General features: G+C 45.4%; 10 protein-coding genes across 14 annotated transcripts; 1 reads left to right on the plus strand and 9 right to left on the minus strand.

The window, feature by feature from the left end:
- Window positions 1–766: 766 nt before the first annotated feature.
- On the plus strand, window positions 767–5,283 carry LOC120656220 (atherin-like). Its single transcript, XM_039934257.1, has 2 exons — window positions 767–1,507; window positions 4,824–5,283. The coding sequence occupies exons 1-2, from the start codon at window positions 1,073–1,075 to the stop codon at window positions 4,980–4,982; spliced, it is 594 nt and encodes a 197-aa protein (XP_039790191.1). The 5' UTR covers window positions 767–1,072; the 3' UTR covers window positions 4,983–5,283.
- Window positions 5,284–5,751: 468 nt separating this feature from the next.
- LOC120654129 (non-specific lipid transfer protein GPI-anchored 7-like) lies at window positions 5,752–6,460 on the minus strand. The gene is made up of 2 exons (XM_039931691.1): window positions 6,094–6,460; window positions 5,752–5,947 (listed from the first exon to the last, which is right to left on the minus strand). Exons 1-2 carry the CDS (start codon window positions 6,458–6,460, stop codon window positions 5,802–5,804), a joined length of 513 nt encoding a protein of 170 aa, XP_039787625.1. The 3' UTR covers window positions 5,752–5,801.
- A 3,355-nt stretch (window positions 6,461–9,815) lies between these two features.
- Window positions 9,816–14,394, minus strand: LOC120656221 (14-3-3-like protein GF14-E). Of its 2 annotated transcripts, XM_039934259.1 has the most exons (6): window positions 14,206–14,360; window positions 11,947–12,397; window positions 11,777–11,855; window positions 11,526–11,648; window positions 10,284–10,400; window positions 9,816–10,189 (listed from the first exon to the last, which is right to left on the minus strand). In XM_039934259.1, the coding sequence occupies exons 2-6, from the start codon at window positions 12,354–12,356 to the stop codon at window positions 10,130–10,132; spliced, it is 789 nt and encodes a 262-aa protein (XP_039790193.1). In that variant the 5' UTR covers window positions 12,357–12,397; window positions 14,206–14,360; the 3' UTR covers window positions 9,816–10,129. The 2 variants fall into 2 exon arrangements, with proteins under 2 accessions (XP_039790193.1, XP_039790194.1); XM_039934260.1 differs by lacking the exons at window positions 9,816–10,189; window positions 10,284–10,400; window positions 11,526–11,648; window positions 11,777–11,855; window positions 11,947–12,397 and adding an exon at window positions 12,817–13,946 and having other exon boundaries at window positions 14,206–14,394.
- Window positions 14,395–25,214: 10,820 nt separating this feature from the next.
- On the minus strand, window positions 25,215–30,010 carry LOC120656222. 3 transcript variants are annotated; one of them, XM_039934262.1, is made up of 4 exons: window positions 29,770–30,010; window positions 26,985–27,618; window positions 26,052–26,806; window positions 25,215–25,807 (listed from the first exon to the last, which is right to left on the minus strand). In XM_039934262.1, the coding sequence occupies exons 2-4, from the start codon at window positions 27,540–27,542 to the stop codon at window positions 25,699–25,701; spliced, it is 1,422 nt and encodes a 473-aa protein (XP_039790196.1). In that variant the 5' UTR covers window positions 27,543–27,618; window positions 29,770–30,010; the 3' UTR covers window positions 25,215–25,698. The 3 variants fall into 3 exon arrangements, with proteins under 3 accessions (XP_039790196.1, XP_039790195.1, XP_039790197.1); XM_039934261.1 differs by having other exon boundaries at window positions 26,052–26,836; XM_039934263.1 differs by lacking the exon at window positions 29,770–30,010 and having other exon boundaries at window positions 26,052–26,836; window positions 26,985–27,360; window positions 27,396–27,566.
- Window positions 30,011–33,864: 3,854 nt separating this feature from the next.
- On the minus strand, window positions 33,865–36,869 carry LOC120656223. 2 transcript variants are annotated; one of them, XM_039934264.1, is made up of 4 exons: window positions 36,649–36,869; window positions 35,972–36,200; window positions 35,779–35,862; window positions 33,865–35,163 (listed from the first exon to the last, which is right to left on the minus strand). In XM_039934264.1, exons 2-4 carry the CDS (start codon window positions 36,147–36,149, stop codon window positions 34,406–34,408), a joined length of 1,020 nt encoding a protein of 339 aa, XP_039790198.1. In that variant the 5' UTR covers window positions 36,150–36,200; window positions 36,649–36,869; the 3' UTR covers window positions 33,865–34,405. The 2 variants fall into 2 exon arrangements, with proteins under 2 accessions (XP_039790198.1, XP_039790199.1); XM_039934265.1 differs by having other exon boundaries at window positions 33,995–35,154; window positions 36,649–36,868.
- A 2,157-nt stretch (window positions 36,870–39,026) lies between these two features.
- On the minus strand, window positions 39,027–42,562 carry LOC120656224 (pentatricopeptide repeat-containing protein At5g65560-like). The gene is made up of 3 exons (XM_039934266.1): window positions 39,950–42,562; window positions 39,768–39,857; window positions 39,027–39,410 (listed from the first exon to the last, which is right to left on the minus strand). Exon 1 carries the CDS (start codon window positions 42,407–42,409, stop codon window positions 39,950–39,952), a length of 2,460 nt encoding a protein of 819 aa, XP_039790200.1. The 5' UTR covers window positions 42,410–42,562; the 3' UTR covers window positions 39,027–39,410; window positions 39,768–39,857.
- Window positions 42,563–42,778: 216 nt separating this feature from the next.
- Window positions 42,779–44,419, minus strand: LOC120656227. Its single transcript, XM_039934268.1, has 2 exons — window positions 43,969–44,419; window positions 42,779–43,204 (listed from the first exon to the last, which is right to left on the minus strand). Exons 1-2 carry the CDS (start codon window positions 44,302–44,304, stop codon window positions 43,076–43,078), a joined length of 465 nt encoding a protein of 154 aa, XP_039790202.1. The 5' UTR covers window positions 44,305–44,419; the 3' UTR covers window positions 42,779–43,075.
- Window positions 44,420–45,068: 649 nt separating this feature from the next.
- On the minus strand, window positions 45,069–52,113 carry LOC120656226 (calmodulin-binding receptor-like cytoplasmic kinase 3). The gene is made up of 7 exons (XM_039934267.1): window positions 50,903–52,113; window positions 48,799–49,056; window positions 47,401–47,663; window positions 46,923–47,088; window positions 46,700–46,789; window positions 46,017–46,315; window positions 45,069–45,620 (listed from the first exon to the last, which is right to left on the minus strand). Exons 1-7 carry the CDS (start codon window positions 51,216–51,218, stop codon window positions 45,411–45,413), a joined length of 1,602 nt encoding a protein of 533 aa, XP_039790201.1. The 5' UTR covers window positions 51,219–52,113; the 3' UTR covers window positions 45,069–45,410.
- A 2,794-nt stretch (window positions 52,114–54,907) lies between these two features.
- LOC120656228 lies at window positions 54,908–58,352 on the minus strand. The gene is made up of 4 exons (XM_039934269.1): window positions 58,089–58,352; window positions 57,888–57,990; window positions 56,093–56,479; window positions 54,908–55,347 (listed from the first exon to the last, which is right to left on the minus strand). Exons 1-4 carry the CDS (start codon window positions 58,184–58,186, stop codon window positions 55,219–55,221), a joined length of 717 nt encoding a protein of 238 aa, XP_039790203.1. The 5' UTR covers window positions 58,187–58,352; the 3' UTR covers window positions 54,908–55,218.
- Window positions 58,353–60,415: 2,063 nt separating this feature from the next.
- On the minus strand, window positions 60,416–61,779 carry LOC120656229. Its single transcript, XM_039934271.1, has 3 exons — window positions 61,616–61,779; window positions 61,400–61,478; window positions 60,416–61,307 (listed from the first exon to the last, which is right to left on the minus strand). The coding sequence occupies exons 1-3, from the start codon at window positions 61,619–61,621 to the stop codon at window positions 60,754–60,756; spliced, it is 639 nt and encodes a 212-aa protein (XP_039790205.1). The 5' UTR covers window positions 61,622–61,779; the 3' UTR covers window positions 60,416–60,753.
- Window positions 61,780–67,641: the final 5,862 nt, after the last annotated feature.

The raw sequence follows: 67,641 nt of genomic DNA on the forward strand, positions 1-67,641 counted from the left end.
GCATATATGTCTCTGTGATCAGTAAATCGATCCTTTTCTGCAGCTGTCTTATGGAAGTCCTTTTGGTGTTGATTGTTGGTTTGAGTTCTGCATGTAGCCATGGTCAGTTTAGATTTTAGAACTAGCGGGACCTTCATTAGGAACTCTCAAGCTAAAGCAGCTCTTGTTACCAAATGCTGTCTTCCGTAATCCTTGTTCAAGCAGAGCATGGTATCACTAAACCTTCTAACAAATAATAGCTTTGTAATAGAACTCAGCACAATTGCAGTCAGCTTTTACTCTCAGCACCAATTTGATTCTGCACTCTGTAGATGTAGAATTTATCGAACAATTGTTGCATTTTATTGCAGAATTATGTTCCACTTGTCGTTGTAAAATAAGTTTTATTGCAGAATTATGTTCCATTTTATTGCACGCTGTAAATTAATTATGTTCTAAAATAAGTTTGCGCAGTACCTGTCACATCAAATTTTCGAACACATGCATAGAGCATTAAATACAGTTAAAAAATAACTAATTACATAGTCTAACTAATTCATACGAGATGAATCTAATGATACTAATTAATTTATAATTAGACATTAATTATCAAATAACAAAAAAAAATGTACTACATCACCCAAACTCAAATTTTTTCGCCAACTAAAACACCCCTACGAGAGCAGCGCGCTCTGTGCGGCTGTGCCCCCGGTCCGCGCGGTCAACACGCTGCAAGCCCGGCGGCAGGGCCATCTCGCTCGTCGCACGGCTCGCAGGCTGACAGGCTCACACACAGCCAGCCCGGTGCGGTCGCCATCCGCGGCGGAAAGCCGGGAGCAGAGGAGAGGGGGGCCCACCTCCTCCTGAGCTCCTCTGCCCGCCTCCCGAGCCAAGCCAGTGCGGTCCACTCCTGTCCCGTCGTTTGACTGACCGCGACGAGACCGACCAACCCACCCCCTCGGCCGAAGCGGCAGCGAGCCAGCCAGCCACCACCACCACCAGCCAGCCATGCTCGCCCGCCGCCGCGGGTGAGGCGAGGCGGGGCTGGGCCCTTCCGAGAGACGCGACGCCGTCCACCGCGCGCGCCGCCGGCATGGATCCGGCGTCCGAGGAGCTCGAGCGCCGCACCCGCTACCTCAGCTCGCTCATCCGCCGCACCAAGCTCGGAGCCGCCCCGGCGCCCGCTCCTCTTCCCGTGCCGGAGCCCGAGGCGGCGGCACCGAACCCTGAGCCGGAGCCGGAGCCCGCCGTCGGGAGGCGCGGGGAAGTCAAGCCTGCGCTGGCGGCGGTGGAAGAGGAGGAGAAGCGGGGGCTCAGAGGGGAGGGCGGCGGCGCCAAGGGGAAAGAGATCAAGGCGAAAGTTGAGGGGGGTCTCAAGGAGGAGGGCGGCGCCAGGAAGGTGTCGGTGCGGGTGCGGGCGGCCGACATGGCCCTGCCGCTGCAGCGCCGCGCCGTCCGGCTCGCCTGCGAGGCCATCGCCGCCATGCCGCGCCTCGACAGCAAGCGCCTCGCGCTCGCGCTCAAGAAGGTACGCCACCACACAAACATCCACCGGCATGCCATGGGTTTGTAGCTGTGTCGAGCGCATGGAGAGCATTTATTTTGGACCTGGTACAGAGAATGCGGCCGCGTAGACGCTCATATGAATGTAGATTTGGAATTTGATTGGGGCAGGTTTTGCTAATGTTGGGGTTGTAGGAGCAGGAATGTGGCTACTCCCCACATTGGCTACTCATAAGAGCAACTCCAGCAGACCCTCTATCAAACCCTCTACCCCAAATTTGAAGGTTGAAATAAAAAAAAAAAACAACTCCAGCAGGTCCTCTACTTGAGTCCTTAAACTAGGGAGGCTTCCAAATCTCCCCCTCCACCCCCTAGGCCTGGGGAGTCTCTAGGGAGCCCTCCATCCGTGGGCCCCACGCACCAGCCCCTCTAGACTTGGATGAGGGCTCAAATACGAGGGCTTCTGCTGGAGTTGGATGTATTATTTGGAGGGTATGAGATGGGGACTAGCCCCCAAAAGCTATATGAGGGCTGTGATTTGGGAGCTATTGCTGGAGATGCTCTAAACAGACCTTGTTGGGTCATTGGGACGGGTCTAAAATCAGAGATCCAGTTTTGACATTCACTTCCTTCGTTTCCGCTGAGATGAAATGGGACTCTAGAAGTGCTTGTGTGAGAATGGCAATATGGGTTCTGGTTTTAATGATTAAAAATTAGATTTATAGGCAGACATGGAGTCAGATGTCTAATTCTGCTGCTAGCTTATTCTTGTTGCGTGCTATTTATCGATCGGGTTCCTTCTCTTGACTACAGTAGAGATGACCTAAAAGAAGAAAAATGGAAGACTACGTTACATGAAGCTAGTCATGAAATTTCATGTTTACATTTCATGGCGCCGGTGCGTATTGGGGTTCTTGAGCGGGTCGATAATATAAAGAGGGGTAGAGGTAGACCTAAACTGACGTGGGATGAGTTGGTTAAGAGAGACCTTAAGGATTGGAATATCTCTAAAGAGATAGCTTTGGATAGGAGCGCTTGGAGACTAGCTATCAATGTGCCTGAACCTTGAACTTATTTCTTTCGGGTTTCATCTCTAGCCTACCCCAACTTGCTTGGGAAAAAAGGCTATGTTGTTGTTGTTGTTTAGTTAGTAAGGATGCATGGTTGTGACGCAGCATCTATTTGAACAACTGAAAGGGACATGTTGAGGACACTGACTATATCGATGTTTCCTTCAGTTAGAGATGTCCATTTGGTCCCAACCTTGATATTGTTACTTAGCGCCATGCACCACAAATGCAACTGTGACATCTGTATCTATGTAGGTATCCATATCTGTTTGTGTGGACCTGCTGCATTCAGTATATATTAACTGTGGAGCTAACTGATAGGTTAGTTTTGCAATTGCACGTGTGTTGAATGAATCTAGTTATCCCATGGCCCTAGAAATAATGTCTCGTGCATTTATGATGTTTGTCTTGCCACATAATCCTTTTGTGCTGTCTGCTTAATGTAACTAGTACATGTGTAAACAAGGAATTTTCCACTAAGATGTTGGTCCAAGCATGGCTGATAGCCATAGGTTGGGAGAGTTCTAGACAACTGTGCTAGCTAAAATGGATTTCAAAAATGGTATTCGAAAAACAACGCTTGGCAAAACTTTGTATGTTTTAATCCATGTACAATTGTACACAGTCTCATCTGGATAACTTGTTAGCATAGTATGCTGTAGCTGTATCATGAAACACTAGCTAAAATGGATTTCAAAAATGGTATCCGAAAAACAACGCTTGGCAAAACTTTGTATGTTTTGATCCATGTACAATTGTACACAGTCTCATCTGGATAACTTGTTAGCATAGTATGCTGTAGCTGTATCATGAAACAATATTTGGGCCTTTTAAGTCACCATTTTGTGGAATCATTAAGATCTCCTTTTATGAAACACTGCTCTTGTGGCCTTGTTGGAGTGAGGCTCTTATAAGAGGATGTGGAATTCAGGTTGCAAGTGGGTCGGTTTTGGTTGACCCATACTACCCAATCATCTATTAATTGGTTCTGGGTTGGCCCGATAGATCTCAGATTCTAAAACCAGTGGAATCAGTTGACCCAGTGGGTCAGCACCTGCATGCGCACGCACTGTCCGCTTGCTTTCAGCTTCTCCATGATGTGCTCCGCCTACAAGTTAGATGAACAATGGACTAAGAAAATCGCATTATTTTCTAACAGATAATAGACCTCAGCATTCAGCCATTGCAATATCACACCAACATGTTCCAGGCTCATTCCTCTATGTACTACTGCGCTACATCAGAAGCTAGCAAACAACGCCAATCCAACATCCAATTAAGTTTAAAAAAATCCCACGCATGCAGATCTGAGAGAGAGAGAGAGGGAGGGGGGGAGGGGGAGGGAGAGAGAGAGAGAGAGAACTGCAGCACCTGGATATGATGGTGACTAGGTCCGGCGGCGCCTTGGATGCTTGCGTCTGGCAGCAGCCTGGAGGAGGACCGCAGTCTGGTCTGGTCCGTGGGCAGGAAGGGTGCGGCCGGCGGCGCTTGGGTGGATGCGCTCGGAGATGGCCGCGGAGGCGCGCGGTCGACGAAAGGCCTGGGGAAGAGCACGGACGGCGCGAGATCGAGGCCGTCAGGTGATGCAGTGCAGGGACAGTGTGCTCGGGCGGCACCAGGCCGGCAACGAGTGCGGCGTCGCCGGCGCCGCCACATCGACCCGGGAGCCGCGGACGATTTCTCATGCTAGGGATTGGGTCAAATGAATGACCCGTAGCACCCGGCTCTATTTGACACCAAAACTAAAATGGGCCGGACGAGTGGGTAGTAACACCACGTTTTAAGTTTTGGGTATCGGGTTGTTGGGCCGACCCACCGAAACCTGCATGGCGATGTGGAATCCCTAAAGGACAAATGCTGAAATCAGGGCACATTGGCAATTCCTGATAGTTCTAGTCACACCTGGCATCGTCAAATTTTCCCCTCTGAATGTTCTCGCTTAATATGGTCAGGCATAAGAAAGACAAGAATAAGTGAGAATGTGCCAACTTGTTGTATCTGTGTATCTCTTTTATAATGTGGTGTGATAATAATGACCATTAGTATGACTATTAGTTTCATGTAACCTGTAAGCCAGCTGAATGAAGTAAATCTGGGTCCTATAACGTCATCCATGTAGTCTGCACAGGATGATATGTTCCGGAACATTGATTGTGCATGTTAACTGATTTTTTTAACCCAGGAATTTGGTATAAAATTACTCAGCAACTGTACAAAACGAATTTTCCATGATGTATATAAGTTATAACTGAATGTACTTCCATCTTGCAGGAATTTGACACAGCATATGGCCCTGCTTGGCATTGCATTGTTGGAACAAGCTTTGGTTCCTATGTGACTCACTCATTGGGAGGTTTCTTGTACTTCTCAGTGGACAAGGCCTATATTCTTCTCTTCAGAACCGCTGTTGAGCCATTAGGCCATCCATGATGAGGGGCCATGAACCAGTCTGCTAGCTAGTGTACTCTGTATTCCTCATTTAACTGCAGAAGGTTTAAGGAGAGTAGAGCAATCATCGCCCTCCATGCAAATATGTAGGACCCAATCTGTTCATCTGTTGTAACCATCTTCATGTACTATGTACTAATCTGCCATGTGAACCTTAACATTAGCTTTCGGGATGTTACTTGACTCGGTTCTTCAGTGCGAGGGGAATTTCTTTCGCATCCTGCAATGTCCAGTAACCTTGTTCGCTTTGGAATCAGTATGATCTCTGAGCTTGTAACCTGTACCTATGGTGTCGGACCTGATTCTTTCATCGGTTCGGTTGTACCGCGTAGTAGATGCATCCGGTTACTATAGCTGTTCTTAATGATGCTCACTTATCTGGTCTGCTAGTTAAACATCTTTAAGATTTAGAATGTTTGACATCAAGTGTTCTGAAACATATAGACTAATGGAGACTGAAGTTATTTTCCCAATTATTCTACATCTAGTCTAATAGGTCAGTCATAAGAACAAAAGACATATTTACATCTGGTCTGCATTGACATCACGGTCCATGGCACTGATGTGGGGAAAGTATAAGCATGTTTGTCATTCATTTTGTTCAGTTAATAGTTATTGTGCGTTTAGCTATAACTATTACATCTACAGACTACAACTGATACAATCGCTGTCTATTAACTAACTGATGAGGTGATAAAATAATACCACATGACAACACTAAAAATCAATAGCTGCACGGATCAGTCTGCAGGTAGCAAAAAAAAAAAGATTAGGAATCGGCTCGAGATCTTCCCCAATAGCCTAGAATACCGCAGCCACTGGCACCATTTGGCCCAAAACCACCAATGCGGCCACGCGCCAGACGCTCCAGAACTCGCTGCTCCTCGGCGAGGCGCCGTGCTGGTGGTGGTGCGTCCCGGCGGGCGGCGGCGGCGGCGCTTCCACGACTGCATTGCGTGCATCCACCGCCACATGCACGCACGAGCATTCAAGCGTCAGACGCCATGGATCGCTGCACCCCGCACCCGCAACAGGTGCTCGGGGTGGGTAATAAACGCAACGGCGGCGGCCGGGGTACGGAGGGAGAACTGACCTGGGTCGTGGGCGGCGGTGGCCCCGGCGCGGCAGCCGACGGGCAGGCCGCAGCGCGCGGGGAGCCGGAACATCTGGTCCTGGGTGACGTTGAAGTCGCTGAGCAGCTCCGGGTTGGCGAAGAGGCGGCAGAGGCACGGCATCTCCGTCGCCGCGGCGTTGTGCATGGCGGTGCAGCACGTCTGCGAGGGGTGCTTGGCCGTCTTGAGGTACGCCGTACAGGGGAGCAGCTCCTCCAGGCACGCGGGGAAGCCGTCCGGGGCGCCCGCCGAGCCCGGGGCGCCGCCGGCTAGGCGGGAGGAGGCGCCGGCGCCGCCAGCGAGGACGAGGAGGAGGAAGAGGTGGACGAGGCGCGCGCACCGACGCATCGTCGTCGTCGCTGGCACGGGCGGGACGATCACGGACGGTGCGTGTGAGTGACGATGCGAGGTTCAGGGAGCTGGGAGATCTGCCGGGCCCCGCCCGTTTGACTTGTCAAACCCCTGCCTGCGCGCGCGCTGGCCCTGGCCAGCCAGCCACGACGTTATTTCTGGCCAAGACACGGTGATTTTGCCAAGTTTACCAGGATGGCAGGCTCGCAATCACATAGCCAAATGCAGATAATTTTTAGCCTTTTTGGAGTCGGGTATGTTGAAATATGACCTATTTACGGATCACCTGATCCGTTTTCCCCCTTCACGATTCCAGAAAGAGACGTCGAGAGATTATAAATTGGATCTCGTCTCCCATTCCAAACCACAACAGCGAGCACATAAGAGACAAGTATGTATGTGAATTGTATTCTCATTATTCCTCAATAGAGTACAATAGGATATTATTTATAGACTTGGGCCCTCCAGGGGCACCTTCGGTATTAAGCCCATTAACCCCAATCAGGGTTTCTTAACACTCCCCCTTGGGCGTATACCGCGACCAACACATGCCTCATCAAAAACTCCTTCCAAAAACCCAGTGGAAAAAAAGGAATGGAGAAAAGAGTACATTGTTGCCGCAAGTTGTATTGCACTTGTCGCCTCGTTAAAAACCTTACATGAGAAATTTCAGAAAAACTCACCAAGAAAAAAGGAGTACAACATTGTCTTCAAGACATTTGCAATCTTCCTTATTGTCTTATGTGGTTCTTCAAGAACCTGAGCAAGGACTCACTATTAAGGACATGTTCCCCCTGAACATTGCAAAACTGTCATATTAAAGCAACACTTGCTACTAGAAGTGCATAGATATTTAGTGAATGCACTTCACATTATTACAAAGAGCATATCAGAGTTTTTTTTACCTCAATCTACTTCTAGGATTGGTGAGGTAAGGATATAGGGGTACCAAAACGAGTAAGTCCAATCTCTTAGTGGTGTCAATCTGCTGGATCTATATGTTTAGTGATAGAACATGTAGTATACACTCCCTCTGATGACGACATCTGTAGTTCTGTTTGCAGACAAACATCCTTCGGAGACGCATACAGGTAAGGATAGTACAATTGTACCAAATCCTCAACAATCAGTTTTCGAGACATTTATCTCATCCTTCTTCTGGAATAATGAGGGTAAATATTATGGGAGCTATATATTTTACCATTATCATACACCACAATATATATAATTATGCAATACAAGCTATTTATTCTTAGAGATTTGAGGGGTAATATAGTTGCAATATCATGCATCTTCTGGGTGTGATTCATCAAGCATCAAGCTCTTATATCATTGCAACAATTTGATATTTTAGCAGCAACCAAGTGTCCTTCAAGGACCAACCAAGAATTCTTCAAGGATCTTTAATTAGTTGCGCGCTACATAGTAGCATAATTTAGTCCGACATTCTGTCAAGTGGGGATATAACTGCCAATAATAACGAATTGAGTACCTATACTAAAGTGCCAAGAATCGGCGAGCTTTCAGGGGAGGTGCTACTGTAGATTAGATCTCGTCTCCCATCCCAAACCACAATAGCGAGCACACAAGAGACAAGTATGTAGGCGAATTGTATTCTCATTAGTCCTCAATAGAGTACAATAGGATATTATTTATAGACTTAGGCTCTCCGGGGACACCTTTGGTAGGGACACCTTTGGTATTAATCCCATTAACCCCAATCAAAATTTCTTAACAGGGTAAACAATAATGTCGCCCGTCCAGAAAAAGAAGGAAAATCGGACCCGTCCGGCTCGATGCCAATGCCAGTATGCCACCACCACCCTTTCCCGACCGCAGCGACTCGGGGTATCCGGTCTCGTACTCGGCGGGGATGCCGCTTCGGAACCTAGCACGTGCCGACGTTGTGTCCGTGCACGCGTCGTCCCCGTCGACGACACCGTCGAGGGCCTCGCGGGGGACCTCAAGCCCTACTTCCTCGACGCCTACCAGCTACCACCCCGTCCTTTTCCCGTGCGCGGTGGCATGGAGCATGCGGAGCGTCGAGTTCAAGGTGGTGGTCATCGAGCACGCCACGAGTACTGCATCGTCGCCAACGGCACGGAGGTCGGCTACGAACGGCGTCGGCGGGATGCGCACGTAGCTCGGGCACATCAGGGAGCTCGTCGAGGTCGAACTGCCGCTCAGTCTATAGTTGGCCAGATGGGCCAAGTCTGCTGGGCCGGCACAGGCACGGCCCGAGAACGGCCTAGCCTGTGGCCATTCGGGCCCGTGCCGTGCCTGGCGCTTGACTGTGCCTGGGCCGGCGAAGCGGCCCGCGGCACTAGCACGAGCACGAGCACGGCCCGGTTAATGGGCCAGCACGAAAGTGGCTCGTTAACAGCCCAATACTCTATGAAACTCTAATCTTCAGCCCAATACTCACTCTTTCTCCCTCCGTCCCTTGCGCGCGCGACGGCGCGCTCCTTTCCCGACCGCCGTGGTCGCTCCGGCCGCTGCGCTCCCGCTGGTCATCCCGTCTCCTGGCCAACGCCGTCGCCCCCGGACGCCGTCGTCTTCGATCATCCCCGCCTCCCCGGCCACCGCCGCCGCCGTCGTCGCCGGTCGTCCCTGCCTCCTGGACGCCACCGCCGCGGCGCCGCACCCCCAGACGCCGCCGTCGCCCCTGGCCGCCGCCTGCGATAGTTGTCCCTTGACGCAGATCTGTAGCCCACGGAGCAAGACCGCCGCCGCCACCCTCGCGCGGACCCCGCCTCCCCAACCACCGCGGACCACCCCCACCCCCTGCCCCCCCGGCCTGGCATGCTGGCGTGCCCCGGGACACGGCACGGCACACCGCGCCCTCGTAGAGCCGTGCCCGGGCCAGGATGCCGGCACGGCACTCCTCGCCGTGCTCGGGCCATGCCGTGCCCGAGCGGCCCGTTTGGCCACCTATAGCTCAGGCACCCGCTCGCCAGATTCACTACAGGCTTCAGCGGAGCGGACATCGCGGAGGTCTGCCAGAGGGTGTGCAAGTACGCCATCCGCGAGGGCATCGAGCGACAGAGGAAGCCCAAGGAGGTCATGATGGCGGCGGCAGACTGCGCCGAGGAGCCGGCTCAGATCAAGGCTGCTCACTTTGAAGAGCCGATGAGGTACTCGCGGAGGAGCGTTCTCGACGTTGATATCAGATACTCCAGGCGTTAGCGAATGAGATTCCTAACCACAAATGAGAAAAATCGTGGTACGAAACTCTGACAGGGGAGGTGGAGGCGGTTGCCGTTGCAGAGGCCTGAGGGCAATCCCAACATTCATCCAGCATCACAACCAGATGGCAAAAACTATTTCAGCTCAAGAGCATCATGCATGCACATTGACGGAAACACATCAAAATCAATCAACAATAGAAAAGACACGAACATGGAGACAAGCAACAGGAAGACTCAACCAACAAATACAAAAGTAAAGCCAATGATTCGAATAAATAAAGGCTCCAACCAAGTGTAGCTTGACGACACCTGCCAAGCAGCAAGGTACTTGCAAGCCTTTCTACCACAGCACAAGAGGGAGTCACCAATTTCCAGCTATCACAGCAGCAATACAACCTATATGGACGAAACCAGAACCCAAACAGATTCACTAGGAGACCGAACACTGAAATGTAGTTTCTTGGAACATGGATCATCTTTACTGTCCATCTCCAGACTCACCCTTGGGAGCCTCCTTGATTTCCTCGGCAGCATCCTCCTAGAGCCAAGCCAATGGAATTTGAATATATAGAATGACCCCAGGGGGGAAAAAATAGGATGCGAGTGGCAATATGCTAGGACGAAGGAGATACCGAGATGTCTGAAGTCCACAGGGTCAAGTTATCACGCAGAAGCTGCATGATCAGAGTGCTGTCCTTGTAGGATTCCTCGCTCAGGGTATCCAGCTCTGAGATGGCCTCATCAAAAGCCTGGCACAATTAAAGCAGAATATTTAGGACTGGTAGAAAGCTCTACTAAATTGGAAAAGGACTGCTGCTGAGTTCTCAAAAAGTTTTTCTTTCAAGAAAATTAACTCAATAGAAGAATGCATGGTAACTAATCCTACGATTGCAGAATTTTTGAAGAAATTGGTGGTTACAAATGTTATTTAGTTAGGTTCAGCTAGGCGCTAGGCGGTTTCTAGGCGGCAACCCATAGCCTAGCGCCTAGGCGGGATTAATCGCGCCTAGGCGTTCCTAGGCGTTTTCCTAGGCGGTGCCATATACATACATATACCTTGCCATATACATCATATGTACCTCTAAAAGAAAAAAAAAACAGGGGACCAGTGGGCCTTTAGTCGAAAAGGAAGCCCATCAAAGCAGCCCAACTATTCAACAGCCCACCTCCCACCTTATCCTCTCCCCGACGCCCCCCCTCCACTCGTTCGCCCCCGCCTCTCGCCCCTGCATCGGCCCCGCCTCCTCTGCCCCCCGCCATCCCAGCCTCCGCCGCGGGTCTCTGTCCCCTGCCTCCTCCTCCTCCTCCTCCGCCGCACACCCGCGGCTGCCCCTGCATCCTCCGCCGCCTAGAGAGCGCCTTGGCGGATCTGCCCGCTGCCACCGCCTCTTCCCCCACCGAACGCTACTGCCTCATGTTCCCATCGTCGCCCGACCTCCGCGCCGCCCCCACGCGTCCCTGCCATGGCGGATCTGGTGGCCTTTCGCCAGCAACAGCTGGGCAGCCGCCTAGGTACCCGCCTACCCCCCTAGGCCAGGCGACGGGCTTCGCCTAGCGATTAAGCGCGCCTAATCGCTGCCTAGGCGCCGCCTAGCAGAACTATGTTTAGTTTATCACGACGGCCTATCACATATCTTCATTGCTAGTTCAGATCCACAAACCATTAATTGCTCAGTGCTCACATATAAACAATATTTTATAAACTTTAATCAAAACTAGTGCAATGCATCAGTCCATACTTTCATAAGGATTGCAATCCTTAGGAAAGTATCATCAGGTTCATTACTCCACATAGCTCACATTCAGTTCCATACTTTCATAAGCATTGCAAGGAGAAGCAGTACACAGTTATGTAGTGAATCCAGAAATCAAACCTGCTTAGCAAGACTGCAAGCACGGTCAGGAGAGTTGAGGATCTCATAATAAAATACTGAGAAGTTGAGCGCCAGCCCAAGCCTAATAGGATGAGTGGGGGCCAACTCTGCCAGGGCAATATCCTGAAAGATTTAGCAGAAAAAGAATTAGCAACACAATACACTGAATGATAAATTGGATATATGAAAAACATTATGCCCCAGCCAACAACATTTAATATTAGTACTGCAATGCAGGAGAAGAAAATAACCTGAGCTGCTTTGTATGCCACCATGGTGTTCTCAGCTGCATCCTTCCTCTCAGATCCAGTTTTAAATTCTGCAAGGTACCTGTTACACATAGATTCAACCAAAATGATACAGCAATCCAGCAACATAAGATTTACGGAAAATTGAAATGCCAATAGCACTATTGTAATACCTGTAGTAGTCACCCTTCATCTTGAGGTAGAAGACCTTGGACTCTGGAGCCGTGGATGAGGGGACAAGATGGGAATCAAGGAGCTTGAGAATTCCATCACATATCTTGGTGAGTTCAACTTCTATCTTGCTACGGTAGTCCTTGATAAGAGTGACACGGTCCTCATTGCCACGTCCCTCTTCCTTCTGCTCAATGGAGGATATGATGCGCCATGAGGCACGTCGGGCTCCAATGACATTCTTGTAAGCAACTGACAGAAGGTTCCGCTCCTCCACAGTAAGCTCCTCAGAATCAACTGCCTTAGCCACCTTCTCCATGAATTCAACCATCTCTTCATACCTCTCAGCCTGCTCTGCAAGCTTAGCCATGTAAACATTTTCCTCGCGGGAAAGCTCAGCAGGCAGCGACATCTTCACAGTTTATGGTTTCTAACAGTTCACCAAAGGTCAAACTGGAGGATTGAAGGAAAAAACATTGGTGAGTTAAATGCTAATCACCACACTAAAAAGAAACAACAGTGAAGCAATTTGTAAACTTTATATCTTACAAAAATCACATATTTTACCTAAAAAGGATAAAATATCAAGAATGAAGATCAAAATTTTGATGACACAAATTGAGATAAAAAAAATTTACTTAAGAAATGGATCGATCCATCTGTAATGAACTACATGATCCCACACACAACTGTAAAGCATCATGTTGGCTTAATAAATGTAACAGTAGGATGAAGAAAAAACAGTACTAAACTGAACTTTTAGTAGCAGAAATCAACACATCAGCTATTTCCCAAATTATAAAGTTATTATGCTTAAAGATATCCTCTCCACCTAAGCAAGCCCTCTGACCCATGGGGATTTGAAAAGTACATGACACAAAAGCACAAAGATGTCTGCTGCGATCGTGGCATACATATTTCAAGGAAACTTTACACATTAGCTGATCTTGTGTAATTTTGCAGGTACATCACATAGACTAGGTAGATATCAAAGGACTACTGCAAACCCCTTTCGATCCCATCTCATGCAGCTTATCTGCCTCCACATCAGTACATACACACCTATCTACATAGTCTTTTTTATCCACCAATCAAGGGATATTATCACAATCTAACTGCCACAAATGTAGTAAAGATCCATGATCTGGTCAACTGATATTGCATAAGCAGCTTGTAGTGATGCTGCTTCAGAAGTAGGCTCACTATTTTTCACAAACTTCATTACCCACACTGACCACCTCCATTCCTATCTCTATCGTTATCCTTGTCCTTCTTAGGAGGAGGACCATTAGGCATCTTCAGAAAGAACGAGGTCGAGAGCAGGGACAGTGAGACTTGGACCTGATCGCGGCCCAGCCTCACCGGCACCTGCCCCCTCCGTCGCCCAGGTGGTGCGCCTGCAGCACGGCGATGGACCGGACGGATGTAGAGCTCGTACAGGCGGCGAAAGCCGCCGAACGAGAGCACAACCATGCGAAGCATCTGCTCGGAGAACCCAAGGTTTGCCCACTCCCGCACGCACGCCGCCTCCCACAGCCGCTCGTCCCGCGCGAGCTGCCGCCAGCCCCGGCTGACGCATCCCGCGGTCGCCAGCGTCCGCGCCTCCGCTCGCATCAGCACCTCGAACACCAGGTCTTCCCCGAGATCCGGCACCCTTGCTTCCTCGCCCCCTTCTCCTGCATCAGCGCCTGGCGGCAGCTGCTCGCCCTCTCTTGCATCCGGCGCCGACTGCTCCCGCTGCGCCGGCGGCGGTGGAGCCTGCGCCGACGCGGACGAGGACGAGCACTCCCCCGCCCCGCTGGAGCTGGAGGACGGCTCCTCCGTCCGCTGCTTCTTACTCGGCTCGCCCGAGCCACCACCCCCCGTGGCAGCGGCGGCCGGTGTCCGGTGGTCTTCGTCCCTGCCCGACGAATCGGAGCGGCACTTCATGGCTGGAGAATCGAGGGAGCCTAGACCCCTTGCTCGTGGATCAGCCGCTGCTTGCGAGGCGGAGCGGATAAACCTGCGGGAAGCAGGGCAGTTTATCTATCTACACTGGGAATGATTCGAGCTCCACAGCATCAGGACTAGAAGTCTAGAACCACCCCCGATTCCCCCAAACCCCGACCAGAAACCAGCGCAGATTCAGCCGGTTAAGCTCGAGGAAGCTCAAGACACACCAGATCTGGCTCGATCGCGTTACCAATGCGCCGAATCTAGGGTTCGATTGAGAAATTCGAGAGGAGCGGCAGAGGAATTTGAAGGGGGTGTAGTAGTTTTACCTCGGCGCCGCTGCTGGTTTCCCTTTTCGAATCGAGGGGGGATGCTTCTTCTCACTTTCAGCTTTCTGTTCCCAGCTCTCACCACGGGCGGTATAAGAAGGCGACCTCTCTCCAATGGGACGTCGACACGCGTCCCTACCAGACGACACGCCGGGGCCTTGTGGGCTGGCTGAATGACATGGCTTACCGATCAGCCTGTTCAGATGGTTGATTGTGGATGGCTGAATGACATGGCTTACCGGTTCTGTGAGAGAATCTATACTGTAGTGATTGATTACGGTAGAAGATACTCTTGTAGAGGCTCGATCACTCATAGACACTCTTAATGTGTGATACTTAGTGTAGCTACAGTACCACCAATCAGCGTTGAAGAGCCATCCGAACAGGCTAGATGTCTCCATTGGATACACTATCGCACTTAGTACTAGAAGGCCATTTTGACCATTTTCAATGAAAATTTTATGGATATGATTACCTAGAGTGACACATCATTTAAAAATATTTAAAACTAGGATGAAACACCTTCCCTCAATACATGATTTTACCTATTGTTGTTTTCTAGGTTACATGCAAGACACAAGATGTCTAGGTAACAATGTGCACAGAGTTTTATCCCCAATAAATCTATTTCACCTCTCTCTTTATTAATACACTGTCACATCATCAAAAATGTGACATGGCAGCATGTTTAATACCCATAAAATTCCCGCCGATAGCGGAAGTCTCTCATTCCGCTATTGCAAACGGAGGTTGAGGAGACCGCTACCGGCCGATGTGGCGTGGGCCCGCACACCCCACCCTCGCCCTCGTGTCCGTCCACTGATGCCATCACGCCTGTCTGTCGCTGCCATCCACACCCTCCTCCGCTTCTGCCATCGTCCGTGCCCTCCACCTCCTCTCATCATGCGCGCCAACTGCGCCCTTCGCCACCTCTCCCACCGTCCACGCCCTTCAGGCACCATCGACACAACTCGAGCAGCTCGCCTTCGCCAACCAAATCCGCGCGGTTCCATCCATGGATTTCAAACCCCTCACACCGGAAGCTCCCTCACCTCCGTAGCTCCCTCCCCAACCTCTTATACCCAAGCTCCGTCCACTGCCTCACCGAAATCGAGGATTCCCTGGCCACCAACCTACAATTCAGCTTGAACTCCACCTCCACGTACACGACCTACCCCTCGGCCTCTCTCCGATCGACCCAGGTAGCAAAATTAAGTCCCAACGACCTCCCAATCCTCATGCTCGCCCTATCTCTGCGCGTTCACCGATGTGCTCATCGGATCATTGCCAAGCCGCTGCTCCACCGCTCCTACGCCGCGCCGCCATTTGCGCCAGCTCTGCCTGGATGTACTGGCCGCGGTCCGAGGAGGAAGGCAAGGAGGGAGGGTTTAACCGGCGCCGAGGACGAGGGACACGGATTAAGGAGGGGAAAAGAAATGGAAGGAGGGGGAAGAAAAGGAAATAAAAGAAATGTTGAGATGGTAGTTGAAGATGGTTGAATAAAATATATGATGGTTGGTATAGAGAATGAGATATAAACTATGATGGGTGTGGAAAATTGGTATAGAGGAAAAAATCTCGATGAACAAAATAAAATATTTTTTAGAGAGAAAAATAGAGTACTCGTACGATGAGTGCGGATAAGAATAAACTTTGTGGAGCGATGGACCCTACCAACATAACGGCGAAAGCTTTGGGGGCGGTGGGACTCGTAGGTAGGCCTGATCAACCATCGGGTCGGGTCGGGTTCGGGTCGGGTCACTTCGGGTTTCGGGTCAAAAAATTTTGGCCCGCGCTCGACCCGTGACATGGTCGGGTCGGTTCGGATTCGGGTCGGGTCGGGTTGGCCCGCAATTTTGTGTGTAATTTTCGGGTTCTATCGGGTTTTTTTGAGTTTCGGGTCAAAAATTTCGGCCCGTACCCGATCCGTCACTTGATCGGGTTGGGTCGGGTTGGGTTTTTTTTCGGACGGGTTGGGTCGGGTTTATCGGGTCGGGTGGCCCATGATCAGGTCTGCTCGTAAGTCACCATGGGCGCCTACTGCGACCGGGCTCGGATGCTCAACTGTGGGTGCTGTGACGCCGTCACGTGCCGGAAGGCGACAGCTAGAAAACGGCGTCGTGCCCAGCGTCCAGTGGGGCAATGAAAGCCAGGCAGGGGCAGGCTTCACCAAACCGGTGGGAACCGGTCCGGTTTGACCGGTTACCGGCCCAAATTCAAAATTCAAATTTAAATTCAAAAAATGAAAAATTCCCAAAAAAATCCTAAAAATACTTCAAGGTGCGACGAATCTAATGGTGTTAAATTTTCTCAAAAATTCATTCATTTAGTATAGTTTGCGGGGATTTGAAGTTAAACAAAAAAAGTGTGCATGCAAAAATATACAAATACAATGTAAAAGTAGTACAAAAGAGGGTTTGAGAATTCATTTAAGCTAAAACATATTATACAAACATTCATTTAGTATACTTTGTGAGCATTTGAATTTAAATCAAAAAAGAAAAAAAATTAAATTTGGCCGGTTACCAATCAAACCGACCGGTAAACCGGTCAAACCGACCGGTATACCGGTACGAACCATTTGTACAAAGGATTTTAAATTCAAATTTGACTTCGATCGATTTGGACCCCGCCAGTTTGGCCGGACCGGTCGGTAACGTAAACCCTAGGCAGGGGCCGGCCCCGGGCACGCGGTTGCGCCGTGCCCGCGATGGCTGCCGACTGGAGTTGACATCATCAATGTAGGTGGGCCAAAGGGGCAGACTAGCATAGAGAGAGGCCTGTTCAAACTAGTACGCCCGGTTTTCTTTACTACACCACTGACTTTTGGCGGCCCATATCAGCCCAATAACTTCTGGCCTACCCTAGCTCCGATTTTCTTGCTTCTTGCCTTGCTTCCTTGTTTTGATTTTGATTTTCTTGCTTCTTGCCTTGCTTCCTTGTTTTGATTTTGTTTGCAGTGTATCTGATGGGAACAAGAGCAATTTTGTGTTTTGTAACAATAGGCTCGGTGATCTCGTGGATAAGATACCATGTGGCTGGCTAGCTGGTTGAAGGGTATCACTAGGGTCTACTCCTTCCATCCCAAATCAAACCTACTTCTAAAGTTTAAATTTATCCCAGCTGGTTGAAGGGTATCACTAGGGTCTACTCCTTCCATCCCAAATCAAACCTACTTCTAAAGTTTAAATTTATCCCAAAATAAATGCACATATATGAAATAGATAACTTAGAGCCTGTTTGGAGGGTTAAATGATGTACCACTGGCCCGATCTTTCGATAGAGATGGGTAATTCAGTTGCTGGAGCACTGGCCCGATCTTTCAATAGAGATGGGTAATTCAGTTGCTGGAGGTAGGGCTGGGCAAAAAAACCCGAGAACCGAGAACCGAACCAAAGTTACCGAGAACCGATACCGAAGGAACCGGAACCGAAGAAGTTCGGTTCCTGTTCGGTTCCATGATCTAAGGAACCGAAGTTTCTCGGGATATTCGGTTCTAGGGCTCGGTTCTCCCGAAGAACCGAAATTCAGCCCATTAGGCCCAATCTAAGGATAAATGACCATGTGAGTTAAATGAATGTATATCATTTGCTCGATTCATATACTCATCATCAACAAAAACATCTATGTGTTGTACTGTAATGTTTGCTGTTACTATAAGCTACCGTTGCTTGTTTGAATTGAATGAGTTGTTTTTATACATCTTGAAACTTCGGTTCCTTCGGTAAGTACCGGAACCGAACCGAACTACTCGAAACCGAAGTTGCTCGGTTCCTGCCTCTAAAAAGAACCGATCGGTACCTATTATCTAGGAACCGAAGGTCTGTAGGAACCGAGGAACCGAACCGATCGGTCGATCCTCCCGAATGCTAGCCCTAGCTGGAGGACTCGACGTTGTCGATCCGGGCTTCTAATCGGTCACGATTTGAACCCCTGCAACCGTTACACCCCTGCTTCATTGGTTATAAAGCAAGCAAAACTCAATTGACCTCACCAAGAAACATTTTCCTTGCAAGCGAATCGAACAATACAAATGAAAAATATAAATACGCAAACTGAAATTGCAAATGTATATGAAATAGATTTGAACAAAGGGTTCGAGCTCTCAATTCGAAAGGAGAAATCAACATAGTCGAGGAGAACAACAATAGATGCCCTGGATCAATAAAAGAACATGTCTCCATAGTTAAAATGAATCAATCTCAGTGCCTTGATGGAAACTAGAACTAAACTCTCAGACGGTGAGTATTGAGTTTATGAGAGAAAAAGGGTCGTCCTAGTGTTGGGGATTCGTCATTGTTTGTAGGCCCAAAGAGAAATAAGAAATGACTACTATTTCGTAGGTCTAGACAGATCAAATTGTTTTTTTAGGTGGAAGGGAATTCCGCTAATGACTAATAACTAGCTACTAAACCAGTGGTAGTCAAAACCAAAACCAAGTTAGGTCCACTAGCCCTATCATGTATCATCCCATGCTCCCACATGGACTAATTAAAATTAATATAAAAATAAGATTTATAGCTAATAATTATAATTATCTATGGCACTCCTTTTTTCATCTATTAAATATTCTAACACTTACTCTAAAATACATATTTATTATTATCTAGTTGCAATAGATTTCATTTTGCATCACAACTCCATGTATGTTTATATATATTTAATTGAACTATTTACTTGTGCATTGATATTCTTATACTTCCATCATAAGTAGTATGTTTTATATAAATAATAACATAAATTTGAAAATTGTAATTTAGAATTTTATACTTTAATTTTAATATTTTGTTATAATTATATAATTTAAATTCAGATTTCATGGGTTACTTAACTTTTAATAATAACATAATTGGAAAGTTTATATGCAAATTTAGAGGTTATTTACATTATTTTTATAATGATATAGATAGGTAATTTGCATGAAGATTAGAGGTTACTTTAGATTCTTTTTTCTATGAGTGTTTTGGGTACGCAAAAACACTGTGAACGATCTATTTTGGGTATGGGTCACGCTTTTGCGTCTTCTGTTGGAGACAGTCTAACCTGTATTTTTATGGGTCTAGACTTTCTCCTACCGTACTCTACCCTGACAGGGTTCAGCGTGACGGGTGAGAAACTGCAGATACATCCTTTGCAGGCTGACCCAAAAGGCTGTAGCAGTTGGCGGTCACTGTTCTCCGTACCTCGAATCAATCGGGAGAGGTGCCGCGGAGCTGGGGGAACTCTGGCCCTAGGTGCCGTTGCGATTTTGATTGGTACAAGTGCTAACGGTGGCGCATACCTGGCGAGTGCGAGGACGCAGGCGGGAGGCTACCCGGCGAGGAACGCGAGCTTCAGGTGGAGCAGCTGCTCGGCAGCATCCTGTGCCGCCGCGTCAGCCATCGGCGACTGGATGGGCTTTGCTGCCTTCTCGAGATGTGCGCGATCATAGGAAGAGAACGTGACAGCGACAACGGCGGCGGCTTTGCGAAAGACGGGCCGACAGAGACGTAGAGTTCCCAACAGGGCAACAGAAGGCAACACGAAGACGTTATGGACACGGGGAGATTGGGCCGATTTGTAGTAGTGCCCGTACCGTACACCGCATAGTACTCCGCGTGATTTTGCTCATATTTTTTTCGGAAATTTCTGCGGGTATGAAGGACGGATGTAGGAATCACGTGAAAAAAGTAATATGTTTTTGGCAGAAACATCCTCTAATTTGCAGTTTCTATAGGTCTACAAGTCCCTCCACTTTCCTCAACCTTGACAGGTGGGTCCAGTGTGAGGGGTACAGCAGACCCTATGTAGGTGAGAAATATTTTTAATTATTTTTTATTTTTATAGTATAGATAGATAGAGATCCTCGTCTCGTATAGAGCACTATTTCGATCATGAGTCAGTCATATTAACACATTCAGAAAATATCAACGGCAGATCCAACCATACCATTTTCAAAAGTTATCCAAAAAGTATAAGATTAATTGCCTGGATTAATTATACCTGTTTATTGTGGATAGTATAAGAAGAATAGAAAGAATACGCAGCCTCCCAATAAACAGATTCCGTAAGTAACAGGCAATGCATCTAGATGGAAACCGCAATCTTCGTGAAAATTCGTACAAATCACGGCAAAAAAATCGTCTAAATTCACTAAAAAATCACACATATAGATAATATGATGATACACAACCTTATAAAATATCTTATCTAAAGTCGACTTCGTTTGTGAGATATAAAAATAATAAATTTGTAACAAATCATCTGGACAACTTTCTGGCTTGAAATTTGTTTTTTTATATCTCACAAACGAAATTGAGTTTGAACAAGATATTTTACATGGTTGTGCATCATCATATCATCTACATGTGTGATTTTATTTGTGAATTTAGACAACTTTTTTACTGTGATTTGTATGAATTTTTATTAAAATTGTGGTTTCCACCAGATATGTTTTCATGCAATATGTGGGGTGGCAAAAGGAAAAGAAAAACTTACGCAGCCTCCCAATAAAGGAGTTCACAGAACGATGGACTGCAGGCGCGCCGTAGGATCGTGCATTCAAACTCAAAACCCTCCCATCGCGCGCGGCGCGTCCGTGATCAACGCTGCCCCTACCCGTCCATCGTCCCGCCTCCCATCCCGCCTCACATCCCGGATCACCCACGCCGTCACTTCCCATCCGATCATCGCCGCGCGCAACGCCGCCGCGCGCAGCTCCGCATCACGCACGCCGTCGCCGTCGCGGTCCGCAACGCCGCCGGCTGACCGGTGCGCCCTGCCGCCGGCGCAGCTCCGGTGCGCCCGCCGCGCGCAGCTCCGCATCGCGCTCCGGTGCCCCCCCCGCCGCCGCCAGAGCGCAAAACACAGGCGCCGTCCCACCACCAACTCCTCGCCTAATCCGCCCGCTCCGCCGCTCGCCATCAGATCCCTGCTCGCACACAGACCCATGCCCCCCACCTCGCCTCTCATCGGATCCCGCACCCCGCACTCCGTCCTCCCCGCCCTCCTCGCTGCGTCCAGGCCGCCGCACTCCCGGTGACGTCCCCGCCAAGTGCATCCCGCCGACGTGCGGACCTCCTTGCCACGTCATTGCCGTGCCCCACCTTGCGGCCAGCATCGCCGGTGAGCCGAGCCTGCCAAGTCCAGAACGCCGCCTCCATCCGCGTCGCATCAGGAGCGACACGCGGGCCTCCAGCTGCAATGACTTGGCGTGCCCCACCACGCGACCGCCGCCTCCACAGCACCGGGGCCCAATCTGCGGGCGGATCGAGCCGGCGGAGATCCCTTCCTCCTCCACGCAGATCCTCCGCCTGCGGGCCGATCGAGCAGGAGGAGCGAGGAGACCTCCTGTGAGGAGGTGCACTAGGCTAATGGTTCTCCTCTGAATGGGGACGAGCTTGCTGGAGCCACCTCCCAATTAGTCAGTAAGATATAAGTAAGCTGCAGCTCGCTCTATTCAATTTATTGCATCCTTGCACCACCTGCTACCTCATGCTCACCACGTGCTTGATGAAATGCTGGCAAGGATCGTCTTCCATATTGTCATGATAATATTTGTTGTTTTCGAGCAGATTCAAGATTTTGTTGTCAACGTAGTGGATAAGGAGCCGATTCTCCACTTTTGCCATCTGCTGCATAAGTCGAGCATGGATTGGATAATGGCATCTGCTAACCGGAGTCATGGGCCTTTCATGTTGCCGGGAGTCAAGTGAGTTGAGAGTTTATTATGGATTAGTCCAGTGCTTGGTGTGTAAATCGGAATAGTTTTGGTGACGCATAGTATTATTGTAGTGCTAGATTTTTGGTTTCATAATTGAACTACATTCACACCCAAGTAGGTTGCTACCCAAGTGCAGATCTTTGCTGCCTGCCTGCCATGATAGATGGCAACGTCGTTGTTGTGTGGCACTAAGCCCTTCATGTCCGAACTTCTATATCTACCACATTTGGTCCGCTATAGACATTATTACAAATAAATGCAATTTCGCAGCATTTAGTTTAACATGAGGTATACATCTGTTTCTCTCCGTCCGGTACCATGTATCAGTGATATCCACTCCTACTGAAGCAAGGCAGGACTTGCGTGGTCATCCGTAACTACACCATAAGGGGCGGAGCAGCCGGGCCCCACGGGTCAGTCACATACCTCACCGGGCCAATGGCCCCGGACCCGCTCCCCGCTCTGGAACGGGTCCGGAGACGCCACGTGTCCCTGAGGAGGGGAAGCTCCGAGCTAACAGCCGAGGGCCCGGACCCCCCCTGCGTCCATCCGGACCTTCCACGCGCGTAGAACCAACATACCGCCGGGAGGGGTCCGGAGGCGCAATGTGTCCCGCAGGCGCGGGCGCGGGTCTTCCGCTGGAAGGCTCGTCCGCCCACCGCATTCAATGCAGGTGGTTGAGGCGTGCTCTGCCGCCGCGGCACGCGGGACAGCCTTTGTCAGGCCTCACTGTAGACCGCATATTACCGAGGTACACAGTGCAGCCGCATGCGCCGCATCCGCGCAGAGCCCGTCTGCCTCATTAAATGGATACGACGGCATGACACTTTTCCATCATACCGCCTACGTCGCAAGCTACACGGCCCGTTCAGCTACGCTGCAGGCAACGCCGCAAGCTACACCCTGGCGCCGTTTCGACAAGACAGGGCATGGATATGCCGGACGGAGGATCTTCACGGGCAGAAGGAAATCCGGGAATGAGATCTCCTTCGCCTGTAACGCCATAATGTATGAACAGTACGTTATTTTATACTACATCGATTGGGCCCACCTATCGGGGACCCAACGGCCATGTACGCGCCTCCCTTGAGATATAAAAGGGAGGCGCTCGCTGCACACACCAGGCTCCCTGAAGCTCTCTCGGACACTCTCGAGACTAAGGGAACACAAGCAATACAACACACAGTGGACGTAGGTTATTACGCTCCGGCGGCCCGAACCACTCTAAACCTGCTGTGTTCATCGTGTTCTTCCAGCGAGATCGAACTAATCCTAGCTAACCCCCGAATACTCACCCTCTGGATTTAGGTGGGTGCATTACGCCACCCGGCTGTGGGTTTGCACATCACGACACTCATTCTCTAGTAAAAGTGTATATTGGTTTGATGGGGTACACTTGCTTGAATCAAGTTTAGAGATGTAGACATTTGTAAACAGTGATGGTTGCGTCAAAAACCCGGGGTGTCTGGAACCTGCATTATCACCACAGTGTTGAACGAGACGGCCGGTGCCACTAGCCCCAACACCATGATGCTGCTGAGGAGCCTTGTATGGCATGCAGCTCCAAAAAGAACGCGAGGGAGAGGGGAAGAAGAGGAGAAGGATGGTGGAGTCCCGTTTAGTTGATGAAATTTTTTGTCAAAGGATCGCATCGAATATTTGATTAGATGTCAGGAGGGATTTACGGACACTAATTAAAAAACTAATTTCAGAACTCGTTTGGAAACCGCAAGACGAATCTTTTGAGGCATTTGACCGTATCATTAGCACGTGGATACTATAGCACTTATGGCTAATCATGTACTAATTAGGCTCAAAAGATTCGTCTCATCGTGTACATCGAAACCGTGCAATTATTTTTGTTTTTAAAAAATATTTAATGCACCATGCATATTTTCAAAGGAGAAAGCAAAAATTTTTGGTAACTAAACGAGACACTTACCTGCGGCCGTGCGAATTTCCGGCGGCCGCTCGTGTGACGGTGGTGGTGTAGGGAGCTCAGGTTCAGCCCGAGCCGCTCCAAGAGGAGCAACGCGGGGGCAGGGATTAGAGTTTCGTTCCTACTAGAAGGATTTATCCCGGCAAATATCATTTCGCCTTAGCAGTACGGTACTAATACACGGACGGGAATGTAAAGCGGTTGCCTACTGTACAGGCACGTCTTCTTCCACCAAAACACGCACGGCGTGCGCGCGAAAAAAGGCGTACCGTCACGTACGATTCCGTGATTGAAACAGAGCCCGTGCACGGCCTTTCTCCATCCAGACTTCGGATCGATTCGTTGCAGGCTCCTGTTTCGTACCCTACTCCAGTCTCCAGCCAGATTTTTCTTCGCCTCTACGGCTCGTATCGAGATTCACTCCCTCACACGAAATCCAACGGTTTTTATGGCACTGCTGCGGATGGTGCGGTACGTGGCGGGGGGTATGCTAATGGCGGGGGTATGCTAATTTACGGCTGCCTGTAAGTTAGCCCTGGTCCGATCGATTTGAGACCAAAATGTGTTTCCGTAATTTTGCTTCTGGCCCATCCCATTGTCTTTTGTTTTCGGCACCGGCCCCCTAACTCACACCATCTGTTCTGATCTTTGGTTCCGCATCCCACCAAAGTTACGTTGCATAATTTCTTTAAAAAAATATATTTGTGGGAAGTTTGTATAATAAAATAATATGAATAAAAAAATGTGTTAAAAAATTTTGAACAACAAAATGGAGATAAGAAAATAGGAGTGAGAAAAATTAAATTCAGAATAAAAAGTAAATAAAAATTTCGGGCCAAAACATGAGAGCACAAATCCAAAAAACATAAAAACTTTGTGTTGAAAAATTTGGAAACAAAATTTGTGATAATTTTTTTTTGAAAAAATAGAAACATTATTTGAAAACAAAAAATCAAAATAAAAAAAACGTTCATTGTTGAAATATTGAAAAAAAAAAGTTTGATAACAAAAATGATGAAATAAACTTTTCGAAAACCAACTTTCAAAAGAGAAAATATGACCATCCACTGGAGACATGGAAAATGGAATGGTAAAAGAGAGATCAAAAATAGAATGCTGGGGCTCCACCATGTGGGGTTGGAGCAGCGAGCGTGATTTGTGAGTGAGGACTAGTGAAGTCGTGGTCGTAACACGTGCGCATCGATCATGAATTTGGAAACCACTGGGCGATGGTGTAGAATCAGGATTGGGATACGTGGCAGCAAGAACGGACGGCAGGGATCAACTCGGGGAGGCGATCCATCCGTCGGAATCAAACAATTCAGGGCACACACCGTACAAACAAAGCTGCTGCATCGCCACACCTCATTCAACCAAGTAAACCAACAATATATAAATATATAGAATAGAACGAACGAATTTTCACAGCATAATAAACTTATGCAAACCAAAGGATGTACACCTGAATCAATCACCTCTCTACTAAGTGTGATCACTACTCTCCCTCCATCTCGAACGAAACCAGAAACGAAAAGTAAAAAAAAAAACAATATCACTACCCTACCATGAGCTGTACCTTCACTTTCAAGCCACTGCGAAATCCGGCAAGCCGTCGTCGTCAACCTCAGCTCCAGGATCAATAATAGGAGCAGGCTGTATCTGCGGGGCGCGCCAACGAGGAGCGCGTTGGGGATGTTTCGATGAGTGGTTATTTCCCGGGAAAGTTCGGTGCCCAGCTCCAACTTTGCTGTCCGATTCCAATCTTTCCAAGGAAATACGTAACATCGATCCAAATGGATTCCAGCATCAGCTGAATTCTGCTGGAGAAGATGAAGAGGGTGACCACGGCCGATCAGAATTTACAGCAGATGAGCCCTTTCCTCCAGACGCGGCGCCGCCTGCTGCGCCGACGTTCCGCCTTCGCCATCCTCACCGGGCTGCTGATCCACTCCCTCTGTAACCTGCTCATCGACCGCAGACTATTCATTAGGCTTGGTACAAATTTGAAGAAACAGTTCTATATATGGTTTTTTTTTGTTTCAAAAGACAGATTACGACCAACTATTAAGTTTCAAAAGACAGATTATGACCAACTATTAAGAGTTTGCACGCTTGTTTCAGGACCAACAATGAGCAGCACAACCTTCCTCCCAAATGCATATTTTTTTTTGCAATCTGACAAAGGGTACGGTGTAGACTACTTACACTGGAAATGCGAAGGACCGGGTGCTAGTGGTGCTGCTATCCGACCGAAGAGAGACGTTCCCAGAATACGCTATATGACCGGACATCGACACTGGCCCTGACATGATGCTGGGGCCAAAGAAGTTCGGTTCAGAGGGATCGTCGTTGCCAGCGTGAGCAGTTGCTTTTGAACTTTCGGGCTTCGTTTGTTGCGCTCCTGAATGATCTTGCTCGAGGGTGGAGCTCTTACTGACTGCATCATCGGTTCCTAAGCAGTGCTCCTCATCTATCTGATCAGAGACACCGCCACTCGCGCATTTCTCTTGATTCTCCCCATTTGCATCACTAGGTTCAGCATTGCTTGATGAAGATGCAGCAACTGTTGTTTCATCCACCGCACCAGTGATGGCCTTGCTAACAATACTTTCACTATTATCGTTACTCTTCTCAGATGATTGAATGTCTGAACTACTACTGCTCACAGCATCCGTCATGGGTTCAGCTGTTTCGACCTCATCTAATCCTGCAGAACCACTTGCCAAATTGGCAACTGTGCGGATGGAATCTGTGGAAGCAGCATCTGTGATTCCTGGTATAGAGCCCTCAGGTTCTGAGGCATCCTCTAACCTATGATCAATGAAAGGGTTGTAGCGATCGATTTTTTGTGGCTCTCTCACATCCAATGTAGCAGCTGCATCATGATATTCTGAAATCGTTCCTGACCAACCACAGGTTTTCTCTTTACTGACTTGCTCACTGGTGTTGGTCAAAAAAGCCTGAGCATCAGAAAAGCCATCGTTGGAAGTCTGTAAGAATAACAAAGCTTTCATGAAGTACACACATGGAAGAATTTACCACTGAATTTCAAGTCATGGGGGGAGAGCATGTGTACAGCACAATGATAGTGGTAACGAGGCAAACAATTTAAACTATCTGTAAGTTGTAACAGCATACCTGTCCAACCTCTACATGAAGAGAGCACTTATGTTTCTCACTGCTCTCGGAGTTTATTGTGCTTGCATGTCGGGATTCTTCTGCACTTTCGAGGAGAAGTAACTCTTGCAAACTTATCTTCTTCTCGCTGGGATCGCTAGCAGTGTAATCAGTAGTGATCCGATCTTCATGATCATACTCTTTGCCAGAAGAGTGCTGTTTCTCGTTGTCACAATCAGGAACAAAGTCAACTGGTACAACTGTTCCTAGTTTTAGTTCGTGCACAGACTTTTTATAATCATCTTTCTTCCCATATCTTATGTCACTGTTTGCATCAATCATTTGGCAACTGAAATTTGGGGATGACCTTTTATCTACTGGTTTTTCTTCTGAAATCATCCGATGAAGTAGTGCCCCTTCATCAACACAGACATCCTTGACAAAATTACCGCCATAATTATCAGAATCCACAGTATCTGCCAATTTTATCTCCACAACATCCTTGTAAGAAACATTCCGAAGTGCGACATGTCCACTTATCTGCACCGTATCTTGTGATAGATTTTTGTCTTCTACCATTTTATATCAAAAACTCAGTACCATTTTGCGATCAAATTCTATTATCTAGTTTCAGATACCATCAAATGTAGTTTTCCTGCACACAAGTTCATAAGAGAGATTATCAGTTTGGAATTGTTCATAATCTTTGCACGAATACAACAATAAGACTTTCAGGGGGTAAAAATAAGATATAGTCAATGCCATGCTAATGTTGCATCAATAATAACATGGTTTTCTATGATTTGAGTATTTGACATAGAGTGAATGCCCAACAAATACCAAATTAGTGCTAAATATCTCTTGGAATCGATAAAGAACTTAGTGAAGATCTTTTGCAGCTTTGCTTCTTTTCAGTATGGTTGCTACAACCCTTTAATCAAGTGCAAGCATTAAAATTTCTTGTTGTGGCTCCAACTACATTGGCCTAAATTCGTGATGGCCTTGACAGAGACAGTTCCTTCTATGTTTTGAACAAAGAGACCGGTGGCAGCCATCGTGGAATTAATATCATCATGGAGCCAAGTCAAGGCAAAAAACCTCACAGTCAGAATCAACATCCTTCCCACTTGACATGAACAACGCGAATAGCTTTCAGATTATAGGATGTGGAGTCAAGTTGTGCAGGACAGGTAACAGCAACTGAGACTGATGGCAACCCAAATACCTAATGCCACCTTTTCAGAGTAAGACGGGCATCTGACCTCAGTGTCCACAATTTGCTGAAGCAATGGTGATTCCACAACTATTGCATTTGTTGTGATCATTCTGAATGCTTTAAATATGGTAAACTTTAGATTTAATACAATTGTATCGTCATTATGTTTACCTACTGAGAAACCACTTGCTACTTATACATATTGTCCAGAACAGTGGACATTTCAACTTTCAAACTGCACTTGACTAATCCAGACACACAGGACTGTTCACCTAACAAAGCTAACTAGAGGAAGGAATATTCTGGACTCACCAACCAGAGCTACTTAAGTAGCAAAACCCATCCTAAACTCCGAAAAGTACCAGACTTGATTAGTGCATTGCAGTTAGATTCAGCAACAACTGGCAGTAAGAAATAGGTAAAAGATGCAACTGAAATTAGTCTCAGATGCCTAGCTTCATGATGGAGAATTAGAAGCAGCCTGCAGATTTAGATTCCATCTATAGGTTGCAGGGAAGGTCAAAAGGAAGAAAAAAAATTTAATGTATAGTGCAGAGACTGAATTCCAAGGTTTGCTGGTGACAGAAGAAATGCTGCACTTTCCAAAATGACGTATCCTTAATAAAGATGTAAGTTGTTCTGGTAAGGCTACGAACCTCACAATCTTTGCATGATCCGGTACAAACTGACACACCAACAGAAAAGCAGATACACGCCAAACTAACTACAGAGTTGGCACCAGAACAAGAGGCCACATCCCATGGACACTCCACCCAAAGAGACGTACAATACAGCCACACCTAGATTCAGCATCCCAGACCCATTCGTACGCCCAAAAGAATATTAAAAAGTTTTTTTTTCAAACTTCTTCCATGACTGACAGATAGACATACTAAATTGCCATATAAGACACAGTACAATTCAGGACCTTAAGTCATCGGCGATTTAGTGACCTTGACAACCTTACCAACATCAACAACAGGAGGGTACTCTCTCTTGTCGCAGACGTACGGCAAAACACTACCAGCATCAGTACGAAAGCTCACGCAGAACTGCAACAAACGCGTCACGCGACTAGTAGAAATGAGCTGCGAGACAATTTCCTCTTCCACCAAGGAACTTGCCTAGACGAAGAAACTTCAATGGGATTCCCTGCATGCATCAGATGTTGCCTGACGCTGGGGAGTGCCCCCACACAGTAGTAACTGCAGGCAGATGCAGGCATGGAAGAACTCGGCAGCTATAGCACTCGGAGAAATTTCGCGGCAGAAGCTAATCTAGTAGCAAATCGCCACTAGTTTTTCTGGTGAAAGGAAACATAAAACCATACTGCTACTTCTCATGTGGACTAGTTCTCAGATCAGTAATGTTTTTTTGTTCTAATCTAGGAGTTCAGAAATCATGGCCAAAAAAGGAGCAGGACCAGATATCTCGACAAGATGAGACAGAAAAAAAAAGGCAAAGCTCTCAGAAATCATGAACACCGTCAAATCGCATACAGAACCGAGCGAGGCAATCACACAGAAATCAAGAAATGAACCACTAAAAGAGGGCGAGGGGAGGAACGGAAGAGAAGGATCAAGAACTCACCTCTTCTGGGATAAAACCCCGGAATTCTCTGCTCCTCCGCTTCCGGAGCCGAGAGAAACGCCGCGATTGGAGACGGGCCGGAGCCCGGCGAGGATGGAATGAGAAGGGGGATCAGGATCGCAGGAAGCCCAACGACCAGGAGAATTCGGAGTTGGAAAAAGAATTCCAAACCCCGGGGGTGGGTTCTTAAATAAAAGGCGTGAGAGGCAGAGCTGCGCAATAAATTTCGTGTGCGCTCTCTCTCTCTCTCTCCACTTCTATTTCTCTCTCCTCTCTCGATTTGTATTTACAATTAGGCCCCTCGAGGTCCAGAAAACAGGTCCTCGGATTGCTAAAGCACGAGTTGCTAGGACATTCCATGGTACGGGTTTGCTGGATTTCTGGTCTAGTTGTTGCAAATGTGCTAAAATTCAAGACCCTATTCGAATTATGCATGTATACTCCAAACTTGACTACCAAAATTTGTGAAGTTCTAATATGTCCAAATTTCTTTAATTGTTGACATTTCCAACATTTCACATGTGTTCATTAATCAAAATTCTAAATTTGCAATACTATATGACTACTAATACCAATATTTCACAACATGCATTAAGTTTTCCGTGCTTAGAAAAAAATGAATTTTTATTCATGTTAATAAAGAGGATAGTTAATTCCAATAAATAGGATTAGAGGTAATTAATATACAAATGACTCCATTTATGAAACAATGACGTTTAAGATTTGGTCAAATTTATAAAACTTTGATTACTCTATCTTTCTGTCACAGGATCATGGAAATCACATGAGTATATTCGTTTAAAAGAGCCTTTGTATTAAAAGCATATTGTGGATCAAAGATATGCTCCAGTTATCATGTTAAGAAAAAGCAAAAATGTAAGAAACTTCTAAATTATAAGCGAGGTACAAAATGAGGTGAATAGAAATAGTTGTGCAAAATCTATCAAGCCAGCTTTTACATCTACCATTGATTGTACTGGCCAAAAGAATTCATATGTGCACTCGTTTGGTAGTGCAGCTAGAGGCCAACACTTTACAGCCTGCGCAACTATATAGTGAGATCGACAATGGAAACAAAAAGTTACTGTAGAGCGCGTTGGAGGTATGTTAAAATGGTCCCTCCATTTTTTTCAATCAGTGAACCCAAAGGATTTGAATAAAACAGAAATGGTGCAAAATACTGCAGCATAAGCTTTAAGGCAATAACGTTCTATGGAAAGGGTGCAATCGCGAAATGGCACAGGAGAAGTCAAAGGAAAGAAGGCATTAAATACTGGGGGGTAATAGCAAAAACCAAACCGCTGGAGAGGACAGCTCTCCCGCATTCAAGTACTCTAAATTCCAAACCACCTCTACGGACCCAAAATTTATTACGCACGCAAGAACCAACGAAGCATTTCTGGAAGGAAAAACCAGAAAAAGAAACATATTAAACCGATTTACTCCTCAGAAATTTTCATAAAACAAAAAAAAGAAATTTCATTGCTGGAGTGGCGAAATGGTCATACGCGGGAGAATATTATTTTATTTTTTTGCGAGGAAGAACATTATTTTCTTAAAATAAGGAAAATATTCGGATTCATGTGCTCCCCTTATTTTTATTTACGTGTCATATTAGTTCATTCTGAGTTAAATTTAGCCAAATTTGATCAAATTTATAGAAAAATAATAATATTTACAATTTCAAATTTTGCTTTTCGCAAATTTCAAATTTATTTTGTTGAATCTACCATAAAATATATGTTGATGGTACATATGTTGGATAGTACAGTGTTGCTATATTTTTCTATAGATTTGGTCAAAGTTTAACTTAAGACAATAAACCTAATACGATATGTAAATAAAAATGGAGGGCGTATTTTTTTATCTCTATCCCATAGCAATGTTTGCCAACAAATAGAACATGTCTTGCATGCCTAAATTAAAATGAGGGAATTTCACATGAACATACATTATTTTGTACTCCAAGCAAGGCATTAACCTATGTCCCTAAGCACACGACCATGACCGCACGCAAAGTAAGCATGGCCATGGCGCAATCTTTGTGCAAGGCGTGGACCAGACTCCATGGACAGTGACATAACGGAGGCCAATGGTGTGTGGAGGCCATGGCCCATGGGCGGTGATATTGTACTGATGTTTGACTTTGGGGCAATTTTGGAAAGGGTGAACTGGTAGCAATAGGTAAATGAAGTAGACTGAGTGTTTGAGAGAGAACAAAAGGGAGTGATGAGATGTGTGGCTCTAGCCTCTAGAGAAAAAATTGTTTCCAGAAACAAATTGATAATAATACGAAAAAATTATTATAGCTTCTCAAATCTTAGCATCATACTCCCTCTGTTTTAAATTGTAAGTCAATCAAACTTTTTTGAAGAGTCAAACTACTTTATATAGAAAAAGATAACAAAGATTTATAGCACCAAATAGATATACTATGAAAGTATATTGAATGAAAAATCTAAAAATACTTATTTGGTTTCATAAATGTTAGTACTTTTATTATATAAACTTGGTCAAATTGAAATGTTTTGACTTTTCAGAAAAGTTAGAATGACTTACAATTTGGAACGGAGGAAGTAGTACATGGAGCTAGTTGCGGTTTTAGGTGAAGGTGACGAACATCAGAACAGCAGAGGTTGCTATAAGAGAAGAAGGGTACTTGGTTGCATACTTGTGTTATCTTCTCCACTTTCTTTTATTTTTGGGGAACTTGATGTGATATTGGATGTATTTCTTCCACTATTAACGCAATTTCGGGCTTGTTTGGAGAAAAAAGAAATTATTTGTCTACACAGACTGTCAGTACCTAAAACAATATCGGGAGGAAATAAAATAAAACAAAGCAAAAACAGCATGCATTGGAAACAAAAACCAGAGGGAGCGGAAAACACATTGTTTCATGGAAGAATCATGTCAAAAGCACTTTGCAGCTGCCCCCCATCTTTTCGTTCCCACTGAACGGATTAGTGGACGAGTCGGTTATGATCCGTCCCTACTAATCCAGTGACTGATCAGTATGCATCATGTTATTATGACTAGCAATACAATACTCCAGCCCAACCTTTATGTGTTGCAGAAGTCATGAAGATACATGCTGTTGCTGTGTTGCACTTCAAATTCATTCTGAGCAAGAGCAACCACACTGGAGAACAGACTGACTGCTCAACTAACTGCTGCAGTTTACCGGGACCATTGCCTCCCTTGTTGTCTTCAGAAGAATTTTCTTCTTTTTTTAAAAAAAATCATCTCCCATGTCCTTGCAAGGGCATCAGAGATCCAGTTGTATGTCCACTTCACTTTAGCTTGCACTGACAGGCATGGAATCGGAAATAAAGTCAACACAATAAGATAACCTTTCTTTAATCAGCCAGGTTTTATGATCTGGCCTATCTTATTATATATGCACGCAATATTAAAACGGACTCAAACAAGGCTCCAATGTCGGATTCAGGCCGCTAGATTTGCCTCATGTGGCACTAGCCTTTTTTACTTTCTGGGGAGAATAATTCCGAGTACTGTTTCTATCGTCATTTGAGTCGCGTTACCGCCGCTAATGTTCTATGAATCCCACACTGCCAAAACTGGTCTAAGAATGTAAGGTACATGACTCTGTGTTTGAATGCACATCTTTCAGCGTAACTTTGTAACATTTAGTGACTGATACACACCTGAAAAATAATGCACTCTGTTAGCATCAACCAATGAAACACCAGAACATGTTTCCAAATGCAGCACATATGTATTCGTTGCTTGGCTCGAACCAACCCTTCGTTTTCAATAGGGACATCATAGGAGACCACCACTCACACGAACAAGCCATGTGAGACATCCATTTGACCTAACTTAAAGCCCAACTGCACTTCTCATTCTAGTATTCTCATGTGTATGATATGAATATGATCATACATTTGCGTTAGCAAGTCACAAAAAAAATAGATTTGCGTTAGCTAAAGCAAGTAATGCAAGAAGTTCTACATGAGTTGGTGCCAGGTAGCATAAAGGTAGAACACTGCATGTTACCCAAAGCCAATCACATGCATTATGTTCTGCAACTGCCCACACCCCAATAACTATCTGGTGAACAATGATCAATGATTTTTCAGTTGAACTCTCTTTTTAATCTGACGGAATCACAGACAAGGGCAATGCCACAAATAGATCTACCTGATCTCGCTGCAGAAATGCCATCGATTATACACCCCAACTCTCCAAGGACCGCCACTCAAAACTCAACTGCGACGGAGGCAGAGGAACCCTACAATTTTTTGTCTCTCGACAAACAATAACCTGTACAGTAATTTGAGTGTGAAGTTCAGTTGAGTAATTGAGTTACCCTAGGCCTAGAAAATGAGAAAAAGAACCCCTAGTAATCTCTGAGAAACTAAGGGCCAGATATCGAAAAAGGAAACAAACAAGCCTAATGTTACGAGTTATGAAAGCAAAGCCTAACATTATGCAAAGTTCCCCTCAAATGAAAAGAGAAGCATCCTGCAAAGACCCTAGCATGGTGTTTGGCATGTGTGAGAATTGCCAAGAGCTTCTCCTGCAATCCTCGTCGAAGCAGGACCCTCCCACTCATGGGACATGGCAACGATATGTGTAGGTTCATTCTTCTAAAAAGCATCATTCATAGGTCCTATAAGATGTTTGGCACTTGTGCTGAGAGCTTTTCCTGCAGATCCCTGATCTTTGAGCAGAGTTCCACCTTATGTTCCTTGTAGCTCTGAAGCACAAAGTCCTTTCCCTCAACAACTTCCTTCAGTTCAACAACCTCTTTCTTGAGCATATCCACCCTCTCTACCTCTCCCTTCCTCTTCTCAATGCTAACACAATGCAGGTTAGCATCATCAGCACTACCATCAGCATAACCATTGGGATGACCATTTGTCCAATCTAACTGCCAATGTCCAGCTTGCAAAGGTTTCTGAGAGAGTGCCTCTGCAACACAATGATCTGCAATAATCTTCCTTAGATGCTGGATCTCTCGCTCAGATGCAAACAGATCTCGATTGGCAGCATCCAGCTGAGATTGCAGATTAGTGGACTGTATCACCTGAATGTTCAGAGAATTCTTAAGATCAGCAATCTGAGCTTGCATCTCCATGATCATCTCATCGCGTTTCTTGAGGTGCTGTCTCAGCTTCTGTATGACCTCTCTTTTGCTATAGATGTCAGACCCTGATTCTGAAACACATGGAGAACCAGAACTGTTAGAGTACTGAAATGGTCTTCGAGGAGCTTCAAGCCGATCAGGCGACGATATCCACATGACGTCTCTGTTCTCTTTGCTTGATTCCGGCGCATGTATCTTGACAAGTGGAAGTGAGGGTTCAACTGATTTGGGTACAGTACTTGCAGGTGCTTGCTTGACTTCCACTCCACCATCTGCAAGTTCTGACATGATGGTAAAAGCAATTAGTATAACAAGTTTTGTGAAGAACATTCATGCCACAACAGAACAAACAATAATGAAATAGGGTAAAATCCAACCCAAAGATCGAGCTGTAAGAATTTATTAATTCAGTTCAATCAGTATAGTGAAAGCAACAGCCAGAACCAATGAAATTACGACTGTGTCTCTAAATGCTAAACTCATATCCAAAATTGGAAATTTGATAGAATCATAGAATGCTATAGCCATTATTTCTTACTATAATTTTGTGGATAAGCATGACTCTTATGCACACAAACCCTAGATATTTCTATATAATTATCCAACCCCACTAAATACTTTATTAAGGGTTCCCTATTCCATTAACGAAAAAAACTACAAAATCCATCTAGCTGATAACTTCAAGGTTAGAGGATCACAACAAAGGGCATTTTGTTTACAGGTCAATACAGATCAAAATATGTAACTGAGGTTTAAAAAACTTGCATTCTTAATTGTATTCTAGCACCAACATTAATGCAGGTTGAGAATATTCAACGCTCCATAGATTTCTTTTTCACAAAGAAGCGAGTAATAGGTAAAAGAACAGAGCAAGTAGGAAGTTACAGATAAAGCACCTGAAATACAGTAGCAGCAGCCAGTTTGGTCACTGAACCGGTGGAGGTTCGAGTGCAGCTCACATGCTTCAGGCCTTCTTTTAGCTGCAATTTTGCAGAGTCAATACTCATCAGAGAGCACACAAAGAATACGAGCACAAGATCAAGAATTCAAGATTATAACTGAAGATGGGGGCATGAGATGACATAAGACCTTTGGAAGTATTATTTTGCTGCTTCCCATCAAACAACTGCTTTAGTTTGCACCCAAGACTGATTGAAAGTGTACTAAGCAAAACGCCCCCTGCAACAAGAACCCAGTTTGGCCCCCCTCCTTGGACATGGCTACCCTTCCCAGACTTCTGTAAGCTCCTACTTGTCTTGTTCTTCATTCTAACAACCACCAATTTCTTCAGCCAAGCGTATAAAGACAGTACCTAGACCTGCAGAAATGCAAGGCAGTGTATTAAGCACCACAGCCTCACATCGGTGAAAAAAAAATAGTTTCACTTGCACAGATGCGCATTGCAGGGAGCGAAAAAAACATTACAAAAGAACAAAGAAACTAAACTATGTGTCATCAAACAACGCGAAGGCAAAATGCAGATTCATTTCTCTATGAAAGAACGACTGAAGTTAAAAACAGATTTAAGCCATTAATCGCTGTATTAACAGGGGCGGACCCAGTACAGGACACGGGCGTACACATGTAGACCCGATATTTTTTTGCAAAAAAAAAAAATCAAAGTTCAGCAGGTAAATACATCGTCCGATTACCGCAAGAAAGAATTTTTGGTCAGATCCTAACACAAATGGCACACATCAGGATTTGGGGTGTTCGATTTCGCACAGCAGGAAGGGAAGGGAAGGGAAGGGAATAGGCGGGCGTACCTGTGTGATGCTCAGCGGCTGCGAAGCACCCGGCGAAGACCTAAGGGTGGCCGCCCGCCCAGCCGTCGGCGACTCAGGCCGAGAGTGGCGTCGGCGGAGAAGGGAAAAGGTCAAAGCATCGGAGGAAAGAAAAAGGGTCGCACTCGCCGCCGTCCTGGGCCGAAGGCAGCACATGAGCGAGCGGAGGGTTCTGTTCTTTCTTTTCCCCCCTTCCCTTTTGTTCGGTTCAATCAAGGAGTTAATGACAGGCCCGCCTGTGGTTAATTAAAAATTAAATAGAGGATAAAGACAACTTCCTGAACCAGGCATTCCGCGTGACCTGTTCACTCGACCTCGCCGGCTGCATGGAACAAGTACATGATGGATTGATGAGAGAGCCTGCCGAGTAGAGTTGTGGCCGTTCCGGCCGTCAGGTAGTACACACCAGCGACGACGGCAGCATCAAAACCCTCAAAGTAAGTGATGATCCCAGCAGCCTTAAACTCGATGCTTCATTCAAACTCAACATGTAGGACTAGTGGTAATAAAATCGCTCGCTTTACTTTTCAAAACAAAATCGTTCGCTGGATGACAGTTTAGAGTTTAACATCACGATTGGAAAAGTCGCTGCGCATCAGCACTGTTGCTGTAGACTGTATTTTCGGAGCTCGGAACTCCGGCTTGTACGGGGCGGTACAGCCCGTTAACTGTATTCATCATGACTGTAATCTTCCGTTCTACTAGTAAGAACAATAAAAGCTCGTTCCCCGTATCTTTTTGGAAAGAGAACAAAGAAGTGCCCCCAACAAATGATCAGCAGCCATCATGCCGACGCAACCAAGGCCCCAGCTTCAGCTTGTGTTCGTCCTCGTTAACAACGACCAGTCCACCACGGCCACGGCCACGGGGACCAAATGGCCCACGTGCCAGATGCCTCACCTGCTGAGCCGTCCCGCACCTGCTTGGCTGTGCCTCCGCGGCAGTTGGAGCTTAGCCCTGCTATGGGTCAAAACCAAACCAAACCCACCCCACGGCCCTACCCGTGCCCGACCGCGTGGGTTGTGGTGGCCTTGTGGGGCGCCGCGCCGTTTGCTTCTGCTCGACGGCGACCCGAGCCGTCGGCCACCCACTGGATTGGAGCACCGCCGCCGGTGAGGGGCGTGGCAGGCGATGAGCGGCCGCGCGTGGGTGACCGGGATCTCTGGGCCCATCTGTCAGTGTAGCTCATCTGAACTTCGAAGGCGTTGCCTTCGGCAGACGGTGACCGCGTAGAAAACACCAAGATCAGCACCATGGAGGAATGGCCAAACGCAAGTCACTTTTGAACTTTTTTTTGATGCGGAATAGTTTCATTCCTTTAGACAAAGGACACGGCAAGATCGCCGGCCACCGGTTCCTCTACTCCAAGCGGTGCAACCTCCCAATTAAGGTAGGCATCGTCGGAGCTATTTCAACCGATCGCAGCTAAAGCATGCGCAACCTGATTACAAGACCGATAACAATGATGAAAGGAAATGGAACTAAAACTGGACGCAGCCATCGTCTTGATCTCCCATATAAGACCCATCCCAGTGGAGATAATCTGAAGCTGTCATTCTGCATAGCGAACTTGACCAGCATCACATCTGTTTTCAGGATCACATCCCAGCTTCTACGGCCAGACGAATGCCCTCCTGAGATGCAATCATCTCATCATGGAAGGCGTCCATCCTGTGCGAGATGTTTCCTGCACCTGCTTTCACCACCTCTCCTTCATTTTTTTTATGACTGCAACCCAGCATTCCTGCCCCGCTTCAGTTTTAAATTTTGGTAGAAAGTGGAGAAGGATGTAAGTGGTACCCAATGATATCTTTTAGTCAGCCAATTAACTACAACTAGGCGTATAGCACGCACATTTGCGCGGCTAATATAAAAATTCAAAAATTAGCTATGTTGTTGCAAAACTTATTTTTTACCGTACATCACTCTATTCATTATCGTAAATTATGTCTTATTGTTGGTTAAAACAATTCAAATATGATCTACCTGTAATAACAATTTGATTTGTTGAGCTTTAATAATATTATGCATATAATTATTCTTATTTTTGTTTTATTTTGATTGATTGTTATTAGTTTTAGTTTTTATTAATAGTATATGTTTGTAACTGATACATAGCTAATTGATATTTTATATTTAATTTTTTATAATGGCATTGGTGGGTGATTTTAAATTAGACACATGAGTATTTTAGGTTAATTTTTATTTTTTATCATAATGACAGTGGTGGGTAATTTTTATTTTTCTATTTTTCTCTGATTAACGTGGGAATTTCTAGGCCTTGAGAGCGAATGTGGAGGCTCCGTTTGTTGGCCAAATAATAAGATAATAGATAATAGTATATGTTTGTAACTGATACATAGCTAATTGATATTTTATATTTAATTTTTCATAATGGCATTGGTGGGTGATTTGTGCCCACCTCCCTGTGCAACGGATGCAGATGGGTCCCAGGCTGCCAAAGAACCAGACCTGGTGAGGTTGCTGCCCCGGCCAGGCTTCGGTGGGCCTCTTCTTAATTTATTTTGTGTGTTTCTTGGTTTCTTGGACCCGCTGCTCTATGTTGCGCAGATAAAAATACCTGGCAATTGAACCCGCAAAAATGGGTTGATTATGGCAAAGTGATCCTTGGCTAATCTTTTTTCCCCCTAAGGCATCCATGCATCAACAGTCTGATGTCCCATGTCTCCAGCTTCTCAGATCACAAGGAGCACCACTTTACAGAACTTCGACGATGCACACTTCTAAAAAATGAAGAAAACATCATTTCAGATTGATGATTTGGAGACAAGTACATTCTTTAATGCAGTCAAGGTTATTGAAACCAATGTTTCGTCTCAAAAAAATCTGTACCATACATACAAAAAGAGTACGAGGAGTTATGTTGTTTTTTAAGAAAATGTCAGAATCCATGCATCAATATTGGACTATTTCTCCATAGTGTTGGACCGTTACCATCATATCGTTAGTCAACATAAAAGTAAAGGTATGTAGAATGAGAGGAATTTCATATCAATATAGTTCAAAAGCTTTAAACAGGGTGGGTACTGCAACTACAAGCATTGATGAGAGAGAAGTCGCAGAAAGAATCAATTAGTTACCTATCTGAGGGCATGAACGCAGTGTGTGTGACTGTGTGTTCAATGATCCATGCTCTATGCAATTCTGGCGTGCATAGCCTGATACACAGCCTGTGATTGAACAAGGACCAGTTGAGGCACAGTTTGCATATGCATAACTGACAGAGACTTTGCTGTGAGCTATGAATGTGATAGTTGACAACCTATTCCCTAGAAGACAATTCCTCAGTCAGCATTGCATACGTTTCATCACGTGGTTTGCAGTTCATCTGTTCTAATATGGATATCATGTCATGGCACATATCTGAGTGACCCTTTCTTATCAAGCCATCAATAATAACTTTCCAAACAATTTCATCAGGATTGTAGTCTTTCCATCTGGAATCTCTGAATATTTCTTTAGCCCTATCCGCTTGTCCTTCAGCAGTAAGCCCAGAAAGCAGATTCTGGTAAGACAACAGATTTGGTAAAAAACCATGTCCAATCATGGAACAAAGCAACGCCCAAGCATCAGGATACATCCTCAATTTGCAAAAGCAATTAACAAGAGCAGTGTATAGATCTTCATTCAGAGGTAGATTATCTTCTTTCATACGAGAAACTAATGAAGTCACCTCATCCAATCTTCTATCTTCAGAAAACCCTTCCAGGATGGCCAAATAAGCTCTTGCACTAGAAGGAACAGCATTCTTCTTCATTCGCCCAAACAATTCAAAGACATCAGCAAGCTCTATGGTCTTCCATACACAAGTTGGTTTCAAAGGCACATGCTCAGCCAACCTCATCTGTAAAAGATGTCTAAGCAAGATCAGAAAGGTAAAATGGTTTGGCATAGAAGCCACACTTTTCATGCGCTTCAAGATTGTGACTGCATGATCTGTCTGCCCAATACTTGCAAACCCATCCATCAAAGTGTTATATGCCATTGCATCAACAGTGACCCCACTTTTGTTCATTTCCATCACAACATTTTCTGCTTCATCAAGCCTGCCTTCATTGCAATATGCACGCACAGACGTAGTATAAGTGACTACATCAGGACTGCACCCCAGTGACACCATTTGCCCCCACATTCTTGTGGCTAATCCATAGTTTCTCTCCTTGAAAAGCTTGTCAATTACAATTGTATAGTTGACAATCGAGGGCTTCACATCCTTTTGAAGCATCTCATCTATAAAAGATAATCCTTCTTGCCATCCCTTGGTTTTGCATAGATTTTCAATGAATGGACTGTATGTATAGGTATCTGGTGCACAACCAGCTGAGATCATCTTTTCCAAAAATGTTTGTGCAACATCGACTTTACCAGCCTTGCATAACCCATCTATCAGTGTATTGAATGTCACAGAATTAGGTCTTACACCTCTATCTTCCAGGCCATCAAAAAGAGAGCAAGCTTCATTGGTTTTCCCATCTTTACACAGAGCATCAATCAGCATATTGCAAGTGTACTGATCGGCAGCTAAACCATCTCCTTCCATCAAACGGGGTAATCTGAAAGCACTCTCTATGTGCCCATCAATGCATTGGCCTCGAATCAACAAATTGTAAGTCACAACATCCGGCTCTACTCCACATGCTCTCATCTTGTCCAACAAAGCCATTGCTTTGTACACTTTCCTCCCATTACAGAAACCTTGCACTAATGCATTGTATGTCCACACATTTGGCTCGCACCCTTTCAACTTCATGGATTCAAACACCCTCACCGCACGATTCATCCTCCCCTCCCTGCAGTAGGCATTCACAACAGCAGTGCACGTTACAACCGAAGGAGCCAATCCGTTGTCAAACATCTCCTCCAGCATTTTCTCAGCCTCATCAACCTTCCTCTCTCTACACCACAAATCGACTAGTGCTGCATAAGCACGAGTGTTTGGCCTCCACCCCAGCTCCTTGATCTTCTGCAGTATGCAGAGCCCCTCCTCCCCCCTGCCGGCATCACAAAACCCCTTCACCAAGGCCACATAAGTGTGCATGTCTGGCTGCTCCATCTCCCTGAGCAACTCCAGTGCCTTATCAATCCTCCCTGTCTCACATAGTCCTTCAATCAGTGCAGCATAAGAGACTGCATCTTGCCGGAACCCTCTAAGCGGCATTTTGTTGAACACGTCTTGGGCCACTTCAACCTGCTGTGTGCGGCAGTAACCCACGATCAGGGAGTTGAACGTGAACGCGTCGGGGCGACAGCGAGAGCGGACCATGAGGCTGAGGTACCGTTGGGCGCGGCGGAGGTCGGCGCGGCGGCAGAGGGCCCGGATGAGTGCATTGTAGGTGGCGCCCGTCGGGGCAGGCGGGGCGTGGCGGTGCATGTGCGCGAAGAGGCGGAGCATGAGCGGCGTCAGGGCGAAGCGGGAGAAGTGGGCGAGGAGGGAGAGGAAGGGGCGGTCGAAGAGCGGGCGGAGCGGCGGCGGGGAGAGCGCGTGGAGGCGGAGCACGACCGGGAGGGAGATGTCGAGGAGGTGGCGGGACGGCGCGGCTGCCCGGGCGACGGCGGCCGCGAGGCGGAGCGGGAGCGGGACGAGGTGCGTGCGGGGCAGAGACGGCGCGAGGAGGGCCGGGAGGTGCGGGAGCGAGGGGTGGAAGCGCCAGTCCGGCGAGGAGAGCACAACGGCGAGATGCGCGATGAGCGCGGCGGGGGGCAGGGGCGGAGGGGACGCCATGGGAGGTGTTTAGGGGAACGCCAGAGACCGATAGCTGGGAGCCGTGGCGGCGACGGCTGGGGTGTCTGATGGCACGTCAGCAACTAGCGACGGAGCCGCCGCACGCCGCCGTCGCCATTGTTGGGGATCATGCGTGTGCGGTTTGACGCCCAAACCAGCCCAGGTAAGATTTGAATCGAAGGGCTGGAAAGGGGCCCATGAGAGAGTTTCGGGAATTTCGTCGAATTATTTATGAATTCATTCACACTACAGAACTTTCAGCGAAATCAATCCTCTCTACAATACTGAACGCCAATTTGACGCTTATCCCCCAGAAAGCCTAGCTACGAACATTCAGTCAAGAAAATAAAACCTGAACGCTGGGCAGTGTTCGCTAGAAGATGTTCATTTCGTGTCCAACTGCCGAAGAGTTCAAGCTCTATACATGAAATACATCAGATTTCTTGCTGATGAATTGATTTGCCAAGCAGGCATAAACATCAAAGTCTACTAAGTTCGACAACTGATGGCCAAGTGCTATCCTGCGCATCATGTTACAAGACTTGGACAGAGACCGGATCTGCCATGATTCCTGATTCCAGCTCAAAAACACCGCACAATTCACTAACTCAAACATGTATAGCCGACTAAGCTAAGATCAAAGGGCACCCACATGCAAGAATTTCGTCACCCATATAGCTCGCGCCAGGGTTCCTGAACGATTGGTGTTTTTTCAATCCCCCTCTCGAGAACGGATTCTTTACTGAAATCCAAGTTGGTGTGCCTGGCCAAGTGCTGTCCTACACACTGCAATATCTGACAATAGGAAGAGAAATTGGGTGAGCCAAGCGCTAACAAGCTTCACACTTTGCAACTTACAAGCAAGAAGTATGCATTCTTTCATAGTGCCACAGAACTGAACTGGACATTCCTAGAATCATAGCATATAGGCTACTGCTATGGGCAGATGTGTACAATGCTTCATAGAAAAATATTGTAGTTCTGTAGTTTAATGCATAGCAGAAAACATGAAGCGTTTCTTTCTATTTGAGCAGAAGAAAACTGGAAAAGCAAATGCTATCTACATATGACAAAAACTTGAGTCTCTATTTGTTGAATCCTTAAAGGCTTGCGAGGTACCAAGGTAACAGATTAACCCATTATAACATTACTAATTAGCGTGACTATTGTTTCAGTATCAGGGGCAAAACTAGATCTAGATTTACCATGGTGCACCCAAGGAACATACAAAAATTATAGCAACTGATGGTGAATTTGGGCCTAGCTAGTGGCAAAATTGTTCTTAGCCTGGCGGCACTGGCACCAGGCAAACTGAACGCAGCATCACCCCTGTTCAGTATTGTTTCCAATTTGATCAGAATAATTCTGGCAATTTTCAGTACCTACGTAGTCTGCAGAGCTTCTACTAAAAGAGGGGGGGGGGGGGGGGGGGGGTTGGTTGGCAACGACACAGAAGCAAAGTAAGGCAGAAATAGCGTTACAGACAATTATCCAAGGCACGAGATTTAGATACCAGTAAAGAATAATTCAATCAGAATCAACAGAGTAGACAAGATTACCTCAACATCAGAAACTGTAGAGCTTTTCCCTTGCTGCTGCCCACCAGAAGTGACAAGAAGAACTGTAGGCATCTTCAACACTCGTACCATTTCTAGCAAACATACTATTGGTTCACTACGTATTTGCAAGGATGTAGGAGGTTTAGTAGTCCCGTCAACCAACAAGTGAGTGAAGTCAGTTGTTGCCCCTATTTCAGCACCATGAAGGACAGGCGATGCTTTGGTTGCATGTTCCATTCCATGATGATAGCTTGATGATCTTGTGATGAATGGGACAATTAGAACTTGCTCAGTGGATGTAGATTCAGCAGAAATCAGTTCTAGGACCTCATTCATAACGCACGCTGCAAGAGGGGGCTTATAATCTGGCACAACAAAAATAGACACCTGCCAATAAACAAAAGAGCTTATCAAATACAAATATTTTCTTCTGGAGCGCAGAGAGGGGGGAAAACAGTGCAGATCCAATATCAACAATCAGGAACACAATTGACATTTCATGTCATAGCAAAGTATTGTCAAATCTTCATTAGCAAACAATTCTCAAAGTGGACTAACAGCTTGACAGCCAACAGCCCCTACAGTCGTGTAATTTGGAACTGACAGCTGAATATCAGTTGCAAAAGGACCATATCGACAAGGATTCAAAGAATAAAACATTGTTAGCAGAAGCAACATGGAACCAACTGCATGTAACACATGTTAAAATTCTAAAAACATGCTTACTTCCATATTTCATCTAATAAAATTCAAGCAAGACAAAAAAAGGGTGTGAATCCAACTAGGAAAGTGTCCTTTTCCATTATCATCAATTGCCAACAGGTGCATAATCATTACCATGCGATGTTATTTTGACGTTGTCCAAATGTGATAAGTTGATTGAGATTTAAGAATGAAATCCATGAAAACATAATCAGGTTATACTTGATAAACCATATTCAGTACTGATTCATCAGGCGGAGTATTGCAAGCAAAGAGGTAGACAGTATCACAGCAACAAAAACAAGGTTGGCATTCACAAATCGTTCATTGAGATCAGATCAAGATGCAAGTTCACAAAAACAAGGCCGAAGTGGCACCCGCAACCTAGCATCCGTTCGTCAGTAATCTAGCACCCGTTCATCAGTAATAATGTATTTCACATAGGTAAACCATTTGCAGTTTATTGTGTGGTTACATGCATCAGAATGCCACATCAGTGAATCAAGAAATGTTACATTCACTGAAAGAATTGTAACTCCATGGAAAAGTACACCGCAGACCGATAGACAAGGAGATAGAAATTGACAATGGTGTCATCAAAATCTGTACATTGTTCAGACCACATTTGTCAGGTCAGAAACATGCCACCAGATACATACACCCATCAGGTCCGAATAATAAGAATGCTTGGGCTTGTGATTGAAGGGAACCTAGAAACTGGTAAGATTTGTCCATGAGCTTCACACCATCCTGATGCTCTTTCCGTACTCTTTCCTTATTTCCCACAGCTGCTCCCCAACTTCCTTCATGGTCGGGCGGTCATCCCGTGTTGGTGCAGCACACTGGAACGCCAAGCTAAGGAGCTTCTCAAGCACCTCATCATCAACGCGGTCCTCCAGCAATGGGTCCAATATCTCTCTTATGTTTCCTTCATTAAATTTCTTGAAAGTCTGCATTCCCAGCACAAACGCAAAGTCTCATGCATTCAGTTATTCAGGATGCCAAGATAGTGAAAATGTCAAAACAGATAAATAATGCTATTACTAAGCCAGAAACATCAAAAAGGGGAAGGTCAACTTTCAACCCCCTTATTCAGTTTATTTTGCAACCCCTCAAAAGGGGACTTATCCCACCAAGACCACTATGATGTTAGGGTCACTCTGAAGCTGAGTCACATGAAAAAAGGATGGTCTTTTATGTTCACAATATCAAAGAAGCATGTCCCTTCAACCAAACGGTTATAAACTGATAATTTAATGCTAGTGTTTCATTTTAGATCAATTTCACACCTTGTATAAGCATAGATTGTAGCAATATAGGAAATGAAAGAAATTGCCTATACATACCCATCTGATAGTTATCCTCTCTTCAGGAGTTCGCTTCAGCTCTACGGGTCGGCGAGCAGAAAGAATCTCCACAAGCAATATGCCAAAGGAGAAGACATCACTCTTTGGAGTTAGCTGGTATGTTCTCAGGTATTCAGGATCCAGGTACCCAGCTGTGCCTTTCACTTTTGTTGATATGTGTGTATTCTCCGTGTCACTAGGGCCACTCCTTGCAAATCCAAAGTCAGACACTTTTGCCCGGTAGCTATCCGTCAGTAGGATATTTGATGACTTCACATCCCGGTGAATTATCGTCTTCTCTGTTTACAGTGTAGAATTTCTTAGTCCCTTTCATGAATATCACAAAAGCAAAATTTATTTGAAATAAAAAATCGTTGGTATTTGACATCACCAGTGCCACAAATTACAAAAATATGCTATCTTTTCGTCAGCATAATACAACCAAAATTCATGGAATCAAATGTTTTTTTTCCTGAACTAAATGTTTCAAATCTGTCATCATTCATCAAAAGAACTAGCCATTCCAATCAAATAACTGGGCAACAATAATGACATTTGTAACAGAAATGCTATTCCATCTGTTAGCCCATTTCTGAGTCAAAATGGTAGAAAATATATAATGAAAAATTGATCACATTGCATCAGTATTATGTAATTAAGCATGTAGTCAGTGGAAAGCCTACCTGCATACAAATGGAGATAAGTAAGTGCATGAGCAACATCGATTGCAATTTCTAGGCGCTGATTAAAATCCAGGACTCTGCCGTGTTGACCTGCAGAATGGAGTAATACATGTAATATACAAGCTCTTAAAATGGGCTGAGAGGTGAAGAAAACAAAATGGAAAGCACAAGCTCTCAAAATGGACTGAGAAGTAAAGAAAACATAAAGGGAAGCACAATTTACCATCTAGATGTTCTCTTAGAGTGCCATTTGGAACATACTCAGTGATGATAATACGCTCATTTCCTTTGTCAGTAAAGCCCAGTAACCTCACCAAATTTCGGTGGTCTATCTTAGCAAGCAAGTCTACTTCATTGCTAAACTCATCCCTAGGACCTGCAAATTGATCCTGTAATTTACAGCGGAGCATGTTATGCATAGCACAGCGGAAACGAAAACAGTAAACAAACAAAAAGAAAAATTGAACTTTATTCATTGTTGCCAGAGTTAGACCAAAACTCTATGTACTATTGAGCTAGCTACAAATAAAAGTCATACAAAGTTCTAAATTTAACAAAATATAATGCAATCAACATGAACAAAAAGCATATTTTGATGAGGAATAGAATTAATTTACTATAGTGAAAAAAGACATGAACAAGAATAAACAATGCAATTTAAGTAGAAACAAGCAATAAGACATGAAATAAAATTAGACGACCTTTTTAGCCCTCTTGACTGCAACAACGGTGCCATCTGGCAAGACAGCCCTGTAGACCCTCCCAAATCCTCCTTCACCTAACTTAAAGGAAGGTGAGAAATTCTGAGTTGCCCTGAGGATCTGCTGGATGCTTAAGTTGACAGATCCAACTCTAGCTACATGTGGAGACGGTGCAAATCTAGAAGGGCTTGGAGGTATTCGATGCGGAGTCGGTGGGACTTTCTCAGATGACATGCTTACTTCATAAGATGAAACTGATTCAACTGAAAAGATCAAAAGACATAACTTGTCCGTTCAATGTTCCAATATTGTTACAGGGCTATATAATAGATATATAATAATGTCACTGCTGTCCATTGTTCAAGATTGATATTGCGAATATAGAACAAAAGGAGCCAAGCAGTGCACTTCAGAACCGAGAGTCCGAGACAATAACATCAAAGCTTACATGGTTTGCAGAATCAGCAGATTGGCAAACCAGGACAGAGCTTGTCCTATTTGTTACTTTTGTTACCAACAATCATATCAATTTCAACAAACTAACTACTTGCCACCTCATCCAAATCAACCATTGAGTTGAACAAGAGATAGATGGACTACAAAAAATGGGCATACTAGTTGAACTATTGAAGGAATTTTGGCTGGTAACTGTAAATCTCACTTATCTTGAAAAATGGAAAAGACATATAATATTATGAGTTAGTTCGATCCCCACTCTTCATACTTTACAAACCACTGATAATAATAAATACTAGGTATACCTATGCAGGCAGAGTGAGTTATCCCAATATCTGTAAAATGTATAAGTAGCAGTTGTTGAAGTTATCATACACTGGTTTTTCATTCACTAATCATACATCTCAATTCCTGATAAACATGACAGTGCGCTTAAATTTTGCAACAACTTTATAAGAGAGAACCATTTGTCAAATAACAATAGCACCATCAGGATAAATTTCTATTCCACATGAAGGGAAAGACAGTAGAAAAAGGTAAATAGGTGAAACTAAATTTTAAACGTACACCAATTTAAATTTCTCAAGAAAATTGTCATAGTATTTTGTTTCCTAATGTAGCACAAGACAACTCGCATGACAAGGACAAGTGAGCTAGAAAACATCAAATTCAAGTTTCCCTCATTTTTAGTCAAGACTCACCGCAGACCACACTCAAACACCCCTTCAAAAGATAATAAGAACTTTTTGGGAGAGTGTCAATCTGATGAGTCTAAGGGGGTGTTACAGCCCCTTTATATCTGTAACATTAGGGGAGTTAAACTCCCTTGCCTTTTCTTCTTTATATATTGATGCACAGTTCTCCTGCGCATTTGAGAAAAAACTAAACAGTGGAGCAGACAACCAGGATGGGTTTAGAGATGTGCAGATAAGACCAACTCACTTGTATTGCGCTGAATACTTGCAGTATCATGCCTACTGGCTTCTTTTCTTTCAGCATGGAAGCATGGAAACATGAGACCACAGCATAGAAGAATCACACCCGGCACAGCAAGGAGGTGATCATCATTTTCTGAAGAATCACCGGTGTCCTGATTATTTTCATGCAAGCTCAAACCTCCACATGGGTCATAATCATTTCTTGAGCTATTATCTGCGGACTGCCTCAACAGCTTCCTTGGGACATTTTGATGTGAAGTTGCTACAGGTGAGTGGTGATAACAAACCAAATGAGGAGAAATGACTGAATAAATATTCTTTTTTTATCTGCATGGTGCACACTTAAAAATGTGCCAGCCATATGAAAAGAAATTTAAAAAACAATGTTGAGGAAGGTCAGGATGCAGATGCTGAATGAGGGTACCCTAATACTATCACTCCATCCCTCTCACACTTTAATCTTTAATTGAACATTTAGAAAAATATCTCATTACATTCACCATCCTAATTTACTTTCCAAACAAAGACCCATACCAGAAGGTACAAATGGGAACTATTGTTAGGTAGGATTAAACCCCACTGGCCATTTTAACAGAATGAACACTGCCACAAAATGACCTACATTCTAAATATTGTTCCAGAGATACAGTACACATCAGAGGCATATCTCCTTTATTACACGTCCTAAGTGAAATAATTGATGCAGGTGCAAACTCCAATTTGCACAGTTATGTACTACAGTAGGGAAACTGAGTCACTCGTTCTTATCCGCTCATCTAAAGTGAAGAGGGGCAAAAAGGCCGACACTGAGTAAAAAGCTTCCGGCGGCGATTCCGCCGGCCCCATTCCTCTCCGACGGCCGGTCCGGCATCGGAGATGGGTGTGGGCCGCGGAATCGTCGTGCAGATGTATATATATATGGTAGATAGGAGTCTATCTAGGCCTAGGTTTTGCTCGCCGTCGGAGATCGATGGTGGAGCTACGTTTTGCTGGGAAGGTGAAGCCATAGATCTCGTTCGCTGTCGGATGGATGAGGTGGTGTTCTTCCTTCTGTGGCTGGTGTTCCTCCCACTAATCGTCGGCGACGGCGGCATGGTGGGTGGATTTTGTTCCTCCAGAATATTTCGGGTAAAGTTCTCTTCTCGATTTGCTCCGTGAGGATGGCTTGGGTCCATCTGGCTTGTGGATGGGACTCTTCTCGTTGGGTGATCTCGTCAGAGAAGGTGCTGCTGGCTTTCTTGTGCGAACTAGTACTCTGTGCTGGAGCTTCTGGGACTGGAGGTTTCACATCCATGGCAGAAGAAGGTGGAGGTGGGGGCAAATCAAAGGGGCCGACAGCTGATGGCCACGTATCGCGCACCTCTTGCAGCTTACCAATGCTTGGTGTCCACCCTTTGATCTGCATCGGTGAGTTTGGAGGTTTGAAGCTCCTGTGTGCAGGCTGGATCTCACGGATTTGGCATCAGTGTCTGATCCAGCGGTGGAAGACAAACAGTAGGGTGCTTGATGTAATTTGCGTGTTACTCTGTTACTCGAGGGTTTTACTGTAAAACTGAGATGTACCGTTCTACCTGTGGTTTAGTAAAAGTTGCATCTCCGTCTCGCAAAGCAAAAAAAAAACCTACAGTAGGGCAGCAATTGCTCACTTATTATCTGACTTAAGCAGGTAAGGGCAAAACCTACGTGCCATTCAGTGGCACACAAAGAATAACCTCTTGTTTAGTTGCAAAGTTCAAAATTCCAAAAAAAATTCCGGCACCTGCATGGAGACTTAAATCTAGACGAAATAAAAAACACATTGCACAGTTTACCTGTAAATCGCGAGACGAATCTAATAAACCTAATTATGCCGTAATTAGACGCTAAATTGCTACAGTAATGCTACAGCAAACAATCTCTAATGACGGATTAATTAGGCTCATTAGATTCGTTTCACGATTTACAGACGAGTTCTGTAATTTATTTTGTGATTAGTCTATGTTTAGTACTTCAAATATAGAAAGATGCTCTTTCAAAAACTTTAGACGAGGCAACTAAACAAGGCCTAAGTCATATTTTTCAATGGCATTCAGAGAATTTACTCTAGGATGAACCAAGAACCAACTTACCGTGGCTGGATTTGCTCCCTTCACCACCACAGTACTGCTTAACCTCAACCCTCCACGCATCTGACACCTCGCCACAGCGGAGGCAACCACTCCGAAAGTAGAAGCGGAGCTTCTGGCAGGCAAGAACGCCGTCCTGCACCAGAACCCCATTGACCGACAGGTTGACGAGCCCATCAGAGGCATCCAAGACGACAAGTTGGTCGTCTCCACAAGCAGCTCGTGAAAGCGCAGGCTCAGCGAAGAAAGCAAGAGCCGGGGGCCAGCAGCACAGGAGGAGGAGGACGGAGAGAACAGGTAGAAGAGCCGAAGGAGACATCGGTGCTGACTAGTGAGAATGGATTTGACCTTACAACTCACAACAAGCTCGGGTCCGCGCACGCGGAGGAGCCGAGACACTCCCTCTTGCGGCCGCACGCGCGAAGGCGGAGGAGGGAGAGCGGATTCGGTCGGGGTAGTGAGGCTCGCCGGCACCCAGGAGGCGGAGTTGGGGCAGCACGACGTATAGATAGAGAGAGAGAGAGAGAGAGAGAGAGAGAGAGAGAGAGAGAGAGAGAGAGAGAGAGAGAGAGAGAGAGAGAGAGCGAGCGAGCGAGCGAGCGAGGGCGCGGACCCGGTCGAGGGCACGGAGTTCTGAGCTCGGGAGGGGGAGAGCTCACAAGTCACCTACAACCAAACAGATTAGACTTGTAGAAACCAAATAGGGCCTAAGCCAAGAATCGAAGTCCAAGTTCGCTATCTCATCACCTTCACCGCCCCCTTTCTCTTCACCAACACAAAGGAAAGCACAAACTTTTGACCCCAAAAAGTGGAAATGGAATCGAATTTGATGGAAGCTGAAGAAGATGAATCAAGAGCTTAGCTCTTGCACGGAGAGAAGGCCAAGCAGCAGGAAAAGAACTAGGAAGACCGGAAAGTACAAGACCGCGGAGCGATTGGATACCAAAATCTGCGGGAAAAGGCAAGAAGAAGAGGTCAAAGAAATCCGAACTGAGCAGAGAATCTATCTGTCTGATATATGATCAAAATTTTGGGGCGATTAAGGGGAGCTCAGATCGGAAGAATCCAGGCAAGAGCAGCGGAGCACGAGCGAAGGAACGGAGCAGGTGGGGAGGAAGGAGAGAAGAAAAAATGGAAGGAAATATCTTTGGAGGGGGAGGAGACGAGGGTGGTCACGAACTCCAGGTGGAGAACAAAGGTGAAGGCTGGAAGTGGTGGGTGCCTCGAATAATTTTTTTTAACCTATTTTTCAATTTTATTTTAAAAATAATCTATTCGGACAAATATTTACAGATTTAATTTTTTAGTCGCGCCGGTCCGTGTGGCGCGACAAAAACACGCTGTCACGCGACATGCATTAGCGTGACAAGGTGTGCCACATCGATACATTTCGGAGTACTCGGAAAGGATCTGCCAGTGCATATTTCACGTGTCAAGGTTGTCACGCCACTCCCACCGGCGTGACAGTACAGTCTTGTCACGCCACCCCGTTGGCGCGACAAGGTCTGACCTTAGAAAAATCATATCTTTTTCATACGAACTCGGATGGAGATAATTTTTATACGAAAATTGTAGCTCTCAATGAGATCTACAATTATGTAGTTTTGAGTTTTTTTCATTTGAAGTCATTCAGATGCTTAAATAATTAATTTAAACTTTTGGCAGCCTATTAAGCACTTGTACATCTATGGGATCGTCTCATATTTATCATGGGTACAAATTAAGTTTTATATAGTAGTTGATATATGAAATAATATGAACTAAATAGTTCGATAAGAAATACAATGAGAAATCAAACTATATCATCATTGAGTACGGAATATAATGTAACACTCTAGATATTATTACTTATCGCTTTAACTTGCGAGTTGGTCTAGTTGAATTGGTTGGGGCACGATCATGAATTGGTTGGTAGGAGAACTTTATGCTATTTTCTTGCTTTGAGCCATCATTTTACTTCCATCTATCAGATTAACCTATTTTGATCCCTATTAGTTGTGTCATACGGCGTGGTCTTGGTTGGATGGGCAAGTCTGACTAATTTTTGTATTCGGTAGGGACTCTTTGATTACATTCTATTTTTTATTATTTCTTTAATTCTAAAATTAGATATTTTTAATTGTTTGTAATATGGATTCTTGAGTCAGTTTAGGCCGATAGTTGTTTGTAAAATTCAATGGTATAAATCCTTCTCTTTTTTAGATTAATGTTGAAATTTCTAGATCATCTCAACGAATCGTGGTAGCTCTCCTTTTTTTTCAATAACAACACTTTCTTATTAATATAATAGATATCTAGAGTGGTGGGATCCATGGGAGGCACCTCGAGCAATGGTCTTGACTAGCCAATCAAACGGTGCAATCGATGAGCGTCACGCTGATTAAAAGAGATACGGTGAAATGAAGGCCATAGAATGAAGAACAACTCTCATTTTATCTAAACCACTGAAGTAATAGTATAAAAATCTATATTTTTTCAAACTGTTATCATATTTTAAGGTTTTAATTTTTCAAAAAGTTACTTGATCATACAATATAGTTTGATTTCTCATTGTATTTCTTATCCAACTATTTAGTCCATATTATTTCATATATCAACCATTATATAGAACTTAATTTGTACCCATGATAAACATGTCAAGTTAGAGACGATTCGATAGAGATACAAGTGCTTAATATACTGTTGAAGTTTAAATTAATTATTTAAACATCTTAGTGACTTCAAATGAAAAAACTCAAAACTACAAAGTTGTAGATCTCATTGAGAGCTACAATTTTTATATAAAAGTCATCTCCATCCGAGTTCGTATGAAAAAGATATAATTTTTCTAAGGCCAGACCTTGTCGCGCCAGCAGGGGTGGCGTGACAAGACTGTACTGTCACGCCGATGGAAATGGCGTGACAAGCTTGACACGTGGAATATGCGCTGGCAGACCCCTTTCGAGCGTTCCGAAGTGTACTGACGTGGCACATCTTGTCACGCTAATGCATGTGACGCGACAGCGTGTTTTTGTCGCGCCATGCAAATCGGCGCGACCGTTAGATCTGCAAATATTTGTCCATTTATATTATTTTTAAAATAAAATTAAAAAATTGGTTAAAAATTAAAAAATAATATTCGGGTGCCTCAAAGCAAATCGCGTTGTACCTTGCCCACCCATATCCAACATTAGTTTCTAATTCGATGGCTGTCCTTCATCTTCACTACATAGAAAGAGAACATATCCAACATTAGTTTCTAATCCAATGGTTGTCCTTCATCTTTACCAAATAGAAAGAGAAAATAATTGCTGAGCCCCACCTGCCAGCCTTGATATTTCTATTTTTTTAAAGAAACTGGTATTTCCTTCTTCCTCCATGACTCCTTGGTCCTTGCATCATGGATGGGCAGCTGCGGCGGCAGGCAGGTCGTGACTTGCCTCTCCCGATCGGCGTGCTTTGGCATCATAGACAGATTAGATTATCTGCACTTGTCGTACTCTATTTTTATTCTCTAAAATAAATATTTTATTTTAGTCATCGAGATTCTTCTCTCTATACTCAGTTTTCCCACATCCATTATTCTCTATATCTCGTCTTCTATACCAACAATATATTTTATTCAACCATATCCGACTACCCTCTCATTTTAACAAACACAATTCTTCATAACACAATCATTTAAATAGTTATTCATGACACAGTCGGTGTAATCTGATGGCACGTCAGCAACTAGCGACGGAGCCGCCGCACGCCGCCGTCGCCATTGTTGGGGATCATGTGTGTGCGGTTTGACGCCCAAACCAGCCCAGGTAAGATTTGAATCGAATGGCTGGAAAAGGGGCCCATGAGAGTTTTGGGAATTCCGTCACGTATTTCATTAAGAGTTAAGAGGCAGGGGAATTTCGTCAAATTATTTATGAATTCATTCACACTACAGACCTTTCAGCAAAATCAATCAATCCTCTCTACAATACTGAACGCCATGTTGACGCTTATCGCTCAGAAACAGAAGAATCGAAGCTTAGCTACCTGAACTCTGGACAGTGTTCGCTAGATGTTCATTTCTTGTTCAACTGCCGAAGAGTCTACAAGTTCTATACATCAGATTTCTTGCTGATGAATTGATTTGCCAAGCAGGTATAAACATCAAAGTCTACTGAGTTCAACAGCTGATGGCCAAGTGCTGTCACTGCGCATCATAGTATTACAAGACTTGGACAGATACCAGATCTGCCATGATTCCTGATTCCAGCTCAAAAACACCGCACAATTCACTAACTCAAACATGTATAGCCGACTAAGCTAAGATCAAAGGGCACCCACATGCGAGAATTTCGTCACCCATATAGCTCGCGCCAGGGTTCCTGAACGACTGGTGATTTTTCTATCCCCCTCTCGAGAACGGATTCTTTGCTGAACTCCAAATTGGTGTGCCTGGCCAAGTGCTGTCCTACACACTGCAATATCTGACAATAGGAAGAGAAATTGGGTGAGCCAAGAGCTAACAAGCTTCACACTTCGCAACTTACAAGCACGAAGTATGCATTCTTTCACAGTTCCACAGAACTGAACTGGACATTCCTAGAATCATAGCGTATAGGCTGCTACTGCTATGGGCAGATGTGTACAATGCTTCATAGAAAAATATTATAGTTCAGCAGTTTAAAGCATAGCAGAAAACATGAAGCGTTTCTTTCTATTTGGGCAGAAGAAAACTGGAAAAGCAAATGCTATCTACATATGACAAAAACTTTTAGAGTCTCTATTTGTTGAATCCTTAAAGGCTTGCGAGGTACCAAGGCAACAGATTAACCCATTATAACATTACTAATTAGCGTGACTATTGTTTCACTATCAGGAGCAAAACTAGCTCTAGATTTACCATGGTGCACCCAAGGAACATACAAAATTATAGCAACTGATGGTGAATTTGGGCCTAGCTAGTGGCAAAATTGTTCTTAGCCTGGTGGCACTGACACCAGGCAAACTGAACGCAGCATCACCCCTGTTCGGTATTGTTTCCGATTTGATCAGAACAATTCTGGCAATTTTCAGTACCTACATAGTCTGCAGAGCTTCTACTAAAAGAAGGGGGCACGACACAGAAGCAAAGGAAGGCAGAAATAGAGTTACAGACAATTATCCAAGGCATGAGATTTAGATACCAGTAAAGAATAATTCAATCAGAATCAACAGAGTAGGCAAGATTACCTCAACATCAGAAACTGTAGAGCTTTTCCCTTGCTGCTGCCCACCAGAAGTGACAAGAAGAACTGTAGGCATCTTCAACACTCGTACCATTTCTAGCAAACATACTATTGGTTCACTAAGTATTTGCAAGGATGTAGGAGGTTTAGTAGTCCCGTCAACCAACAAGTGAGTAAAGTCAGTTGTTGCCCCTATTTCAGCACCATGAAGGACAGGCAATGCTTTGGTTGAATGTTCCATTCCATGATGATAGCTTGATGATCTTGTGATGAATGGGACAGTTAGAACTCGCTCAGTGGACGTAGATTCAACAGAAATCAGTTCTAGGACCTCATTCATAACGCACGCTGCAAGAGGGGGCTTATAATCTGGCACAACAAAAATAGACACCTGCCAATAAACAAAAGAGCTTAAATACAACAATTTTCTTATGGAGTGCAGAAAGGGGAAAAACAGTGCAGATCCAATATCAACAATCAGGAACACAATTGATGTTTCATGTCATAGGAAAGTATAGTCAAATCGTCATTAGCAAACAATTCTCAAAGTGGACCAACAGTTTGACAGCCCTTACAGTCGTGTAATTTGGAACTGACAGCTGAATATCAGTTGCAAAAGGACCATATTGACAAAGATTCAGAAAAAAACATTGTTAGCAAAAGCAACATGAAACCAACTGCATGCTGCATATGTTAAAATTCCGAAAACATGCTTTTTTCAATATTTCATCTAATAAAATTCAAGCAAGATAAAAAAAGGTGTGAATCCCACTAGACCCTGTTATTAAAACGACGTTTTCACGACGTGAAAACGACGTTTTCACGAGAAAACGTTCTTGTGAAACGGACGTTTAAACGTTAAAACGTCCGTTTAAACGTTAAAACGTCCATCGTTTCATTAAAATCTACCCTCCATTCGTTTCGTCGTTTTATCGTTTTAATAAGCCTGCCACTAGGCAAGTGTCCTTTTCCATTATCATCAATTGCCTCCAGGTGCATAATCATTACAATGCGATGTCATTTTGATGTTGTCCAAATGTGATAAGTTGATTGAGATTTAAGAATGAAATCCTTGAAAACATAACCAGGTTATACTTGCTAAACCATATTCAGTATTGATTCATCAGGCAGAGTATTGCAAGTAAAGAGGTAGACAGTATCACAGCAACAAAAACAAGGTTGGCATTCACAAAGCGCTCATTGAGATCAGATCAGGATGCAAGTTGACAAAAACAAGGATGAAGTGGCACCCGCAACCTAGCATCCGTTCATCAGTAATATATTCTAAATCATGACAAGTTGATAATGAACATTTGTTTTCCAGCAAGGAAGGTCTCGGCCTACACTCACTACTAGCAAGCCCCGAAGAATGGAAAGTTTCTGAACCCTAGAGCTTCCAGGATGTTATATTTCTCAGGGAGCAATAATGTCAGGGAGTTCAATAAAACGGTGACAGGGAGGCAGCAGGTGTACGCTTTCCACATACATTTTTCACTTTTCAGTGTCCTCGGCTAAACTTTCTAACCACAATTATGTTGCTGTACCATAAGGGACTTTCAAGGCGCAACAAAACCTCCTAGCAAAATCCTTAAAGGAGATTAATCTACCAGTTTGGTGGAGTAAATCTCCTGCCCCTCATGCGCAATTTGTTACAGAATTACAGTTGCTTGTCTAGTAACCTTGAGCTCATTCACTCAAAACAGAAACAACAAGCCTACCCGTTCATTTAGCTAAGTTTGAATTAGTAGTACAGGAATCGAACCAGTAGGACGGGTAGAAACCCTCTTGGGGCCCTTTACCTGAGGAGAGACACTGGAGTCAGAGAAGCTCAGGAGGTCGACGGACGCAGTCTCGCCGTCGAGGCCGTACTTTCCGAGGGGGAGCTCGATGGACGCGGCCTCCCTGCAAAAACATCAAGCATCAACCGCTGAAGGGCCGAGCAGGCGGAAGCTGCGGGATTGGGGGGCAGGTTAGGTTAGGGTTTAGGCGGGAGGACGAACCTCGTGAGCCCTGGCGGCGGGCGGAGAGCGTCGGCGAGGGCCGCGCCGTATCCTGCGGCGTCGCGGACGAGGACGAGCACCCTGGATGCCACCCGCATCGCCGCTGGTCGCCGGGCGCCGCAGACGAGACGATCGGAGCAAGTGCGGAAGGGGACTATGGAGTCTAGGAGAGGAGGGCTTGTCCAAGAGGGAGAGAGAGACACAGTGGAACACCGCAGGTCCGCAGGCCGCAGCAGGAGTCGAGGGCGCAGCAGGGAAAAACCGTCGCCACTTCACCCTCAAACCGCTCAGGAGATTATTTAAACGGTTTTGTGAGTTTGAGGAGGCTGGACGGACGGTTTTATGATCCAGAAAGGAAAAACAAATTCGGCTTAAAATTGAGAGAGGTAAAAATGACTTTTTCCACCCGAAAACGATAGGCCGCATAGCACTCCTCGAATTTTCGAAGGATGTAGTATTGTTTTTTTCCTGCAGGTTCTTTGGCTCTTGTACGAACGGACGATGTTGTCAGACTTGCACCGGAGGTTACTTCAGGGAGATTTCGTTCGCGCACGTGGTGATCACTGCTAGTACTCCAATAAGGGCCGTTTGGTAGAGCTCCGGCTCCTCGAAAAACAGCTCCGGCTCCGGCTCCTCTGGTGGAGCGGCTTCTCGGGTGGAGCCGAAGTCGTTTTGAAAAATATTTGGCAAAATAGCTCCACCAGTTTGATTGAGGTTATGAAATGTCTAAATTGTCCTTTTCTTTTTTTTCTTTTTTCTTTTTTTTCCATTTGCTTTCTTTTCCTTTATTTCCCATCGTTTTCTTTTCCTTTATTTCCCATTGTTTTTTTCCTCTCTCTTTTCTTTTCCCCCTCCTCCTCCTTATCCATTCGGCGCACCTCCCCGGCGCCCGCCTCGCTCTCGCCGCCGCCCAACCCCTCCTCCCCCGCCTCGCTCTCGCCGCCGCCGGCTCCCTCCCAGCCTCATGATCCCGCCGCCGCCGGCCCCCTCCTCGGCCTCGAGCTCCCGCCCGTGCCCCTCCTCCTCTGAACACGGCAGCCCGCGCCTCCTCCTCCTCCACCCATCGCGGCGGCCCACGCCGCCTCCTCCTCCACCAATCGCGGCGCCCCGCGCCTCTTCCTCCTCCCAAAGCAGCGGTGGACAGCGCCTCCTCCTCCACGCATCCGCCGCCAGCCACCTCCTCCGCGCGGCCGCCGCCAGCCACCTCGTCCCCGACTCCGTAGGCCCTCGCCGCCGGCCATCTCGTCCCCGCGGGCCACGCTCCAGCGGACCCCACCTGGGGGCAGGTATGGCAAAGGGTTGCCGGAGCCGCGCGGAGCCACCAATTCCTGGCTCCTCCTCGCGTGTGGAAGCCGCGAGGGGCTCCATGGGCGGCTCCTCGCGCGGAGCTGGTGCACAACACACCGTTTGGCAGGGCTCCTGCTGAAGCCGCGTTTGGAGCCCTGCCAAACATGGCCTAATAGTGTTGCCACTGTCACTAGCTGACACGAGCATGCAGAGTGCATCAGCGCTCTTGTTTGACCCGAGCCGCCAAATTTCTCGCTCGTCGATCTCACGAGCAGGAAAATCTAGCTCCTTGAAACCGACATGAATCGTACTCAGAGGTTGGAAGATGTAGAGGTAGTTGACCCGAGTGCAACCAACAAAAGCCCGTGATGACTTTGACCTCACCAATGGACAGCCACGGCGCCTCACTGATACAGCTCTGCGTTTCTTTCTTTCTTTTTTGAGAGGAACACAGCACTAAGTTTAGGGCTTTAAAATTCCGCGGAGAACTTAAATCTTAATTAGCTTGGTCTTAAAAATCTTAATCGATTCAATCACAGATTATTAGTAGTTTGGCTAGGTAGGGAATTGGAGCTGGATGGGAGCCGAAATGCTAAGAACGGATAGCTGCCAAAGAATTAGACAAGCCCGATTCAGTCACTTGTGCGTCAGCAAATTTTTGGTAACTGGAAAGTGGTTGACAGACAATTACAGGTTAGTTTATACAGTGGAGAGAGCGCTCGAGATTTTTCGGTAATCCTCTTCACTGACTGATTCATACGAAGGCTTTATTTTACAATTTCTCCAGACCTCTCGTCAGCTGGACTATAGCTAGGAATCTAGGATGTATTTAGTACATCTCACAACTGCCAATTGTTATAATCTGCAGTAGAAAAAAGTCAGTAGCGTCAGTGGAGTGGCTGCTTGTGATTCTACATACTTATACAACGCAGCGTGTCTAATTCTGGACAAATTCTGAATCAGAATGATTATATTGGTGGTAGGCTGCTTGCAGCAAAGTTAGATGAAGTCGGAAAGCTCAGAGACGCCAGCACAAGTAGTGAGGACAGTAACATGTAGTAACACTAAAAGGAACATCTTTGTGGCATGTTCATATACAAGTAAACTTTACAGTAACCTCCTAATACATATGGTACATGTTTAACAGATCGACTAATTCAACTTTGATCCATCCGACAGAATCATCTACAGAAATTTACATCCTTCCACGCCTAGTCCAAGCCCGAAAAAAAAACACAGACAAACAAATCCACACATGGAGGAGTAAAAAACACATGGTTTCCATGCGAATCAGACCTCAAGATTCAAGAAGCAGCTGGCAGTTCCTCTTCAATACCGTCGATCATGCCCGCATCACCTTCGTACGCGGTAGAGCGTACTAGAGTATGGCGCAGGTGTTGCTGCCGCCGCCACGGCGCGGCACCGCCGCCGTGTTCTGTTTCCTCTTGCTGGAGGAGGAGTTGTGGTCCATAGGCTGGTAGTCGTGCCTCTCCACCAGCGGCGAGTAGTTGCCCGGGTGGCTCTGCGCCGCCGCCAGCGAGTAGCTGCTGACCCTGGCCCCGTATCCGTAGCCGTAGCCGTAGCCGTAGCCGTGGCCGTGGCCGTGGCCATAATCCCCCGAGGCGGCGCCCACCGGCGACGGGTAGTACTGGTAGGCGTAGGCGTACGGGCTGGCGGGCGCCGCGGTGTAGCTGCTGTACTGCCACTGGCGGTGGCTGCTGTTGTACGGCGACCGCATCGCCGCCATCTCCTGCTTGGTCCCCGGGAGCGGGAGCGCCGCCGCCTCGAACGTGTCGTGCGTCCGCAGCTCGACGATCTCCGCCTCGCCCACCTTCTTCTTGAGCTTCTTGACCAGCTTGTTCGAGTCCACGCCGGTGCCGATCACCAGCAGCAGGCTCTTGTCGCCGCCGGCCAGCGTCACGGACTCCACTCCTGCTCGAATTGGGGAATTAATCTTTTTGCTGGCAGGAACGACTACTTCAGAAATTCTCAATTGCGATCAAGAACAGAGCACGGACGCTTACCGCCGACCGCCGCCGCCACTTTCATGGCCTTGGCCTGGCACTTGTCGGACTTCACATGCATCCGGATTATGATCTCCTTCTGAAAGAATTCGACGGGGTGGAAACAAAAAAGTTCAAAAGTTATGAAAAATCATTCCAACCCTAGCGAAGAGAATACGAAATATGCAGAACATGAAGAAGCAGATCGAAGCTGGAAAGAAGCAGCTAGATACTTACCCTCATGAGGTTGTGCTTTGTTGAATTGCTGCAGTGTTTTGTGAGCTAGCTCGAATAAGGAAAGAGAAGTGTGTGGTTTATCTCAAGTACAAGTACTGACAGCCAGGAGGAAAGGTAGATATATGTGCCTGTCTCTTGTGTGTGACGAAAGGCCGCCTTGTTTAGTTGGTGTACTCTAATGTACTTGGTACTTGGTAGGCCAGCAAGCGTAAATGCGTAATCACGGAGTAATAAATAGATATCACAAGTCGTGGTATTTAAGTATTTAACTCTTTTTTTAGATACAATTTAAGTATTTAACTGACATGACTTTGACCAAGGGTCTCGTAGGTATCAGGAACTTTTGGCGGTTTTTTGCTCATCGCTGGAGGCCCACCAACATCATAGTAAAACTAAGAAGGCCCGGCCCACACACTAACTTGTATAGTTGCATTGGTGGGGGGAAATAGGCCCACTAAATTCTAATTTAGCTATCTGCAAAGTTCATTTCAGAAGGACGTGCACGTACAACTGTTTATGCACTGAGGGTTCGCTAGTGAGTTTCGAATTTCGTGTTGAAAAGCTCAAGTATTTTAGTGTTGAGCATGTGAATTAAAAATCCAAATTGTACGCAAAACTCGAGTTTGAGGTAGGCAAAGTTTCACCAGCTAGTGAAAGATGGAAACTGCAAGTAACAGTGGCAGACCTAGGATTGGAACTTAGGATATGCCATGTCAAAACTTCAACATATAATTCGGTATAATCTAAAAAAATCGATACACAATAAAAAATTCCACGAGCAATTCGGTATATAATCACTTAGATTCAATACTTACATAGATTACAATATAAGTAGTAGAAGCACACTAAGTCCAAAAAAAACATAAAATAAGCTTACAAACCTATAATAGTTCAAAGAGATTACCTAATTTCTTCTTATCAGGCTTACGCTTCTTAACTATTAAGTTGTATGTATCAATCAATTCAACTCAAAAGCTTAAATTGATGGAAAGAGGTGGACAATTCACTTATACTTTAACACTCTCCCTCGTGTGTAGGCTCTGCTATGCCTCAAACGTGAAAATAAGAGTCGGTTGCAATTATTTTATTTAATCGCACCTGCTGAGGTTCGAACTCGAGATTGTCAGACCCAGGGCAGCGGGACTGCTCACAGACGTGGAATATTCTAGAGTAAGAAATATCACATGGATACACTTTACCTCTCTTGTAACTACTCGTAAGGCAGTAGGAATAGTTGATGTACATGGAAACTACTCGATCTCGTTGTAGTAGGACTCTAGTAGTACTCGGCTAGTACTTTCCATATAACCCTGTCCTCCCAGACTATATAAGAGCGGGCAGGGATCCTTCCAAAACATCTCAACACCTAAGGCAATACAAACGACCACACAGAACGTATGGTATGACGGTCTGAACCTGTCTAAATCTTTGTGTTCCTTGCACCATCGCGTTCTGATCTCGACGAGTCCGTGCCTACAAACAATCTCCTCGAAATATACCTCGGAGAGCTTGGCAGTAAAACACCGACAGAGACCTCTGGCCCTGATACCATATTGAGTTGCATGTACCAACCAATTCAACCCAAAACCTTAAGCTGATGGGAATAGGTGGACAATTCATTTATGCTTCAACATTAAAGTCCATGAAGTATTAATTATATCATCTTCATCCACTCGAAGAAGATATCTCGCTTGATGAATGTGTGTAGACAATCATCCAAAAGACTATCTCCCATCTTATTTCTTAGCTTAATTTTTTGCTAAAATCAATGATCAATTTTAAAAGATTATAAAACATATCATAAATCTTATTTCTCTCAGTTTGAACTAGCTTAACTGAGAGTAACCATGATTGGTCAGACATTTGAAGTTGCTCCCATGTCTACTATCACCAATATAACTGTTAAGTTGCAATTTGAATTTGATCAAATCTAAGTTAAAGAAGTCATTAGGGTAAAAGAGGGATGGCTTAGGGTATGCCACGGCATACCCTGGACACCCTTTGGGTCCGCCAGTGGCAAGTAAGGAGTCAAAATGTTCTTAGTTAATTATTCAAGTCTCACTACTTGGTTAATCAAAATACCCCAAACCTCAACAAGAGACTAAGAAAGCTGAAAACTCCACTTAAGATTAAAATATTCTTCTAGTGCCTCAGGCGAGATGTTATTCTAACAAAAGACAGTGTAGCGAAAAGCTGGCAAAAAAAATCAACAGTGTTATTTTTATCATAAAAAATAAAATGATACAACATTTGTTCTTTGACTGCTGATTCACATGAACAGTATGGGCTATGATAATCTCGCAGCATGCTCAGTATGTTTGGAAGCTGGCTAAATGTAATTCCTAAAGAGTACAAATTATTAGTACTTACTTGTGGGTGCGGCAGTTTTGTGTTGGTTTGTTTAGCTCTGCAGAAATACGGCGGTGTTAGATAACGAACAGTCTTCTTTCTTGCAGGTAATCTACTCGACTATGCACTGGCTACGTACATGGACTATACTTCAGCGGCCTACTTATCAGGATATGGTTGTATCGACATCTTTTTTTTTTGCCAGAGGTGGCCACGGCACTATTAGAAAATGGGCCAAAGATCCTGGCCAAAGGTACCAGCTGCTTTTGCAACCGGTACATCTGGTACCTTTGGCCAGCGGCGATCAAAGGTAAGGGGTTTTGCCATGACCCGGTACCACCACGTGCCCACAACAAAGACACCAGTTGGTAACTTCAACAGGTGCCTATGCCTATTGTTTGGCACCGGTTGTTGAGCACCAACCGGTGCCTTTGAGCCACGCCTATAAATACCTCAACCCCTCCCCCCTCCAAGCTGCCGTGAACTCACTGTTCATGGCAGCTGAGATGCATGCTGCGCCAATTCGAGACCCACAGCTCAGCTAGGCCAGAAGGCCACATGCGTCGTTTCTTGTACAAAAATATAAAGTTCCATATAGAGAAACAAATTTTGTAGTTCAGTTTTGTTAATAGCGTATTCAATATTAGTTATAAATTGGTAGTATGAATGAACTATTTGTACACTACAATGATGTATATAAATGTATTATGGACCCAGATGAGTCGGCAATGGATGTACATGGCCGACCGACGTTCAAAGGAGTTCATTGATGGCGTGCATGAATTCATTGAAGCGACCGAGAAACACAAGTATGGCGGTTTCATTCGTTGTCCATGCAAATTCTGTAAAAATGAGAAGGATTACTCATCATCAAGAACCATCCACAGTCACTTGTTCAATAGTGGTTTCATGCCGAACTACTATGTTTGGACCAAGCATGGCGAAAGAGGAATTATGCTGGATAATAATGTAGAAGAAGAGGATAGGATTCCTGACTTTGCAGCCAATTATAATGCATTTTTCAATGACACTGCAATGGGTGAGCCTGAAGAAGATACTGAAGGATACGTTGTAGAAGATGGTCTTGGTCAGATGCTGCGCGAAACTAAGGAAGGTTGCGAAACAGAAAAGGAATCGAGAGATCTGAAGCGTATGTTGGAGGACTACAGAACATTGTTGTACCCTGATTGCAAACAAGACCAAAAGAAGTTGGGTACGACATTGGAATTGTTGCAATAGAAGGCATCAAATGGTTTGTCTGACAAGGGATTCGAGGAGTTGCTGAAACTTATAAAAAACTTACTCCCTGAGGGTAACACCTTGCCGGCGACAACATACGTGGCAAAAAAAAGTTGTTTGTCCTTTAGGATTAGAGGCATAGAAGATACATGCTTGTCCTAATGACTGCATCCTATATCGAGGTGAGTATGAAAATTTGGATTCATGCCCTGTATGCAACGCATGCCGGTATAAGATCCCTCGAGATGATTCAGGCGACGTTGAGGGGATGCGTGTCAAGAAGAGGGTGCCTGCCAAGGTGATGTGGTATTTCCCTCTAATACCACGTCTGAAACATTTGTTCATGAACAAAATGAATGCTAAATTGATGCGATGGCACAAAGAATAACGTAAGCAAAACAATATGTTGAGACACCCCGCTGATGGGTCGCAGTGGAGAAAAGTGGACAGAACATTCCCAACATTTGCAAATGATGCGAGGAATATAAGGTTCGGCTTAAGTACGGATGGCATGAATTCTTTCGGTGAGAAGAGCAGTGGCCATAGTACCTGGCCTGTGACACTCTGTATATACAACCTTCCTCCCTGGTTGTGTATGAAGCGGAAATTCATTATGATGCCCGTGCTTATCCCCGGCCCGAAGCAACCCGGTAACGATATAGATGTGTATCTGAAACCACTGATTGGGGATCTTCTATTGTTGTGGAAAGAGAAGGGTGTTCGTATGTGGGATGCGCACGTAGAGGATCATTTTAACCTTCGTGCATTGCTTTTCGTAACCACCAATGATTGGCCTGCACTAAGTAACCTCTCCGAACAATCCAATAAGGGTTATAGGGCATGCACCCATTGTTTAGAAGAAACCGACAGCACGTACCTCAAGCACTGTAGGAAGATCGTGTATATGGGTCACTGTCGATTTCTTCCGATCAAGCACCCATTAAGGAGGAGACATGCTCACTACGATGGAAAGGCAGATCATCGTACCAAGCCTAGGCACCGTTGTGGGAAAATGGTGTTTGAAATGGTCAAAGATATAAAAGTAGTATTTGGAAAAGAACCCGACAGCAGATCAGTGCAGAGTGATGACAGACGTGCACCTTTGTGGAAGAAGAAGAGTATTTTTTGGGAGTTACCTTATTGGGAAGTCTTAGACGTCCGCCACGCAATTGATGTGATGCACCTAACAAAAAATTTTTGTGTGAACCTTCTAGGCTTCTTTGGTGTCTATGGTAAGCCAAAGGATACATTGGAAGCGCGGCAAGATCTTCAATGTATGAAACAACGGGCCGCCCTACATCCGGAAAAAGGGATAAAGGACATCATTATCTAGGTCCTGCATGCTACACTCTTAGTAAGGAAGAGAAGCAAAGTATGTTTGACTGTTTGAACAGTATCAAGGTCCCATCAGGCTACTCTTCGAATATAAAGAGGCTACTGAACTTGAAAGAGAAAAAATTCGCACACGTAAAGTCCCATGACTGTCATGTGTTGATGACGCAATTGATTACAGGTGCACTTAGATATATTCTACCAGCTAATGTTCGAGCAACAATTATAAAGCTATGCGCCTTTCTCAACATAATTTCTCAGAAGGCAATCGATCCATCGAGTTTAAGCAGGCTACAAAAGGATGTTGTCCAAAGTTTAGTCAGTCTTGAAATGATATTTTTCTCCATCATTCTTCAATATTATGACGCATCTTCTAGTTCACCTGGTCAAAGAGATTGGTATTCTCGGTCCTGTTTTTCTTCATAATATGTTTCCTTTTGAACGATACTTTGCAGTCCTAAAGAAATACATTCGTAATCGCGCTCGTCCAGAAGGAAGCATTGCGAAGGGTTACATCACAGATGAGGTCATTGAGTTTTGTGTTGACTATGTGGAAGAACTCTGCCCAATTGGGATTCCAGTATCACGTCATGAGGGGCGGCTGATTGGAAAGGGCACACTTGGAAGAAAATCAGTAAATGCCACAGATTATGCCACGTTGAGCAAAGCACATCTCACAGTTCTGCAACAATCAGCCTTGGTGGCTCCATACATGGAGGAGCACATGCAAATTGTGCGAAGCATATACCCTTTGAAGTCTGAGACATGGATTACAAAACATCATAACGATACATTCGCCACCTGGTTGCAGAAGGAAATCATGGCCAACGATCAAATTCATGAGTAGCTAGCTTGGCTGGCCAGGGGTCCGGCAAATTCAATCCTGATGTGCCAAGGATATGAAATTAATGGTTACACATTTTATACAAGAGCCTAAGATAACAAGAGCACCAATCAAAATAGTGGTGTCCGTATAGATGCCACCGACTCTAGTGGCCAAACGAACTCATATTTTGGTTACATTGAAGAGATCTGGGAACTCGACTATGGGCCATTGAAGATACCTCTATTTCGTTGTCAATGGGTTAAACTCACAAAAAAGGTGT

Source organism: Panicum virgatum, chromosome 1N (assembly GCF_016808335.1).
Source record: "Panicum virgatum strain AP13 chromosome 1N, P.virgatum_v5, whole genome shotgun sequence".
Classification (NCBI taxonomy): Eukaryota; Viridiplantae; Streptophyta; class Magnoliopsida; order Poales; family Poaceae; genus Panicum; species Panicum virgatum.

Excerpts from the sequence above, each read along its gene's own strand:
- LOC120656220 (XM_039934257.1), top strand. The coding sequence starts at position 1,073 with ATGGATCCGGCGTCCGAGGAGCTCGAGCGCCGCACCCGCTACCTCAGC. Across the intron at positions 1,508-4,823 it reads TCGCGCTCGCGCTCAAGAAG|GAATTTGACACAGCATATGG; the intron begins GTACGCCACCAC and ends TCCATCTTGCAG.
- LOC120654129 (XM_039931691.1), bottom strand. The coding sequence starts at position 6,460 with ATGCGTCGGTGCGCGCGCCTCGTCCACCTCTTCCTCCTCCTCGTCCTC. Across the intron at positions 5,948-6,093 it reads CACCGCCGCCCACGACCCAG|TCGTGGAAGCGCCGCCGCCG; the intron begins GTCAGTTCTCCC and ends CACGCAATGCAG.
- LOC120656221 (XM_039934259.1), bottom strand. The coding sequence starts at position 12,356 with ATGTCGCTGCCTGCTGAGCTTTCCCGCGAGGAAAATGTTTACATGGCT. Across the intron at positions 11,856-11,946 it reads ATGAAGGGTGACTACTACAG|GTACCTTGCAGAATTTAAAA; the intron begins GTATTACAATAG and ends TATGTGTAACAG. Across the intron at positions 10,401-11,525 it reads CTTGCAGTCTTGCTAAGCAG|GCTTTTGATGAGGCCATCTC; the intron begins GTTTGATTTCTG and ends TAATTGTGCCAG.
- LOC120656222 (XM_039934261.1), bottom strand. The coding sequence starts at position 27,542 with ATGGTAGAAGACAAAAATCTATCACAAGATACGGTGCAGATAAGTGGA. Across the intron at positions 26,837-26,984 it reads TTCATGTAGAGGTTGGACAG|ACTTCCAACGATGGCTTTTC; the intron begins GTATGCTGTTAC and ends TTATTCTTACAG. Across the intron at positions 25,808-26,051 it reads CGGTCCTTCGCATTTCCAGT|GTTACAGAGGGAGTGGATCA; the intron begins GTAAGTAGTCTA and ends GTCGATGAGCAG.
- LOC120656223 (XM_039934264.1), bottom strand. The coding sequence starts at position 36,149 with ATGAAGAACAAGACAAGTAGGAGCTTACAGAAGTCTGGGAAGGGTAGC. Across the intron at positions 35,863-35,971 it reads GCAAAATAATACTTCCAAAG|CTAAAAGAAGGCCTGAAGCA; the intron begins GTCTTATGTCAT and ends GCAAAATTGCAG. Across the intron at positions 35,164-35,778 it reads CTGCTGCTACTGTATTTCAG|AACTTGCAGATGGTGGAGTG; the intron begins GTGCTTTATCTG and ends CCATCATGTCAG.
- LOC120656224 (XM_039934266.1), bottom strand. The coding sequence starts at position 42,409 with ATGGCGTCCCCTCCGCCCCTGCCCCCCGCCGCGCTCATCGCGCATCTC.
- LOC120656227 (XM_039934268.1), bottom strand. The coding sequence starts at position 44,304 with ATGAATGAGGTCCTAGAACTGATTTCTGCTGAATCTACATCCACTGAG. Across the intron at positions 43,205-43,968 it reads CTACAGTTTCTGATGTTGAG|ATATTGCAGTGTGTAGGACA; the intron begins GTAATCTTGTCT and ends TCCTATTGTCAG.
- LOC120656226 (XM_039934267.1), bottom strand. The coding sequence starts at position 51,218 with ATGTCTCCTTCGGCTCTTCTACCTGTTCTCTCCGTCCTCCTCCTCCTG. Across the intron at positions 46,316-46,699 it reads TTATCTCCATTTGTATGCAG|AGAAGACGATAATTCACCGG; the intron begins GTAGGCTTTCCA and ends CACTGTAAACAG. Across the intron at positions 45,621-46,016 it reads AGAGGATAACTATCAGATGG|ACTTTCAAGAAATTTAATGA; the intron begins GTATGTATAGGC and ends CTGGGAATGCAG.
- LOC120656228 (XM_039934269.1), bottom strand. The coding sequence starts at position 58,186 with ATGCGGGTGGCATCCAGGGTGCTCGTCCTCGTCCGCGACGCCGCAGGA. Across the intron at positions 57,991-58,088 it reads CCGCCGCCAGGGCTCACGAG|GGAGGCCGCGTCCATCGAGC; the intron begins GTTCGTCCTCCC and ends ATGTTTTTGCAG. Across the intron at positions 55,348-56,092 it reads CTACAGTTTCTGATGTTGAG|ATATTGCAGTGTGTAGGACA; the intron begins GTAATCTTGCCT and ends TCCTATTGTCAG.
- LOC120656229 (XM_039934271.1), bottom strand. Across the intron at positions 61,308-61,399 it reads AGTGGCGGCGGCGGTCGGCG|GAGTGGAGTCCGTGACGCTG; the intron begins GTAAGCGTCCGT and ends CAATTCGAGCAG.